The sequence below is a fragment of the Myotis yumanensis genome, unplaced genomic scaffold (genome assembly GCF_028538775.1).
Source record: "Myotis yumanensis isolate MYYU_CA2020_CCGP unplaced genomic scaffold, mMyoYum1.0.hap1 SCAF_3, whole genome shotgun sequence".
NCBI lineage: Eukaryota > Metazoa > Chordata > Mammalia > Chiroptera > Vespertilionidae > Myotis > Myotis yumanensis.
This window is the reverse complement of record NW_027223754.1, coordinates 171,503,852-171,575,940: the sequence shown is the minus strand read 5'-3', so window position 1 is coordinate 171,575,940 and position 72,089 is coordinate 171,503,852.

The following is a 72,089-nucleotide window of genomic DNA, read 5'->3' as shown; positions in this document are numbered from 1 at the left end:
TTTTCTTTGGATATTTAAAATTTTTTTCCTCAAATGAAATTTTAAATTTTTACCGGACCCCTTAATGGCAGGGGCAATTTTACTGCCAAATTGATAAAATAATAGGGAAGAAGAAGAAGAGATATGATTCAAGAGAAAAAGAAATCGCCCCCCATTATAATATCCAGAGAGTGCAAGTTCTTGGGCTCTGAAGGCTATCTGAGCAACGTTAGTGGCCAGATTAAAATTCATATCACATCACGAGTTTGTTTCTACTGAAAACTGCTCAGCTTGGCTTCATCTGATATGTTATCAGCCACATTTTAAGTAGCACGCCTCTTACCTTTAAGAATGTGATAATGCGTCCTACTTAGCCATCAAACTAATTTTGTGTTTTGTTTAACCCTTCAAACCTCTCTTGCCAGAAGGGCAGGGAGCCCAGGTGAATCCATTCTGTTTCCTGGGCAGGTGCTGGCTGCCCACCCTCCAGTATGCAGTCGTCTATGCTTCCCTTGTCAAAGGTAAGCTATTCAAATTTCACAGCCATAACAGCTTTCCTCCTCCTTTTTTCTCTTTGCCCTCGAGATATTCTCGGAGGATTTTACTCAATGCCATGTGATGCTGAAGTTGTACAGGAACGGTATGGTAATTGCATGAGAGCTACAGTTAAGGCCTAATGAACATTATGTTTATGAAGAATGTAGCTCTGATTTCTAAAAGCACTTTGGTAAATTATACAAATTAAATATTCATTACTTTGTACTTCATTAGTTCACATTTGGCACACTTTTTCTCATTATAATAGCCTGGAGTAAAAGCTTTTTAGTTTTTTTTTTTTAAACACTCTATTCTGTTATTTTTCAGAAACTCTTTACTTACAATATTAGGACAAAGCTGTATTTTTTCCATGGGGGCTATAATATTCAGAGTTTTCTTTTTAAAGCACTACATGTTTTATTTCACACAAAGGATGTGACTATCTGTCTGAAGTTCTTATTTCAATAGTCAGCACAAAAATATCTAAACTTTAAAAAAAATCTTTATTGTTGCTAGTATTACAGATATTCCCCCTTTTCCCCATTGCCCCCCTCACTTGGTTCCCACCCCACCCCAGCCCTTCACCATCCTATTGTCTGTGTCCACAGGTAATGCATATATGCATATGTTCTTTGGTTAATCTCTTCCCGTCCCTCCACCCACCACCCCCGCCTCTGCCCTCAGATTCATTAGTCTGTTCCATGTTTCCATGCCTCTTGTTCTATTTTATTCATCAGTTTATTTTGTTCATTAGATTCTTTGTTCATTTATTTTTATTTTTAGATTCAATTGTTGATATACATGTATGTATTGCCCTTTGTTTATATTTTCCCTCCTCCTCTTCCTCCTCCTCCTCCTCCTCCTCCTCCTCCTCCTCCTCCTCCGCCTCCGTCGTCTTCTTCTTCTTCTTCTTCTTCTTCTTCTTCTTCTTCTTCTTCTTCTTCTTCTAGAATACCCTTCAACATTTCATGTAATACTGCTTTGTTGGTGATTAACTCCTTTAGCTTTTTCTTGTCTGTGAAGCTCTTTATTTTCAATTCTAAATGATAGCTTTTCTGGGTAGAGTAATCTTGGCTGTAGGTCCTTATTATTCATCACTTTGGCTATTTCTTGCCACTCCCTTCTGGCCTGCAAAGTTTCTGTTGAAAAATCAGCTGACAGTCATATGGGCACTCCCTTGTAGAATCTTTTTTTCTTTATTTTCTTTATTGATTAAGGTATTACATATGTGTCCTTATCCTCCCCCCATTCCCCCCACTGCCACCTCACTGCTCATGCCCTCACCCCCTTGGTGTCTGTGTCCATTGGTTATGCCTCTATGCATGCATACAAGTCCTTTGGTTGATCTCTCCCCCTTACCACCCCCCACCCCCGCCTTCCCTCTGAGGTTTGATGGTAAAGCAGCAAGAGAAAATATGTACACTTTTAACTCTGATTTTCACTCAAAGTTTATTTACTGCTTTTATTCTTATTTTAAACATTCTATTTCATTAGAGAGAAACCTCTTTATTAAGTTAAAAGTGTTGAAGAGGTCTAAAGAATGTTTATTTTCCAAGTTGAAATAACTTTATAGTAATTGATTATTCACTGGGTTCTGAGAAGTTAAAAATTCTTTAGGTAGTAAGGTTGTTTTCCTGAGATAGGTGATAAATAGACAAGCTTCCTTGGCACGGAGAAGTTGAAATAGAAAAAAAGAATTGTGATTGGAGCTACTCTTTTCCACTTTTAAATAGCCTAGTCAGCTTAAATGAATTCTTCCCTCAATGTATTCAGCAAATGTGCGTGTGTCTAAAATTCTGAAAATAAGTAACTCCTCCTAAGATTCTATGAATCAAATGTCTGTTACACTGTTACATGCAGATGTACAGTTACAGTTAAACAACTAAAAGTAGGTAACTTACCAGTACAAATGTACTTGTAATCAAATCAAATGTCATCAGATTTAGAGATCTTCAGATTTTTTTCATTTAAGATTTCCACAAATGGCAATTAATGGTGGGTCTTTACTATCTGAGAGAGAGCTGAATTCTGAGAACATATTTTAAAAGAATACAGATAAAATGGCCTGCCTGAACTAAAATAAAATTATATTTAAACTTAGGGAGCATTGGACTAGGAGACAGAAGACTGGAATTTGAGTTCTGGCTGTGACATGTAGTCTTGTGGTCTTTGTAAAATCCACTCTTTAAACATCAGTGATCTAATGTGGTAACTAGGAGTAATAACACTTGCTTTGCCCACTCCTCTGGGTCATGGTGAATATATAGTTAGATGATGAAACACTAGAAAAAATTTAAACATAAAACATTCTATAGATTAACTCTATTAAAAATCTAAATTATGAGCTCCATAATTTCCATTCACTAAAATATCAAAAATAAAATATTAACTCCATTTTAAAGCATGCAAAGTGAAGAGAGAATTGTGGTCCAGGCGAATAATGAGATGCTATCTCCTCTTGAAAGCTAACATATCATATTCTACCAGCTTGCTTCAACAGGATGGTCATTACAATCCTTTAGGTGACAACCTCTTCATTATTCTTTTTGTTTCTAGTATTTATTTTAACTGACTTTTTCTCTCTTAAGAAATTTAAAGAGAATAATAGGGACATAGAATAAGCTTCCAGCAGGAACTTGGAAGAAAAGGCAATAGAAGGCTTTATAGCTATTAAATCTACCCATTTCAAAATTGAAAGAATCAGAGAAGGGCATGAAGTAAGGAAAGGAGCACTGTGATGACTTGAGAAGCCTAGAGAACAAAACAGAACGTAGAACACAGACTAGGAAAAGGGTGTTGGCAAGTTGTTTCGCTTTTGCATAAGTTGAAAAAGAAGCTCTTTTTAAAAAGTATATATTTTTAATGATTTCAGAGAGGAAAGGAGAGAGATAGAAACATCAATGATGAGAGAGAATCATTGATCAGCTGCCTCCTGCCATGCCTCACAATGTGTCCCCACCCAGAATCAAATCATGACCTCCTGGTTCATAGGTTGATGCTCAAACACTGAGCCACACAGGCCAGGCAAAAAAGAAGCCCTTGAAAGCAGCTAAGAAATAAGAAAGGTAATACCAAAGACTCTACTTCAGAAAACCATGTAAAGATTTGCTTGGTAGCAGTATTTTGCATGTACCAAAGGAAAAAAATACTGAAGGAAGCATCTTAGATGCCAGAAAAGCAATCTACACATAGATTTTGACATGTCATAAAGAAGCATCTGAATTTGTCTGCTAGATTCGTTTGAAAATAAAATGGTAATTGGAAGGAGTCAACGATAATGGGGGAATTTCAAGTTAAAGTGATGGGATGAGCAAGGAGTTTCCTATGGGATAAGAGTGACAGGCTAGGATAAATATTAGGACTAGCACAGAGTTAAGAAATAATGCCTATTTCTGTTCTCTATTGATCTATGTTCATGTCTGACACTAAAACTTACTTAAAATTCACTTTATTCAAAGAGCATGTTCAGCAAAGTCACAGAATCATGATAGCAAAATATTTCAAGTAGTTCATCCAACCAACCACTCTTTGGATCTTTCTCACAGCATTCCAATCAACAGGATGCCTAGCTTACGTGTAAACAACTCCAGGGATGAGATATTCAGTTTCCTGAAGCAACATATGCCACATTGGGTGAGCTTAGTGTGTTAGAAAAGTCCTCCTTATATTCAACTGGAATCAGTCTCCTCTAACTGCTCCTCATTGGCCCTATTCTACCCTTTTAGGGTCACAAACCTGATGTCTGCCTATTTGTTCAGTTCTGTGTTCTTTACTTTTTTATACTAATGTATTAGAAAATTATTTACACAACCATTATATACTATGTGATTATGAACTATTTCCTTATCAGTGGTAACAGAGCTTATCCCACCCACCCACCCATCCACCCACCACCACCACCAAGCTCCATGGTGCTTTACCACAGGTTCAAGGCTCTGTGACAATCCCACATCTCTTCCAGTAGAAAGGGAACTTACATTTGATGAACCCTGTGAAATGCCAAGAATATGAAAGATTATATCATTTGATCCTCTCATCATCCCTACAAAGTAGTACTGTGGTATTGAGCCCTTTCAACAGATAGTCATCAGTTTTATCCTTTTACACTCAAGAATGATCATATCATTACTTTCCCAGGTACTGATTTTCTATGTGTACTCTTGATTTCCCTAATACATATTTTATTTTAATGTTAATATTTTTATTACATTTAATATTTGCTCTTTTAGAAGTGTTTTCCAATTTTTTTTTCTTGAATGAGTCGAGACAAATAAAATAGACATTTCACAGATGGGGCGCTGAAGCTCAAAGAGATTGAATAACTTGACCAAGAGATGATCGCACTCTGGAAAATGGATTCTCCTTAACTGAACTATTGAGAATCGGTTTATAAACCCAAAGTCTCATTTACTACTTTCTATGGAAGATCTATGTGGAAGGATAACGGATGTCCATTCTTGCACAAAGCCCTCCGACACCAAGTCACAAATCAAGGCACACATCAGAAGACTGCTTAGCAGTAGTTCTCAACCTGTGGGTCGCGACCCCTTTGGGGGTCGAACGACGCTTTCACAGGGGTCGCCTAAGACCATCAGAAAACACATATATAATTACATATTGTTTTTGTGATTAATCACTATGCTTTAATTATGTTCAATTTGTAACAATGAAATTGGGGGTCACCACAACATGAGGAACTGTATTAAAGGGTCGCGGCATTAGGAAGGTTGAGAACCACTGGCTTAGAGGCACTGAGAAAAAGAGTCTATGATGCCAAAATGATACTAACATCAACATAAATAGCTTAACCATTCATCATCTTTGTTTAGAGATATTTCAAGCTCAGGGTTTTTAAAATGCTCATTAAAATTATAGCAGCAGGTCTCTCAGACATTTTTGAAGCCAGACTATTCAGGTTTTATTTTTCAAATTTCTTTTCTCAATGTTACCAACTGGTTACCTGCATTTGCAGGCACAGGACTTCCTCATTTTGTAACCTCAAAACTTATCTTAAAATGAATATACTTTACGTATGCTTATTTATTTCAGGAGAATATATTGGTAATATTTTAAAATACCACAAAGATACCACCATATTTTTTTATGGATCATTTTATGACCTCATCCCTAAACAACTGGGATATGCTTTGTTTGAGGCATGGAGACCTGGACACATCCTGTGAAAAAAGTGAGATAGTTCCCTCGAAGAAAATGAATGATAACTATATGATGGAAAAACATGTGGGACCAGGGGCACAGGGCCCTGGAGAGCAAAACTAGAGAGTGTGTTCAAAGAGACCAGGTTCGGCTGTTAAATAGTCCACAGTCAAAAGGCCACAGGCCTGAGGTGGAGAAGGAGCTGATCTGAGAACATCCATGATTTTAAGGTCCAGGATTGATGAACTCCGGGAGCTCTGAATTCTCTCACAGAACTATAAATTTTCACATTCTGATGTGTAATGCTATTAAGGAATCCTCAAGTCTTCAGGCAAATTTTCTTAAAATGTCATTTCTTACTGTTGTTTGGAGAATTTAAGGGAGATGCAAACTTGGGGTTGCTTGGAAAGAAGAACACCATGAAAATGCATAAGCAACTAGCAGTATTAGCCTCAGAAATTGAACCACCGGGACAACAGGGGAGTGTTTATCCCAAAGGTATCTATAAATATTGCTTCGAATTTAAAGTTTGACAGTCTTCATTGAATTTTTCAAATTATGATCATAATAAGGCAAACTCCCAAATGGATATGTTATCAGCTATGTAAAATCAGGAACACATAGTTTCAGAAAGGGAGACAAATATGGCAATTTGTTATACTTACATTGATAAAGCAATGCAACTAATAGAAAATATACTCCTTTTCTTGCCTCATAATTGTGCAAATGAATAATAAATGAGCATAAAAGAGGATTTATAGTCATTTAAAATTCATTATAAAACTAGTGTTTTACATATATTGAGATTTTTTTTACACTAAGGTATCTTTTATATTTGAGAATCAGGTTTTTTTAACCTCTCAAAAAACATCAATAAAAAATCCACATTTCTAAAATATGATTCAATGAAACTGATTTAAATTTTTAAAAAAGTTTTTCTACTACTAGATTTCAAAAATTCATAATACTATATTAGCTTATGTTACTCTTTAACCCATAGAAATTAAAATTTTAAGCAAGCTCAGTTCAATTACATTTTAAAAGCTAATCAGTGCTTTCAACCCTTTTATCTTTCTTCGTCCTGTGATACAAACACATGTTATTAAGAATATTAGGGTCTTGGAGTTAAAATTCTAAGATGAATACAGATATTTAAGGCTATGAACTCTAATGAGCAAATAATGTCAATTTAATTTTCTATAATTACACTTACTTTCATTTTTGAACCTCCATTCTACTGGATAAAAGCAACTTAATCTTTGTTAATTCAGAGTAAAAAATAATAATAATTCAGTTTCTCAGTCAAGTTGCACGTTTTCTGAGTCAACTTTTATTTGTTGTGTGCAAAATAAACTTGTATCTTCCCTTGAACACAGCCCCTGTGGTTTTGTAAAAGTTTTGAGAAGGCTCATACAATGAGTCTTACATGCACTCATGCCACCAGCTCCTCTGACTGTCCTTATGCCCAGATGGTCTCCTGGTTTTGGAATCTGGAGGGACGCAATTTCTTATCCAGTCTCCAATCATGGATCACAGGCAAACTTGCTGTATTCTCTCAAGAAATGCAATGCTACCTTTTTTTTCTTTCACCTTTTTTTTTGGCGGGGGGTGGGGGTGGTGATGGCCAGATCTTTCTCAGATATAATTGTGTCCCTCTCTGGGTCACAGGAAACATTCAGTTGCTCTCCAAACCCCTCTGGGACCAAGAGGAATACATTGAAAAATCTCCACCCTCCTCTGACCAGATACAGGAGGGAAAGCCCTCTGGCATAGGTTGGGCTCTTAGTGTGATTCCCTACAGTGGATGGGTAATTGACTCTTGATTTTCTACCAAGATCTGTTTGAGAATGTGCTCACAGCAGGCTGCATTAGGGTGGGAAGGCTGAGAATGAGGACTGAAAAGTGCCAGCTCTCCGGGTATTATCTTCTGTTCTTTAAAAACCATAAATTAATTCACTGTATACTCAAGAGTCCCTTGGCACAAGTCCGGGTAAATGGTTAGTTTTCTTCTTTACCTATGAAAACACCAAGCACCTTCTTAGATAGTCACTGACAATCTAAGTTTCCTTTTGCTCAAGACTTGTCTGTCCTATAGTCCCTCCCTGTGAAATTTTTACCTTCTTGAGGGCAGGGCATGACATCATGCACTTCTCTCAAAGTCAAGTTTATGGGGGAAAAATGTTGGCCATAAGTCCTCCAGGACCATAGATTTTGAAACAAAAACAGAAAGGCATTGCAGTCATTTTACAATGTTATCATTTTTCAAATCATAACACTGTACACTTAAAATATATCCTATATAATAAAAGGCTAATATGCAAATAGACTGAACAGTAGAACAACGGGTCACTATGATGTGTGCTGACCACCACGGGGCGTGTGCAGAACATGGCGGGCATTGGCCGCAGTGGGATGGTGGAAAAGGTGAGTGGGGGTGCCAGACCAAGGTGGGCCACTGGTCACTATCATTGGGGTGAGCCTCTGGTGGTTACTAAAAATTCTTTGCTCCCACGTGCCGCAGTCCTGCCTAGCGCTCGCACTTATTGCTAGTGCCGGCCCCGCTCGCACCCACAGCCAGCACTGGAGCTGCTGCTTGCACCTGCTGCTGGTGCCTGGCACCGGTCCTGATCACTTGGTGCCATCAGCAGGTGCAAGTGGCGGCTGCTGGCCCTGATCACCCCTGAGGGCTTTTCCACCTCTCCCTGCCCCTGAGGGGCAATCAGGGCAGCAGCCGTAGCTCGAACCCGCTGCTGACACTGGCCCCAATCGCTCCGCACAATCAGCGGGTGCAAGCGGGGCCGGTGCTGTCAGCACGTGGGTGTGGCAGTGGTGGGAGAGGGGCTTCTGGTAGATGGCACTGGGGGGCTATGGCGGGAGGGGCTAGGCCAGGACATGGAGGATGGGCCAAGACCCACCCCTATGCCTACTGCAGACATGCGGCCCACAGTTCCTTTCAGGGAGCATGAATTCGTGCACTGGGCCCCTAGTAAAATTGTATTTGTCATTATCCTAAACAAAGTTGTGGGGGAAGGAACGACATTGAGACTCAAGAAATTTTTCTGTCAAACTTGTCTCTGCCATAAATGTCGAAAATGATTAGATGGTTTGAGAATTTATTAGATCATTTGAAAATATTCTGGGATTTAAAAGACTATAATTTATACAATTAAACATTTAAATTCAACCAATTTTGTTATCAGATAAACTCTTAGCTTAGTAACCAGCAATTGTATAGGTAATTTCCTCTGAATTATAATTTCAACTTAAATGGGATATTACACTTACTTAACTAGAGAAAGTATGCTCTTGATTGAAAAAGTAAGTCTTTTTGAACTCTTTCTTAGCATAAGTTCTTTGCCAGTATTTTGAAGAAATATTTTTTATGCCAATGTAGTTTCAACTTAGAAATCAGTTTTATAACACATCTTAAAAAATACTCTCTAGAGTCCAATTTTTAGACAATTTTCTTGCAATTTTCAGTTTCTCACATAAACTTTTTTTTTAAAATATATTTTATTGATTTTTTACAGAGAGGAAGGGAGAGAGATAGATAGATAGTTAGAAACATCGATGGGAGAGAAACATCGATCAGCTGCCTCCTGCACATCTCCCACTGGGGATGTGTCCGCAACCCAGGTACATGCCCTTGACCGGAATCGAACCTGGGACCTTTCAGTCCGCAGGCCGACGCTCTAGCCACTGAGCCAAACCGGTTTCGGCTATGGGGTTTATTTTATATCAGCCAAACTAACCTACACAGGGAAGAACTGAGCCTAGTTTTCCCACTTATTAAAACTGGGAGTTAAGGTTTCTGTCCCATAATATAAAAATTACTTCCCTAGTCATTTTTAGGATGTCAGTCTTACTCATTCTTTAATAAATCAGTAATAACTCCATTTCTCGCTGCTTTTCACACAAATACTCTCCTCCCTGCAAAAACAAAACATACAATTTTGATATAGAAGGATGGGGAAAAGTAGGTTTACAACTGTTCATAACACAATAATTAATAAATAATTATACAAGGATAAACTGTGTTTTACGTACTTGCAACTGTAAACCTACCTTTGCTTACCTTAGTATGTCTAAAAAGACACTAAATGACTATGCACCATAAACACTTTCTAGATGAAAATCACTGCTGATAAGAATATCAAATAGGATGATCACTAAAGTAAATAATGCAGCAGCAACTTGAAAATTGAAAATGAGTTTACTCTAATACCCAGCAAACTCATATCTAGGTAAATACTTTTTAAAAGACTTAAATATGCGCATAATGGTCACTTACAAGGATGGCATTGCGGCATTATACCAATGGTGAAAATCAGATATAAGCTGAATGACTTTCAACAGAAGAATGAATAAATCAAATATTAATCGTATGAAGCAGCTAGAAATGAACTTGATATCTATCAACATTAGATCTCAAAAACATAATGTTGAGTGAAAAAAGCAACCTGCAGTTTCAGTTAATACATAAAGGGTGAGGCAAATTGAATGCATTTTAAAACACAGAGGACTAGCAATAATATGTTATTTGTGTGCATGTATGCTTATAGGTACAAAAACTAAAAATGGATACACACCCAATTCGTTCCCTAAGCTCTAAAATACTCTCAGCCTGTTTTTAGCCAATATACAGGGTGTCCCCCTAAAATGTGTAGACACTATGTCTTTAGACTCTATTATTGAAAATAAAATGTTTTTGATAAACACTGCCTTTATAATTATGCAATGGGTGCATTAAAAAAACTGTCTGACACATAGTAGGACTAGCTACTTACTGAAAAATGTATTCATAATAGTGATTGCCTGGGAGCTGCTCTAGGAGAGAAATTAAATGGGGAGTAAGTAACAAGAGCACCAACTTTATCTGTAATGTAATATTCATCATATTTAGAAAGAGAGAGGGAAGGAGGAGGAAGAAAAAGACTTGCAAATAGGGAAAGAATTAACACATTGCGGCTGTTCATTGGTCCGTGGATGTCTTTGACAATTGCCCCTACACCTTTCTTTATTCTTTAGCTTTAAAAAGAATTCAGTCTCACAAACTGCAACCCATATTTTTAAAGCCATGTGCCTTAAAATTAATAAGGAATTTTAATGCTAAGCCCTTGCCACTCATAACTCTGTTCCAGTTGTTTCATGTGTATTCACTGTTATTTTCTTTAAATTCTGAGCAATTCCTGTAGCACTTCCCAACCTTTCATTTGTCATGTTTCTCTTAATATCCTGATTTAAAAGTCAAAATACTTGGCTGGCTTCTAGCCTCAGTTCCACATGTAAGTAGTAGTTGTGTGACTTTTAGCAAGTTGCTCAATGTGGAACTTTATTTCCTCGTTTGAAAATTAGAAACATTGCAGATGATCTCCCTTAGAGCCCCTCTCACATTTAAGATTTAAGAACTTTATAAGCCATCCCTGCCAGTGTGGTTCAGTGGGAGAGCATCAACCCATGAACCAAGAGGTCCCTGGTCCAATTCCCACTCAAGGCAGATGCCCAGGTTGCAGCTCCATCCCCAGGAGGGGGGCATGCAGGAGGCAGCCAATTGATGATTCTCATCATTGATGTTTCTAACTCCCTCTCCCTTCCTCTCTGAAATCAATTAACAAATTGTTTTTAAATAACTTTATAAGCCCTATTTCCTTTTAGTTCTAAAATTTGATATTGATTTTCCCACTAAATTCCTATTACACATGTTTTGTACTTTTACTATAGCAGCAAGCACACTCTCTCCCTACAATGACTAAACAGTACACGGAGGACATGATAAACATCTGCTGTTTTAAGGTGGAACATTCTAGGCTACAAATTAAAATTTTGGAAGAATCAAATCTAATGCCTGTTTTTGAAAATTCATAAAGGCTGCCTTAATTCAAGCCACAACGCTATGAGAGGTGTTCATTGGATTGTTTGCTTACAGCAAGTCAGTGTTGAGGTATATACTGTTTTGTCTTAATGTTGCAACATATCAATACAACATGCATAATGCCTACCTCTTCCCCCCTGTGTTTGAGCCATCCTAGATGAAATGGCCTGTAATCCCTGAATCTCTGCCATCTCCAACATGATCCTTTTGAAGCCACTGCAACGTAGACCTGTTTCTGTATGACTTTTAAGTTCCATTTCACAGCCCTGCTTGAAAACCCAGTTACTATGGTGATGTGTACCACTGCAGAGAATCTCCTTCTCCACAACTGAAGCTGTACCCTATTCAGTCAAAATGGTATCTATGGCTTAATGGTTCAGCAAAAAGGCTGACAGATCTATGGTCTCATTTCCGACTGAGAGGTTTTTAATAAGTAGTTTGAGCTCCTGAAATCTGAGAAGACTGAACAGGCTCTGTCTAAATTTAGCAGGTCAATCTTAAAGGACAGTTCCCGGACAGATCAAATACTGTGTAAGTTGGAAAATGCTGAATCGACATGCCAATAGGTGACTCCTTTTTGAGGCAATGAATAGAGAAATAAACAGACGACCCCCTGGGTCTTTCAGAAGAAAAGAAAACTGACATATAGGGAGTAGACACCTCTCCCCCAGCAGGATTGTCCTGTCAAGAGCCCCAACTCATTCTGGCGCTCACCCAGCTGGACTCCCACTGGCCTCTTAACAGCTGTGGCTCTATCTCTCCTCTCTCTATAGATGACAGGAGTGGAAAAGGGGACAGTTCTCTGTCACTGCAGAGATGTGATCTTGGTATTCTGAGAGGCATCTCTGACTGCATTTTTCTTAAATACGTATTATTTTACATAAGGATTAGATTCAGTAATAGCATATGTCATGGGTTAGGATTGCAGTTGACTTATTGCATTAATACCCTCTTTGTCCTTTTTATATGACAAACTACATCCTCAGGTCTGAACAATTGCCTGAAAATGGAATTTTGGGAAAAAAATGTTATATTAGATAACTTTGTAAACTGGTACAATATGAATGCCTCAAAGGACAGAAACTGCTTTCTTCCATCTTTATAGGCATCCAGCCATCTGCACATGTCTGACTAGTGTGACAAGCACATGGTGTTTAACAGTGTTTGGAGGTGAATAAGATAAGTGGATAAGACATAAATAAATTTAATCCTAAGTCTTCTTATATGGGAAACATTTTCAGACACGTTCCATCTATTTATCACAGTTTTTCAGGAGATATTCTTCTAAAGCCTAAGTAAAACTACTGGTCAACCCCCCTCTCCCTGTGTGCTGGTACCAACAAGTAAGAAATAAGAAAGCTATGTGTTCATAAAATGAGCCAATAAAAATTACTATTGTAACCACAGACTGCAGATTAATAGGGTCGAGGTCTGTAAATAAGAACATCTGATGACATAAGCATTAACATCTTAAAATTAATATCTGATCTGAGATAACTGCACAGCTTGAGGCAAAATGCAGGCCACGGCCAAGTCTTTAGTGTGCAATATTGGCAATAAGGCCTGAATCAGCATATACTTTTATCATTAGATGATATTTCTACCTCGGAGACTGGTTTTAATTGTGATCTCTATTTATAATTACTAATCAAAATGCTATGAACCAAAAAACCCCTCTTAATTATATGGCACTATATATTTTTTAATTTGATAAAAGATTTAGTTCTTCATTTTGTGTGAGTTTTCCCCAAGGTTGACCCCATATCCTCGGTCAGCCATGAGTACATATTTACTTGAAACCCTTCTTAGGTTGCTAAATTGTAAATAACTCCAGATCAAAATGTTGAGAAACTCATTATCTAACTAAACTGCTTTCCCAGATCACCTAGAAATAATAACAGCTTCTTTAAATACAACTTGAAAAGAATCTTTCTGAACATAGGATGTATTAATTGTACAGTTTTCAATCAAAACATTTTGCAAAGCATATTAGAAACAGTTCTAAAGCATCCAATTGATTTCATTTCTCTCCTTAGCTTTCCAAAAAAAAACACCCCACAAATATAATTTTCTTTCTTTCTTAACTCTGCTGTTTTATAAATATAAGTCCTGTTAAATTTACTGTCCTAGCCTGGCCAGTGTGGCTCAGTGGTTGAGTGTAGACCCATGAAACAGGAAGTTACGGTTCTATTCCCAGTCAGGGCACATGCCCGGGTTTCAGGCTGGATCGCCAGTGGGGGAACGTGCAGAAGGCAGCCAATCAATGATTCTCTCTCATCATTGATGTTTTTATCTCTCTTTCCCTCTCTCTTCCTCTCTGAAATCAATATATTTCCCCCTCTGCCATATCAATAATTTCACACCTTTTCAACTACAATGCTACAGGTGTGACTCCCTAAATGTGCATTCTAATTTCATACAGTCTTCTAACTCCAGGCCTGCCAGTTAGAAATCTTTATTAAAATAACATATCTAAACAATATGTATCAGTTTCTCTGTTCTTTGCCCCAAATAACCTCCTCTTAATATCACCTTGTATTATCAATACCTTTTCTAGTTACTACAGTGCCAAATCTCAGGATCATTATTAATTTCTTCCCCTCCTTAACTTCCATGTGAAATAAGTTCCATCTGTAAGTTATGTCTGCAGTCTCCTATTTCTTTCTCCCCAATCATTCCTGGCCCTGCTATCTTAGTTCAAATTCTCATTACTTTCCATGTACATTATGACTAGAACTGCCTTACTGCTCACTGGATTTCTTGCTCTAATTAGCTAAGCCAACACCACCTAAAGTGACTCGGGTACATAATATATAACACTAGAGGTCTGGTGCATGAAAATTCATGCACTGGGGGTGGGGGGGTCCCTCAGCCCGCCGGGAGCCCTCATGGGATGTCCTTGGGAGCAGGCCTAAGCTTCAGTCTGGCCTCCCTCTGTGGAAGGTGACCAGCAGCCTGATCAGGAGATGGTGCAGGCAGCGAGCAGAAAGCCCCGCCCCCCATTGCACCACTGCCACCAGTGGCCTCCCTCGACCCTGCTGGGCTGATATGGGGACAGCAAGCGGCCGGCCCTGCCCTGAATCGCCCCGCCACTGCAGCGGGAGGCCACCAGGCGGGCAATCAGAGGATGGCACCGGCCCCATCACCCCACCACTGGTCAACGTCGCCCCACCCCCACCCCCACCCTATAGCTATCCCCTCCCTCTGCCGGCTAGCATTCGCCTTGGCTGGCCTGGCACCACCTGTTCTCTGGCCCTGCCAGTCCTTCCGCCAGCTATTCAGTTGATTTGCATATTATACTTTTATTATATAGGATTATACAAAGAATGGAATTTTTAAGTCATTCCCTTTGTTATAAGTTTGTGCACGTGTGTGTGTGTGTGTGTGTGTATCTAGTTATATCATTGGACTATTTAAAGTTTTCATGTCATTTGATCTAAAACTGGAACTCTCAGACACTGATGGTGGGAATGTAAAATAGAACAATCATTTTATACAACTTTTTTGTTGGTTTCTTATAAAGTCACATGTGCACCTACCAGGTGTCTCAGCTGTTCTAATCCTGGGTATTCGTGCAAAAGAAAGGATTTAATCATTTTGATAATCACCCTGACGCATTAGATTAACCAGTTTTTAAACCAGTATTTGTCAACATCTAACAATGATGCACAAGTGCGTTTTTGTGATGTATCACGGCTTCTTAAACTAAGCATTTTAAAGTTCTTGGGAGAAACAGAACTTCTCAGAGAATGGTATAATTAGGGAAAACAGGTCACATCGTCACAAATTGCATTAAAGAAACAGGCAGGAAAATAGTGTCAACTTCATTATTTCTCCTCAAAGAAATTGAACTTGTCTTCCATTTTATTAGAAGACTTGATATGTGTGAGTTTACTCACCAACTCATTGATGTGACCAATTGCATTTACAGTAGACAAAACTAATGAATACAGGGGAGAGGTGACAGTTGGGAAGTAGAAAACAGGGCTTCTTAGTCATTAAACCTGTATAGACTATGTCAAGCTCCCGTCCCGGAATACCTCAGAGCGCTTTACAACCATCATCTATTAAATCTGCCTGACACTGAGGCAAGGCAAGAAGAATAACACCACCACCTCCTTTTTGGAGTTTAGAAAAAAAATACCTCTGCCAGTTAAAAAGAAAGTGAGCTAAGAGCAGGGAACAGCACAGAGCATTTTTCCAAGACCATGGCCTCTGAAACTCAGATGTCTAACAGTGGCCCAATTAGGCTGATTATATAGGAGAAGGGGCAGGGAGTTAGCTAGCTATTTACCCAACTTCTCGTTTTTTTCAATTATCATATAACACCGTATCCTTCTTTGTATCCCCAAATATGTGGCACCTGGTAGGTATTCCATTTTTTCATCCTTGCCTGAGAGTACTTTTCCATTATTTTTAGAGTGGAAGGGATGGAAGGAGGGAGGGAGAGAGAGAGAGAGAGAGAGAGAGAGAGAGAAAGAGAGATGTGTCTACACATTGATTGGTTGGCTCTCGCTTGGGAATGAGCCTGCAATCGAGGTATGCACCCTTGACTAGAATCAAGCCCTGGACCCCTCAGTCTGTAGGCTGACACTCTATCCACTGAGCCAAACTGGCTAGGGCTATAACAGTTATATTCAAGTATACATGACAGATCATAAAATTCACCCATTTAAAATATACTGAATAATTGTTAGTAAATTTATATCATGACATAACTATCATTGAATTTCAGTGGAACATTTCTATCATTCTCAAAAGTCCCATCACATTGGTAGTCAGTTCCCATTCCCTTTCCTCTTCCCAGGCAAACACTGATATGCTTTCTGTCCTTACAGTATTACACTTTCTAGAGATGTTATATAAATTGAATGGTGGCTTACATATTATTTTGCGTCTGAATTTTTTTCACTTAGTATGTTTTTTAATCTATGCTTTTTTATGTAGTGATTTTTTGCATGCAATAAGTAGTATTTGTTTATTGCTTCACCAGGTGATGACATTGGATTGCTTAAATTTTTTATCTATTATGAATGCTGTTTCTATAAGCACTTGAATTTTGAGTCTCGTGGACATACGTTTTTATTTCTCCAGGATAAATATCCAGGAATTAAATTACTAGATCAAATGATAATTATATGTTTAACATTTTATGAAACTGCCAAACTCTTTTCCAAAGCAAGTGTACCATTTTGCATTATCACAAGCAATGCATGAGGGTTCCAATTTCTATGCATTTTCTCCAACTCTTAGTATTTTCAAAATTTTTATTATAATCATTTTAGTGCATGTAGAGTTGTATCTCTGTGTGTATGTATTTTATTGGTAGCTTAATGGAGGTAAGATACAATAAATTGAACATATATAAAGTATATAATTTGTTAAGTTTTGACATAGGTATATAACCATGAAATAATCACTACAATATGATAATGAAGATATTCATTATAAACAAAAGTTTCATTTTTCCCCTTGGTAATTCCTCCCTCCGGCACTGATATCCCTACTCCATGCCCAGGAAACCACTGATCTGTTTTCTGTTACTGCAAATTAGTTGCATTTTTTATGATTTTATATTAAAAAATTAAATCATACAATGCTGTCTCCAAAACCCTCGGTAAAGTCTGCTGCTTACATGTCTCTTGGAAGTGTCTTGTTTGTTCTTTTCAAATTAAATGAATGAAGGACTAAATCCTATATTTGACATAATGCCTAACAGAGAAAGAAACAACCAGAAGTCATAGAAGAAAACAAGGATTCAGTGGAGGCAGATAACCAGAGCCAAACTGAGCATGAGACTATGTTTTTCCTGCCCTTAGCAAATTTCAGGAATCTTGGAAAAGCACAGAAATTTCTGCACAAAAGGATAAGGTGATCTAGTTGAAATGTGAACTGCATATAGATTTTTCACTAGGCAACATCTCCTTATTTTCACTGAAAAGAAGTGTTTACTTCTACTAGCAGCATAAAAAGCAATTATAATCATTAATCTCCCCATGGTTCTACTTCTCAGCAGTCCTAATGTACATTATTTCCATTTTCCCTCATTTTCAGATGCTGCCTTCTACTAACTAACCTCTCATCACAGACATTTATAGCTACCAGATGCTGGTGCGTTCCTTTCCTTCTTTGCATTCACATTCCCTACACTGTGCCCTGCATAAACATTGAATGCAATAAGCATTTCAGCTGTTTTAAATTATTCTAGAATATATGGCAGAGTTCACTCGATTTAGGAAAGGCAGGACAGATGTATCAGTGTAACAAAAGAGATATTAGAATAAAAATACCAATTGACCAGGCTAAAGTTAGTTTTGCATTTTGTTTTCCGCACCTCCCTTCACTTTCATATTGGTAGAAAAACCAAGAATGTTGGAAATAAAGTAGGGTTGTTAACCATGCCGGCCATCACGAGAGACTGAGCCTTGACTTCTGCAAATAATATTCAATGACACATTTTAAGAAAGACAGTTAAGTACTTAACATACCAGAATGAGTAACTTTGGCTATGTGTGGGCTTTTCTTAGGGAAAGCTTTATGGAAACTGTGACATTTGCATTGCATCATGAAGGAACAGTAAAAGTTTGTCAGACAAATAAGGAGAACAACTTTCCAGGAAGAGAAAACACTGCATCCAAAGAGTCAAAAAAATGGAAGAACTAAGTGTGTTTTGTGTATTGTGAAAAGTCCAAAAATTATGTAACATGAGGAGAGGTTATGAAGGCAAGTTGTTGAAGGAACTATTCAAAGATGATGGTCCTATTAAATCCCTTTTAGAAAGTTCAGTCAATGATTTCGTGTCTGGAATTTCTCCAAACCACAGTCTAATTGTCAGCCACAGATCATTGTTCCAGGACCCAGGAGAGCCCAGACATTTAGTAGCTCCCTCTCTCAGACTGCCCTTTGTATATAGACCGTTTGCCTGGTCTGATGACTCAGCCTCCATGCTGATTTCTCTCTGGAACTTGACTTCAGGTACATCCCTTCTGGTTCTATTGACCATGATCTTTAAAAAGAACTTTGTGACCTCCTCGTTCATTTACAACACACACACACACACACACACACACACACACACACACACACCTGCCTCGTGTTATATAGCAATTACCTGCTAAGTCTCTACTTCTAGCCTTCCTCATCAGAAAGTGTGATCAGGCAATTAGCAATGAAAAGTCAAAGGATTATTTCAAGCAAAGGGAAAATGTGTTAAGAGTTACTCAGAGTATTAACACTGGTTATTTTTTCTTATTAAATATAAAAGCAATAGTCATTTAAAAGTTTGGAGTTCAAAGAAAGCCAGATAATGAAACTTTAGCAAATTTTCTCAAGTGATAGGACTTTGAGTGGAAAGTGTTTACAAATTAATTAGGCTATAGAAACCACTCAAACAACATAAAAACAGTAAACTGTTCAGATTTTTTTAGAATTAAGTATTTGCTTAATTCCATCTTCCCCACTGCGCCTCCCTCAACTCCATCGTGTGAATTTCATTACCCAAAATAACATGGGAAGCTGAGAAAAAGAGACAGAGAAGGAAGAGTGTCATGTAAGATAACAAACATGAGTACTGATTATTGAACTGCAATGCAAAATAATATTAAAATTTAAATCCTCAAAGCATGAACTTGGAGAGATTTGCATGATATCAAGAAGTCATTTATTATTAGTTTTTCTGCACCTATAGATAAATGAAGCCAAGAAAATCTCCATTTTCCCAGCTGCAAATTTTCTGACTAGGGTGGAATATTAAGCTATTGAGTTTTAGAGTGTTGTCTACTTTAACTACGAGTGTTGAATATAACATGAGTAATCAGCATGAAATAGTATTCTTAGGCCCCCTTCATTGTAATCAGCATGTCATTGTTACAATATTGTGGTACCCAAATAAAGTAGAGTCCCCTCATTCTTAATTTTTGAATAAGTGTTTAAGGACTAAATTATAATAATTTTCAAATGCATAAAGGACAGTCTTGTACGATTGCATCTTTCTCCTAAAAATGATAAGAAATTCACTAATGAGTCCATTAGACGAAGTCCATTAAAGGCGACAAGACAAAGATCTCTTGGAGACCTCATCAAGCGGAGACAATATGCAAGATTAATTCAGTGTCCATACAGCTTCCCTTGTGTGCTGACAGGAAATGAGGTTTGAGTGACAACTTTATTTAGCGAGTCAAAGACTGCTGAAAATTTTATGAAATGGTGCAACTCACATGCAAAAATGAGCAGAGTTTGATTAGGAGAGTTTGATGTGATACCGTGAAAAATGTGAATAATTCTCATTTCTACCAGTTAATAAAAGGCATGAAATATAAATTAGTTGTAAGCTTGATCTGTATGGAGTTGACTTTGTGTTTGCAATAGTAACCTTATCACAATACATTTATTAATAGGGATCTCATTTATTGTCTTATCTTCTTTTATACTCAACTCATTTGAAATCATCATGGTTCTTATTAGTTAGGCTTCATTTAAAACTATCATTGATTGTTTAGACATCCATCCTTAGAAATTTATTTGTAACTGCAATTCTTAGGGCTTAGAGATTTTGCTTCACTCAAGAACAAGTTTTTATATTAAGAAAATAAGCCTCATATACACACACATACAAAGAAAGGATTACCTATACTTGGACAACTCAGAAGATCGAATTTTAAATGTTTACATAGGTAGTGGAAATATTCCCATATAAAAAAGCTTGAAACTCTGACCTAAAGCCCAATGGAAATAATAATGCACATGTGTAATTTTTATGATAAAGATACAGAACTTATACTGTGTCATTTTATTATATCTTATGAAAGAAAGTATATTTTTAAATGAAAATGTAGCCTAACTTTATTCAAACACGTCTATTGAAATTATGACAACAAAGTTCAATGTTCACAGAATCATAAACATAAAAGTCACTAAATGTTTTACATTTTTTAATGTCTTACCAATTGATAAATTCAACAGATATTTGTGTATGTTTAAGGATGTTTTGACAAAATAATTATCCTTCTATAACCATTTCTAAGTTGTCCATATGCTAAGCAAAATAGTCCTATTTTTTAAAAAAATGTGGCTGGAAAATTCAGTATATGATGATTTCTACTATTTGTTTTTTTGTGTGTGTGTTTTTTTTTTTTTCAAAAGGACAGGCTTAGTATTAGGTTTATTTGGAGGTATTTCAAGTTCTTTGACTATGAGCAACCTATGCATGTGATATACCAATATGACTCAGGACATAAGCCCAAGATGCATAGGCCTGGAAATCAAATGAGATCACTTTCACAGGAGTTCCTCTGATCCCCACCCCAACACCCTTATTTAACCACCAGGAAGTTGACATTGGGCCAGTTGTCCAAGGAGTGGCCTCCAGTTCAGATGGGTTCAATTGTTTCCTGTGATACCATTTTATTGGTTCCTCTGGTCCCTGTGCTTTCATAGATAGGTAGTGAATCCAAGTGAAATATGTTTGACAAGAATGTTTTCTAAGGAATGCTGCATACTTCATATTACATCACATCAGGAGGCCCATGAAGTTTGGTTTTTCCACTAGCAGAGCTGTAAGTCTGATCCCTGGGTTAAGGTGGTGACACTGGGATCTCTCTATTATCAAGACAAGTTTCTCCCTTTGTGGTTAGTAAACCACATATAGGGTGATGCTTTGGCATCATATGAAATATTTTATCTAGTGGTTGAGCATCAAGTGATAATGCTTGCTTGAGTCAAATATTTTATTAGTGGCTAAAAGTATTTTTAATGACATTATTGCTTCTGTATTTTAGTTGGCATTCTGCTGTAAAGTTCCTGGGAGAACTTCAACTGGAGCTATTTGCTTTTTCTGAACTATCATCCTAGCAAAAAGGTAGGATAAATGCTCAATTCTTTCCTTTTAATTACCAACTTCCAAGATAAGCAGTTGATTTAATAGCCCTTGCCAATGATGATAAATGAGGGTCTAGTCTTCTGTTTTATTGTTGTTGTTAGCCTCAATATAGCTCACTACTGTTTACATATTCAATAACGTTCAGTTAATTGCATTATTTATGATGCTCAAATTTGGTCAGCTGGAATCTTATCAAATTGGTTCCCACAGCCTTTTGCGATGGTCTCTATGATTACTTTCTGGCACAAAATATTCTATACCTTGAAACAGCTATTTTCCAAAATTTTTTTAGTATGAAAGGTATTTAGAAACCACAGTTTGGATACCAAGAGTTTCATTGTTCCTGGTATATCAGTGACTTTCAGATTTCTCAATGGACAGACCAGAAAATATATTTTAACATCATGTGCTCATATTGAAATTTCCCATTCCCATTTAACAATTCAGAGTTTTTACTTCATTTATTTCATTTTATACTGATAGCTCTTTTCTCTTATACATAAAACTTTGTTTTCTACTAACCTTAATACTTTATTCTTGCTCTACCTTACAACATAAAAAAAATTTGTTTCAAAATAACTGTACCAATATTATTAATATTACAAGTAAAACTATTGACTAGAGTTGTATGTGTATTTTTTTCCTTAGAATATACACTAGTAAGTGTACATGGAGTTCTAAAGTCATTTGAAATAATTCTCTTCTCTGTGGTTGTTACCCATTGGGCATAGTGTTCATTTGGGGGGTCTGCATTCACACTTTGAAGCTTGCTGTAGCTATAGCTGCCTTGTGCTCCATGGGGGACTCACACCATAGCTTGCTCAACCACAGCCCAATAAATGTACATTTGTGTTGTTTCTGATCTTTTGTTATTATCAACAACTTGCCGTTAACTCAAATACCACAACGCATCTAGGATATTATTACCTCTATTTTCATATTATAGACCTGAGGTTCAGAGAAATTGATTAATTTTCCCAAGTTTACATAGCTGTTGAAAGCCTAAAACTTGCTATTAATTTCTAAGTACAATGCCTCATGGACATCCCCATCAACACATTCATTGATCATTTTCTGCGGTCCATTGCTTCCAGGCATCTTTGTGAAAATGAACAAACAAACAAAAGAAAGAAAAGAAGCCAGTCTCCACATGCATGTTTAGATCCAAATGGATATGTGCCCAGGGCCTGGGCTGGAGGGGTATTCTCTAACACCTACAGCCAGAACCAGCTGAACATCTGCTCCTTCCTTGACATCTCCTAATACCTACAATAATTCACTACACACCCACACTTTTGCTTAATCAAAATGCTCCATCTAACTGCCACAGAAATGAGGTGTAATGCACAAACCCTTTGTGAGAACAGATAATGATCATATTTGCTTTGGTGTAAGTGTACAGAGCTACATTGAAATAATTTTATTAGATTTTTCCCTCTATTCAAAGTGTGGGGGTCCACCAAGATATTTGATTTGAGTCTCAGTGCAACATATGAAAAGACAGTACATGAGCAATAACCTAATGCATGAACCGTTTTCATATGCCAGAAACTAGCGAGAACTTTGAAATGGCCACTAAGATGTCATTGTTTCAAACACAACACAAAGGCCCACTGCACTATAAGTGAGTGACTCGCTTTCCTGCAGGGGTGGGCCCCTCCGTCCCCTGACGGCTTGCTGGATGCTTTCTGCAGGCCCTTTCCATAGATGCATCGTGGGTAGGAATAGGGCTAGTGAGCTAATTGTCCCTTCACAGATAGAAAAAAAATAGAAACTCCTCTCTGTTTAGATTTATATTTAATTTTCATCAAGCTCGTTTTGTCCTTAGAAGTGTGTATATTACAAAGTGTCACCTCTGGGACCCATGATGGCAATCCATCTCTTTCCCCCACATCTAAAGCTAGAATTGGCAGCATTCTCCTTATTCCGTGAACTACTTTTAAATGACATGCAGGAGAAGAAAGACATTGTAGTTAAATATATAAAAATAAATTTTCTTGGCTTACTGGGATAGCAAACAAATATCTATGAGTAATGCCCCTATATTGCCAGCTAGCAGGGCACTTAATAAAACCCAAACAACTGTCACACACAGGTTATAAGGTCATTTCTCACATATACGATAAACTAGAAATCTATCCAAAGGATAGAATCAGGGAGAACGTTATGAAGTTTGCTGGAAAATAAAAAATGAGTTTCACATGTTATTTCATTTCCCAAGGGCACTTTGATAAGCATACACACATATTGTCAATGCATACTGGGACACCGGTGCATGTGGGGGACACAGAAACAAGCAAGTTCAAAGCCATAAATGTCATTTAATAACAAATTAAACATTTGCCACAGGTGACAGGAAAACAAATAAGTAAAATAAAGCTGTGTGGGGTTTTTTGACTGCCGACAATGTGGAGAAAGACAGAAGTGTAAACTATGGAGATACTGTCCTTCAGGAAAGTAATGGTAAGGTTTCTATTTATAACCTTTCTACTTAAAATAGTCACAGAGGCTTGTACCTGTCAATGTTCCCTGAATAAATGAATGAATGAATGCAATGAAAATAAATGCTGTAGGAAAGTGATTTTATACGGGTTGTGGAGAAGAGGTGGGAATTCATGGCCATGCTTTCAGAATGGTTTAAGAAACAACAACCAGATTTCCAATGAAGTCTTAACACAAAAGAAACTATTAGTTGTTAACACTTTCCCATACTGTGCACAACTGAACAACAGGAAGAATTTAGCTTAGTGGTGGTTAAACTTCAGAGTGCATTAAGATACACCCGGGGTGTCTGCTTAAAGCGTAGACTCTGATTTAGGCCCAGGATTCCATATCTAAATGTCCCAGCTCTGGCAGGCATGGCTCAGTTGAGTGTTGACTTATGAACCAGGAGGTCACAGTTTGATTCCTTGTCAGGGTACATGCCTGGGTTGCCCAGAGGTAGAAGTGTGGGGTGGACAGGGGGCAGCCAATCAATAATTCTCTCTCATCACTGATCTCTCTCTCTCTCTCCATCTTCCTTCCTCTCTGAAATCAATAAAAATATAAATATTTTTAAATGTCCAGGTGATTCTGAGACAGTGTTCCCAAGATAGTATTTTGAGAAACTGTTCTATACCAAATGGCAGGCCTGGAGAAAGGTTTGGTTTTCCTGTCCTCTTTCCTCTGTGGGTTTTCTTTGATAGCAGTTTTTTGGGGGAAGTTAATTTTTTTTTGTAAGTCTGCATGACAACTCACTGTCCCAATATCATAGCCAAATTCAGCCTTCTTAAAGGAAATACTATTTCTTAAGCTCAGAATTTATATTTGGAATATATTTTAAATTTGAATCATCCCCACAAAAGCCACCTTTTAAGTAGAGAAACTTGTGTTTCAATTGTGTGGTAATTAAATGAAATTTGTAGGGTAGGGAAGGCAGAGAGGGTGGGGAGTAGAAAGATGCATTAAGGTTTTTCATCAGCTAAAGAAAGACCCTGTAAAAAGGCTGCAAATTTATTAAACTTTATTTTAAAGTTATAAAAAAAATAAAATGTGCCCTAGCTGGTTTGGCTCAGTGGATAGAGCATTGGCCTGCGGACTGAAGGGTCCCAGGTTCGATTCAGGCCAAGGGCACATGCCTGGGTTTCAGGCTTGATCCCCAGTAGGGGACCTGCTGGAGGCAGCCGATCAATGATTCTCATCATTGATGTTTCTCTCTCTCTCCCCCTCTCCCTTTCTCTCTGAAATCAATAAAGAAATATTAAAAAAAGGAAAGAAAATGTAAAAATTATTCTCTTTGTATTAAAAAACAAATGAAATGTAGTTAAATTATATATTAGGGTTATCAGAAAAAATACAAATAGTTAATTGTGAATTTCAAATAAACAACAAATACTTTTTTAGTATTAATATAACATTACCTGGGCATCCTGTGTTTTGATTTGTTAAATTTGGTAACTCTAATATCTTCCATGTAAGAATAGTGTTAGAATTACTGTTCTGGGTGCCATAGAGTGAAGGGCATGGGTTATGGATCTTTGAGGGGATCATTGACATAATTAAAGTCTGACTCCCACCTGAAGGAACCCTTGCAAGATATTTCCTGTGACCTGGGATCTGCCATTTATATCAAACATCTGAGAAATTTCCCCAAAGACCATTTAACTTGATCAATATGACAATTCTCTACCAGCAAGATCCTTTTAATGCCCCCACAGACCTTTTTAATGAAAGATTGCCGAGGGCGATTCAGTGCACATAACCACATTCATTTTCTGAATGTATATAATTATCTAATCACAATGTTGCATATGTCATCTTTCTCCTCTTTCCCATAGAAAACTCATATGTGCCCTTCCGCTTTAAACATTCTTGAGTTCTGAGTGTTTTTTGTGTGTCTCTGGTTTTCTCAAAGCATTCTATTTACTTTTTTACAACAAGAATTAGTCATGAGGATGTAAGCACAGCACAGGGAATACAGTCAATAATATTGTAATAACTGTGTATGGTGCCAGGTGGGTACTTGAAATATCAGGGGGACCACTTTGTAAAGTATATAACTGTCTAACCACTATGCTGTACAACTGAAACTAATACAAAATAATATTGAATGTCAACTGTAATTGAAAAAGTTTTTTAAAAAATTTTTTTCAATTCAGCACTACTGACATTTTGGGCCAGATAATTCTTTGTTGTTAGGAGCTGTATTTTAGGGTGTTTAGCAGCATCTCTAGACTGAAGGACCCCACCTGTGCACAATGAGGGTCAGGGAGGGACTACGAGAAGGCTCCAGGGCATGTCCAGCCTGTCTCACCCAGTCCTGATCACCGGAACCCCAGCAGCAAGCTAAACTACCGGTCAGACTGCCTGCCCCCTGGTGGTCAATGTGCATCATAGCTACTGATCAAACGAACGAATGGTAGAACAGTCTCTTCGGTTTTTATATATATAGATACCATTTTAAGGGTTGCATAGTATTCTAACCCGTGTACTTAATTTACTTGATTAATTGACTAATTTTTTTCTAATTGAATACAGCATATCCTCACATAACATCATCAGTAGTTTCTGAACTTTTAAGCAAAATGGCATACAATGAAACCAATTTTACCATAGGCTAACTGATATAAACAAGAATTAAGTTACTATGGCATCTCATCAACTTCATAATGAAACGTTATTCAAGTGCCTGCTATATATCAATTGCTTCCAGTTTTTCATTAAGGCACACATCACTGTGACTAACATCCTTGCATCTATATTTTTGTGTTTTTTCTGATTACTTTTCCATTATTAATTTGAATATCTTTGTTTATACTAAAATATCAACCTTTCTCTTCTAATGTAGACCTAGTTTCAATCTACATGTGGCTTAGAATTTTTACATCTAGGTTTATTGAAAACATTGGCCTGTAATTTTCTTTCTTATAATGTCCTTGTTAGGTTTTAATATCACAAACATGCTACTCTCATAAAAGAATTGGAAATTACTCTTTCTTCCATTCTCTGGAAGAATTTGTGTAATATTTGTGTTATTCTTTAATGCATATTAAAATTAGTCATTGAAACAATCCAGCCAGAACCAATTTTTTAATTATGTGCCTTTTAATTTTCTATTTTCTCTTGTGCTAATTGTAGTAAGTTGCATTCTTTTAGGAGTTTGTCTTTTTCACTTAAATTATATAATTTATTGACATAAAGTTCATAATATGCAATTAGAATATTGATAATTTTTGTGATATATCTAGTAACGACAAAAATTTATTTTTATTCCTGTTATTATTTCTTCCATCGCTATTCTTTACTTGATTGGTAGAGCAGAGGGTTATAAATTGGATTAGTTTCTTAAAAGAACCAACTTTGAGTTTTATTGGTCCTCTCTATTGGATGTGTTATATAATCTAATAATTTCTACTTTTATCTTTTTTTCCTTTTTTCTACTTCTTTGGATATAATTTGATTTCTTTTCCTAATTTCTTGCTATAAATATTCTGCTCATTAACTGTTAGTCTCTTTTTTGTTCTATATTTTGGGATATGCATTTTTTAAGAAGTTTTAATAAGCAGTATTTTCTTTTATTTAGTTCAAAATGTCATTGTATTTCTTATCTTACAAAAATGTAAAGTTTTCAATTTTCTTTTGTTATTTGTTTCTAGTTTAATATCATGGTGGTCAGAAAACATACTCTCTATGATATTAAGTTTAAATATATTGAAGTGTGATTTATGGCTCAAATTATAAGCATACATTTTATAAATGTTCTATGTATACTTACTTTAAAAAAATGTGCAATCTCCACATTTTGTGAGCATTGTTCTATGTATGTCATGTTTTCTAATAATCTTATTCAGATATTGACTATCTTTGCTAATTTGCCATCTGATTGTTTTACCATTTAATGAGAAAAGTTACCTGCATATTTAGTATTTTCTTTGCTTTTTATTCCTCTACTACTCCAATCCTCCATCTAAAATTATTTTTCTTCTGCCTGAGGAACACTTTTTGTTACTTTCTTTAGTGTATATCTGCTGTCAAATAATTACTCTTTTTTTATTTGTCTAAAAATGTTTTGTCTTCTTTTTTGGAATGGTTTTTGTTTATTTTCTTCCTTATTTGTTTGTTTGGTTGGTTGATTGGGTTTTGGTTTGGAGTTGTTGTTTTGTGGTTTTTTTTATGTAGAATTCTTTCAGCAATTGCAGTCATCACTTCATTATTTTCTGCTTTCCATTGGTTCTACTGAACAAACAATTATTAACTTAAGTGTTGCTCCATTAAAGGCAATCTGTTGTTTTGTGTTGACTAAGCTTTTAAGATTTTTGTATTTGTCAGTTTAGAGAAAACTGACATCTTTTTAAAATTGTTTTTGTCTAATTGCTCCTCCCCTCCCCTGTTGGGTCTCTAGTCACAGGTACATTAGACCTTACCACTCTCTATGTCTTTTCACCCTTCGGTATTTTCAATCCTCCTATTTCTCATTACTTTATTATTGATATTCTCTGACCTAACTTTCTGTTCAATAAATCTCAGTTGTATCTAATGTGCTATTACTATCATCTTTGTGTTCTTAATTTTGACTGTTATACTAGTACTTTGTAGTATTTGAATTGGCATTAATTTTTTCCCACCCACAATTTTAAGCTCTCTGACAAAATACTAATTTGTGTATTTTTTCAATTTAAAGTCTGTGTCTAATAACTTTATCCCTCCAATATCTGAAACCGGCCATAGCCCCTCTTTATTGTTAGTTTTTTCTACTGTGTTTGTTCATGTGACACTGTCACCTGTACCCCTGATTTTTTTATTGTATGCCATGCATTATATTTGCTAAATTGTTTGTAAAATAATTTGACATTAAAAATTCTGTTATTATCTTCACTACAAAAAACCTATGTTGCTTCTGTCAACTATTTGGGTCCTGGCAATTTGGGACCACCAACGTTTAGTTCAGAAATAAAAAGGATTTGCAGGAAACCCAATCCTTCCCAGGGCTGTTTGCTCTGCTCTGTCATTACTTCTAGAGTAACCCCTACGGGGTGTGAGCCCAAAGCCGGGGATTTTCACCGGGGCCCTGTGGCAGATTCCTATTTCCTCTCAAGGCATTAAGAGCACCAGTCAGGCCCTCAGCCCCTTATTTCTTTTCTCTAGAACCAAAAACCCACACTCTTCCAAGGAAAGCAGCCCTAAGCAGGGAACTCAGTTCCTCTGCTTTCTTGAAGACACTCTGATGCCTTCATTGATAACACTGCTGTTGTCCTTTGGAGCTTCTGAGCCCAGCAGAGAGTGGGGCCAGCTTTGCTCCATAGTTGTAAGCAGAAAACATCACAGTGACATCAGTGACAGCAGAAGCCGAGGATGAGGCATCCTTCTCCAATCTTTCTTATCCCTGTCATCCCCATGTGTCCTCTTTGTCTTCAGTAGAAGAATTTCCTAAATTACTTAACAACACCATCTACAGAACTGGAAGCCAACATGTCTGTAGTTTATGGCTTTTTAATTCCCTTTGCCACAACAATTTAGCTTTCAGACTGACAAAACATGTATGAAGTTGACGCACTAATCCTATTTCTTGGGGGGAAAGGCTATGATTTGTAATCTGCGTTGTAGCATTGTTTACATGGCAGAGAAATCTGTTGGGATATGAATGTGAGCTTCTCGGGGGACTCAGAAGAATAGCATGTTTTCCCCTTGCCTCCTCCACACAAACGACATACGCGTCTTTGTGTTACAAGTTCCAGGCTCTTCTTAGGGTAAAGTTGTAGGGGGCTTACCAAACAGTAGCATCAGGAGAGCAAGGTAATACAGAGACAGCAAGGACGGGTGTGGGTTTGGGCTTTTTCTGTTGGAAACTGTGTAGTTGAGGGCAGTGCCCCAGAACTAGAGACGTTGGCGGAATCAGAAGGAAGGTGGTTGCATATCAGCGCTGCCACCAGTGGGCAAAGCTCGTGTGAACACACAGCACTGCTGTCATTTGGAGCAGCTATACCTGCAAGACAGTGAGAAGCAGCCCTCCACATGGAACTGTAACAAAAAATCAAAGGAACAAAAGTGAACTGAGGATAAGAAGCCCCTCCCCCACCTTCTTGAGCCCTGTGAGCCCCAGATTTCTGGTAAAACCAATGAAAGAGACAGAAACCGTTTCAAAAGTGACTGAGATTGGAATGCTCATTAACCTTCACAGGTGGGAGCCCTCGCCATATGTCATTTGATTTAAGAAAATGAGGAAATTTGACCTTTCTGGTACTGGAGTGTCATCAAGCAATTCATTTAGGTTAGATTCATAATAGTAAAATAGAGAAAACAACCTAAATGTCAGACAATAGGGCAGCAATCCCAGAATAAGCAACTCCACACAATTTGATGGTGATAAGAGAAGATTTGACTTTGGGTGGTGGACACATGGTGCAATATGCATATCTTGTATCATAGAAACCCACACCTGAAACCTGTATGATCATATTAACCAATGTCACCCCACCCCTCCCCCCAAAAAAGGAAAAAACTCTACTCAAACTATTTAGCAATATAGGGAATGTTTATGAAACATATCAAGTTAAGAGAAAGCAATCTATCTATGATAGCAGTTTTTTAGAAATTGTGTTCAAATAAAAATGAAGTCTTTAATAGAAAAGAAAAAAATTGATACTTTGACATACTTTGGGTTCATGCTTTTGTTTGCTTTTCTATGTTTTTTCTTATCCCAAAATGAAGTGCTTTTTAACTTTTTAATGATACTTAATTGATTTATGTACACAGATTTAGTATTATTCTATTTAGTTGATTATTAATCATTAATTTAGTTAACAAATGTTTATTTAGCATTTACAAAGGTACCAAACACTATGCTAGCTGTTATTATTACAATAGTAAATAAAACTAAACAAATCTCACAAGAACCAGATAATGGGGGAGGGGGAGGCATAAAGAACACAAAAGCACATATATATACCCATAACTCTCATTCAAGTTACTCCTTTCTCAAAGTGAGTGCTATATAACACTTTTACTCAAGCTCAGACTTGAAGAATATGGAGCCAGATGAAAAGAAAATGGAAGAAACAGCCTCCATGGAGATGCATCGAAAGGGTCAGGCCCCATTTTGAGGCTAGAAGAGGGGGAAGAACCTAGTATGAGAATGGGAGCCACTTACTGGTTAGAATGTCTGTGGTGCACATCACATTTCCTCCAATGAAGTTAGTCAGGGTGCGACCTCCATGCCCATACTCTCTCAGACAATTTTAACTTCTTCCCTCTCTATAGCATGGTCGTTGAAGGAGAGGTTAGCTAATCATAGAACTAATGCATTGGGACTCAAAAAGTCAGGGAAGTCACGAGTGTTAGTGAAAACTCTCAAACAAGTCATGGTAAAGGGTGTGAGTATCCCAAGCCTGAGGGAGTGAGGGAAAGAGCAGTTACCAGAACCTGGAATAAGTGTTGTGTGTAGAGGGTCAATCGAAAGGGCTGTGGCTTTAGGGCCTGAGACACAGCCAACTTGCAGCAACCCCAAAGGGAGGGAATAATTATTAGTACTTTCACCTTATCCTCTCTGTCCTCCCATTGATCTCTCTCTCTCTCTCTCTCTCAATGATGTTCCCCATTGGCTAAACCCAGCCAGAACCCAGAGGGCAGAGAGAACCAGGATGTGCCCCATACAGGTCAGCTTCCATGGCAAAGAGCTGTGGGAAGAATGGTACAGACTGGATCTATCTAGAAAGGCAAATGGGAGATATCCAGCATGGATGACAAATTGACCCAACTTGACTCCTTGGCTTTACTGTTCAATAGAGAACCTAATGCAAGTGGTCCAGCAGTCATGACACCAAGGTTTAGAAGGAGTCACTGTCATTGCCCCTATTCTGACCACACCCAATCCAAAATCTAACTAATCCTGAGATATTCCTGCTTTTCCTGCTTTCAGGGATAAGAGATCAGGGGAGAGGTAGTTAGTGCCACCTCTACTTCTTCTATCCTCTGAACACCCTGGGTTGGCTTCCATTCTATGAACTAACTCCGTTCAATTGGTCCACACGATAGGTTAGGGGAAATTAGGATAAGCTAATACCCTTAAGCAATCTTCCCAACAAAAGGCTCACTGGAGCACTCTAAAATCTTCCTTCCTCCTAAAGGTGGGGTCATAAATATTTTTAGTTTTCAATATCTTCTCAACAGCCCTTTCATCAAATAATTATTGATACTTTTTTTCTCATTTTTCTTACAAACATCTGAAATGTTTTTGCTAGTTCAAAATGGGTACAATATAGCCCATTCCATTTTGAATATCAAATTAAAGCATATTAACAGTCCATTTTAAGGACTGATCTGATTTTCACGCACTGCAAATGAGTAGAGTCAGCAGTAACACAATCATCATACCCCTTTTGGAAAGGAACAAGAATAACATGGCAACTGCCATTGTCCTGAAAAAACTCTGCCCCATAACCTAATGAAGGATTTGATTCCTTGAATAGGATTTCAACAATTAGCCACTCAGGCTGCCCTTTCTCTGAATGCAATTTGCAAAATACCCACAGAGCCACAATCAAAACACAAGACCCATCTTATAATGGGCAAAGACTTATTAAATAGGACACAAAAGGCACTATCATAAAAATGTGACAAATTTGATCTTTTTAAATAATTTCCATTATCAAAAGACATCATTAAAAGAGTATAAAAATGGGCCAGAGAGTAGGAAAAAATTGTGATACACATAGCTGACAAAGGGCTTATACAGAATATATAAAGAACTTCACACACCAGTAAGAAGGAGATTAAACAAAAAATAAATTTTTTTCAAACTGAGTACCAGACAAACATACTTCACACACACACACACACACACACACACACACACACACACACACAGTAAAAGGATCAATAAATATATTTAAGATACTATACAACAATCCTCCTACACTACTAGTGGGAACATACACTGGAATAGTCAAATAAGCTCTACTATATTCATATAATGGAATATTACTCAACAATAAAACAAAATAAACTGTTACACACAACAACATGGATACATTTCACAGATTGAAAGGAACAAAACATAGAAGAGCATATTGTATAGGATTCATTTCATGAAGTGGATGAAGAGGCCAAACTAATCAATGGTAATAGAAGTTCTGAGAGTGATTACCTGTGGGGTGGGAGTATTGCCTGGGAAGAAGCACAAGGGGACCTTCTGGGATGCAGGAAACATTCTGTCTTCATCAGAGTGATGTGTGTGTACATATGTAAAAACCCACTGAACTATATACTTACAATCAGTGCGCTTTCTGCTCATTACCACGTGTATGCTTTGCTTCAGTTTTTAAAAGCGAAAATCAATCAGGACCCACTCCCCAAATATCCTCCATCAGGATAACCTCTTGTGGGTTTAGCGAAATTAAAATGAATGCACTTTGTAGTTCCCTTGGGTGAAAGTCTAACGTGACAGACCACCACAAATTCCAAGGGTAATTGAATTGACTCAATCCTCTCTCATAATGAAATTCTGCAAGTTTGGATTTAGCTGAGAGCACAGAGACTCCAAAGGAGCTGTTAAGAAGGATGGTTGAACAAGCTTGTTACATTCTTTCTCAAAGTATTTGAATACCTATTTTTAAATAAAATAAGTATTAAAATATACCGGTTAGGTAGGTCAATGGAGATCCGTTATTGTCAAATAAACTAAATTGAGGACTCTACCACAGGGAAAGGATGAGAAAAAAAATTTTTGAAGGTGCTTTATGCTCATTTGCAGCCAAATTCAATAGCTTTCATGCAGAAACCCAGGGGAGTTTTTATTGAATTCAGTCCTCGAATTGTTTCTAGCTAACAGGCTCACTTCTATTCATAGCATTAGTTTCTATTAAAGGACAAGCCTAGAAAGTCAAAGAATTTAGACTACTGTTTTACTTGAATAATCAACACTTCCTAGCTGCTTTTATTGTTCTCTTCTAAAGGGATGGAAATCAAACTGACTGGTTTTTATCAGCTGAGCTGAAACTTTCCAGGAACAGAGATTTACATAATATATATAGACAGTAACTATAAAAAGGTGATCAGCCATGAGAGGAAGCCAGGTATGGCCCTGTGATGGAAACAACTGGAATCAGTGGTCTTCTTTCACTGAATGGTGAGGATGAGGGTTGGCTACAAATTCAGCATGTCTCCATGGCAGTAGATCTCTCTGGAAGACATTTTGACTTTTTAGTGCAACTGAAATATGACTTAAAGTTACCTTCAAAATTCTGAAATGATTTTAGGTTAAGTGAGCAAATCTCAAGGAAACTACCCCTAGTCACTCAATGATATAAGGCAGTGGTCGGCAAACTGTGGCTCGTGAGCCACATGCGGTTCTTTGGCCCCTTGAGTGTGGCTCTTCCACAAATACCACGTGCAGGCGCGCATGTACAGTGTGATTGAAACTTTGTGGCCCATGCGTAGAAGTCGGTATTTTGTGGAAGAGCCACACTCAAGGGGCCAAAGAGCTGCATGTGGCCTGTAAGCTGCAGTTTGCCAACCACTGATCTAAGGGGGCAACCAAGTAATAAATTTGTATTTGAAAAATCAAAACTTGAAAAGGACTTATCTATTCCAGAACCTACCACCTTGCTACTAAACCCTGAAGACTGAAAAATCCCACCCTGATCACTTACTTTGAGGGGATCATCTAGGTCTTTATACCAGAGCTTTACTTTTTATTTTTAAGGGAATTAGAGCATTATAAATTGCAATCTAATCATGGGTTTAAGTGACCTTTCAGAAGTAATATTCAAAAGCCCCAAGAGGTGTATGTCAGGACTTTAAATCCTGTGTTTAAATGTATGATGGTTTTTATCTTCGTTAGCTGTCAAAGTGCTGGAACTGAAACTCATCTCTGATCATTCCCACACTGATACTTTCTCTACTACCAACAATGAGCCTCCCCCAAAACGTCTCCACCATTGGTCTTGAAATTTCTTCTGCGATATGGTGCAAAGTATCTGGGATTTTAAAAATGTATTAAGCTATTGCCATGGTCATACCTTGTCACCCATAGGAGAGCAAGTCATCCTTGAGCATTGAAGGCTATTCCCTCCAAAGAATGAATGCCTGACCCTGGACAGCATGGAGAGTAGCTGCCATCAGGAAGGTGAGCAAGGAGCCAAGTAGCTCCACTGTCTGAGGAAGGTGGTGTATTGAGATCTTCATGTGTTTTGATCATCTGAAAAGGGATGCCTCCACAAAAGAAACTAGAAGAAGAAAGACTCTTGGGTTCTGGGAAATCCTAACCTGTGCACTGAAGCGAGGGTGTGGCTATGGTCCTGAAGGTTCCATGTATGTGAACAGAGAACTTCTGTAAATGGTCACTGAGTCACATCGTTATAATAGAAGACCCAGCTTGACACTACCGTATCCTGATTATGTCATTACTACTGCTAGACAATCATTCGTTATTATTCATTACTACTCCTTTTTCTCCTCCTCCCCCTCCTCCTCCTCCTTCTTCTTCTTCTCCTTCTCCTTCTCCTTCTCCTTCTCCTTCTCCTTCTCCTTCTCCTTCTCCTTCTCCTTCTCCTACTTTTTCTCCTTCTGCTACTCCTCCTTCTAGACTGTCTTTTGCAACTCAGAATCATTAGCACTTTTTTCCAAGGTCTCAGGGGAGGAATCTGGAAATGCACATCCCAGTACCCCTTCTCTGGATGGTTTAAGGTTAACATATGCTAATAAGAGACACTTATGTGGGATTTGAAATGTGGAAAAGAAAAAAAACACTATTTTCCAGAAGCGGCTGCAAGCAGATTTGAGCTTCTTTAAGCAACTTCTAGGGAAGCTTTTGCAAAACTACCCTCTTCCATGCTTTAGGCTGGTAACCTTGCTGCGGGCTCACCTGACCTTTGTTCCCACAGCCTTCATAAATATCACTTAAGACTTCCCTTTCCTCATTAAAACGTTTTATATTGGAAATGCACTGGGTGGCTTATGTTGTCCTGACTGACCTTTTATATCTCAAAATTCTGAGCTAAACTACCATAACATTGTGAGCTGTTGGTATTACTATTTTTCTTTACAAATGATTATACAATCGAATCGCATTCTTCATGGTGGTCATGTTCTATGAAGTCACTGTGGACACTGAATTGGTGAATGCTGAACCACTTTTCCTAGGGGAGACACGGGGTTAGGTCCCTGGGAGCCTCCGGTCCAACATTTTCATTAACCAATCAATACATTACCCTGTTTTGTGTGTGATTTTCTTTAGAGACAACTTATTCAATACATAGTTGCCTAATTAACATTGAACGGCCAATAGCACTATATCTCATGTCTGAATGAAATTAAACCAACATGTATTTTCTTCAGAAGGCACAGCACAGCCTTCTTGCACTTAGGAACACTAAACAGCATTCAGCACTACGCTTGGGAGCTATTTTAAACAGCAAATTCACCAACAAAATTTTAAAAATGTAAAAAAAAAAAGTGTCACTTAATAGACCATGAAAGGACATTTGTGTGAATATGAGAGCTGAAACAAGAAGGCAGAGTACCACCTTCTTTGATCCCAGCTGGGACTGTGTGCTTAGGGTGAGTCACGATTTTTGCAACTCTGTGCCTGCTTCAAACACCTATAAAAGCACCCTTGCTATTGATTTGCAAGTAGGCAAATTTGCAAATATGGCCTCAGCAGATAATGAGGATTGATATTATTTGAGAAATGCCTTTTCATACCGACACAGTCATGGACAGAATTAAGACCAGAATCTCTGCCTTCTGCTTTCCAGACCTGTTATCTTCCCTTTGTAATTTGGGTATACACATCTGCATACTCTCGTCTCTTTTTCCTGCACCCATTCATAACTCAACATTACTCTGGAAATTTTTTTTTTTAAAAGAAGTCATTCAAGACACACTAGCTGATCAAGCATATGGAAAGCTATGGACAATTCTACCAGTTTATGCAGACTTTCCCACTGTTCAATAAATAAAAGAACAAGGAGATAGCAAAGAAGCAGGAATGAGAGATAATGCTAGTAACCTATTTTTTGGCCCATACTTTTGTAAGACCTTGTTCATTCTGATCTATCAATGAAAGATATACATGTAGAAGCAGTTTTCATAGCAAACAGGGAGAGAACAGACCAGGAATCCTCCAAGCCCATCCAAAGAAAAGGCTGAGGCCCTGTGGTTGCCCTTCACACCACATATAAGACATCCATACATTATACACAATGATACCTGCAGTGCCACAATGCCAAAATGCCTTTTCTTAAACTTTCTATCCTCCTCTTTCCTATAAGCAAAATAAAACTTCAGTAGTTTTCATCAACTGATAATATGGTGATTAACAACATATTTCATTGTTTTGTATCTAAATTTTTTAGAATTTCAGGAAACTATTTTTAATGCTTTGGGGTCAATTGTGCATATAAAGTATTTTAAAGCAGATTGAATTCCAGCTCTCTGATACCTGACTACTAAAGGAGATCCCATCTGTTGAGCTAAAAGCATTTTAAAACCTGTGAAATGCAATGGGATGAATCTGTCCAGGACCAAGAGAAAACCTGTATTTATAGCAGCTGATTTATTTGGTTGATAAACAGTGTGTGCTGTGGTTTATAATTTTTAAGGCATGTGAACTGGAACACATTAGATATTACAGAAAGAGTGAATTGATGATTTACAAGACTTCATATCAGGCCTATTGACCTTCTCAATACGAAAGGTTGGTGGTCATAACAGCACTGAGAAATGCAGCCCTCAGGAGTCAATTTAATGTAGAATAAACTCTTTAACAACCAGCAAGATGGCCACATCAGCTGCTCCATCCACAGATTATGCTGCTGTTGGAAAAAGCACTTTTTAAAACAAAAAATGCATAAGCTTTATTTTTGAAAACATATGTTCTCCCTACCAAACCAGCAGTTTTTTCTTATAAGCACCTTTGTATTATAAGAAGAATATTGGGTGTAACAATAAGAATAAAAAAAAGATGGGGGGCAGGGAAATGCTCTTCCAACCCTAATAAAAAGAATGCTGGCAGCAATTTGCCTCCTGTCCTTCTAAAAATTTATCTCAAGTCACAAAACAAAGATGTGCCTGACTGCCCTTTGTTCTGGTTAAACACAGTCATCTCACCCTCAATGCAAACAATATTAGCCCATGTACAACCCGATACAATCAATAAATGGACTTAGCAATTGGTGATGCTTCATGTTAACACCCTCACACTAAAGCTGGTCTTTTGAGAACTGGATGTCTCACTTAATTACCAGAGTCATATGTCAAGGGAATTCCCAAAACAGTCATTCTAAACATATCTCAAACGTAGTCCATCAAGGTGGAAAAAAATTCTAGCACAGATTTTTTGAAAAAGTATTCACCACCCTACCACTGGAATCGAAAAATAAAATTGTGTTACCACTTGCTTGATCTTTGATTCTGTTTTTGTATTGTTTTGTTTTTCTTTCCATAGCATTCCAAAAGTAATTAGCCAAAAACCACTCAGAGGGAAAAAAGAGAAGCATGATATGTCCCTATAGGAAAAGTCAAGTTTAAAAATAACTTTTAAAAAAATGCTTTGATTGATGAAACCTGATCCTATGCAGAAGTTGAGTGAAATGGAATCTATAAACAACAGTAAAGCATTGGGATGGCAAGTGAAAACCTGGAATGGTATATAGTGGGATCTATTACCTGGCAGGCAATGACTTTTCTTAGTGTGTCAATTGTTTTGATGATCAGAGCAAACTTTGCCACACCATAACCTTCCTGGAGTCTTTGTTTTATTTGAAAATCCCTGTGTGTGTACTGCTATTCTAGAACTTATGCCATTGTGTAATACCATCTGTGTATGTGTCTGTCTTCCAACTTTTACATTATGAGGTCTTAGATATTGTGACCATTTCTTAGTGATCTTTGCATTTTTGAAATGTAGCATAGCACCTAGCACATGGTAATCATTGAATAAATGTATTTTGGATTGAATTAAACTGTACATGTGCATGTCCTTGAGCCATTTATATGCCATAAGCATCTATAGACGCAAGCGACAGACCTTTTTTAATTAAATTCAAAATATGGTGGCAGTTAACTGGTTAAATACTAATGATCTTTTGTAGTCAAATTCACAGATACTCAACAGAGAGTTTCTAGAACTCACATATCCTTTTAAAGTATCCAATAAGCCAAAATTTAATCAACATTCATTCATTCAACATGTTTTATGGAGCAACTACTGTTTGAAGTCACTCAAACAGGTCATGTAGGTGTTAAGATGTTATCCTGGCTTTCCATAAAACTTTATTCAGAATGGGGATCTATCTATATATATAAAAGCCTAATATGCAAAGTGTCCCCTGGGGAGTTTGACTGGGAGACCTGGAGTTTGATGGCTTGCTATGACATGTGCTGACCACCAGGGGGTGGTGCAAAATGAAGGAAGGCCCCAACTGGCAGCTGGCAGCCACTAGAGACACTACCTGTGCACAAATTCTGTGCATTGGGCCTCTAGTATAAGTATAAATTCTAATAAGGTAAAGAACACAAAAGACTTAAGAGTCACACAGGAATAATTGCCAGGTGAACAGAACAGATGAGAATCACCAAGAAGCACAGGCAAAGGAGACATTTCTTTAATCTGAAGACTGGTTTGTCAGGAAAAGGCAAGTAGCACGTGGGATTTGAGGTAGGTAATAAAGAGAAAATTTGCTTACTTAATAAAGAAAGCCCAGGAAAGAGCTAAGTTATTTGAAGGGATTTTATGTTCTTTCTCCAACTTCCCTTTCCCCTACATGCCCATTTCCAATCAGAACTGAAATGGAGTAGTGGCAGAGAGAGTACTTTAGAACAATGATATGTATGTTCAGGGGCTGTGAGTCAAAAGTGCATGCCGTGCCGGCTGTGGGCTTATCCTTCCAGAACAAGCACCGGTGTGAACTGTCTGCGTGGCACTGCCTGGTGGTGAGCCGCTCAGGGTGGGAAAGCACCCTATGCTCCCTGAGCAGGCTTCCTTCAGCCCTGCTCTAGGGCTCCTCGGGGGTCCTCCAAGTCTACTTCTCTAGCAGGAATTCTGGCCCCAATTAGGCTTCCAGAAAAACAAATACCATAAAGTGTGACTTTTTAAAAGATAAAGTGTATTCTAAAAATGTTTAGTTTTTCTTTGGAAAATGCAGCCTGGCATTCATAACACTTTAAGTTCCACAATAATGCATGGGAATGCTTCTGTCCTCAGGCCAACCGCCTTAATCTCTCTCTCGTTCTCTCCTTCTCTCTCTCTCTCTCTTTCTCTCTCTCTCTCCACACACACATACACACACACTCACACACACACACACACACACACAACCATACATACATATCCTGGAAAAGTTATCCAAAGATCTTCAACAAATTATTATGAGCCCTTGATGAAACACTAATAGAAAAAAAAATTAGAGGAAAGGCAATTTATTTTCTTAAGGATGGAAATCTCCAAAATATTATAGTCCTTATATATATATGCTTATGCACTGATATTTAAATAGGTTTTTCAAAGTTTTTAACTTGGATATCATTCAAGATGATTCAAAGCCAGTTAGTTTTCATGATTCAGGTTTCTAGGCATCACCTAGAGATAGTCTGGTGCTATTCTTACCTGAGTACCCCACCCTGGGTTTGAAGCCAAGTTATCTTAAAATAGTACTTCTTGGTCTTTCCCCTTGAAGTAGCCCTAATCATAGACCTATGAGCCCATTCCCAAGGGAGTCTGGACATGAATTGCTTTAAAGTCTCCAGTTTTACCCTAAAATTCCTTGTTTAAATAGTGGGATCACTAGGTACAGCTGTAATTTCTGTCCTGATGTCAGCTAAGGTCACAAAGTTTCCTAGTTGGTGCATCTCAGCAGACTTTCCAGTTAATTAAAAACCTATGTTGTACAGGTGTGAAAGGCAATTGGTACCCTCTTTATCTTTTTTAGTTTTTGTGTCCTTTCCTTGTATCAAAGTGTTTTATTTTGGACTTGATGGTTATGAAATATGCTTTGATGGGGGGCGGGGCGGGGGGGCAGGAGCCAGTGCTTCTCTCCGCAGCTCACAATGACAAAGTTCTTCCTCTAGAGATGCCCAAGTCATATCATCCGGGCAAGCTCCCCCCACCCGCTCCCCACACCAACCCATGGCAATTACTGCTTTACTGAGTTTAGGGACCCTGGGCTTAAGTTCAGTTTGAGTTAACCCCTTGCCATGCTAATAAGCTTCAGCACTCAATGGAACCCAGCGTTCTTGTTGGTCCATTTACAGTTGTTTGATAGGGCGATGTGTTTGGGGCCCTTTAAAAGGCACTGGATGAAGCATTTGGGGCTGCTTTTCATGAGGATCTGGGCAATGGATGCATTCCCCTAAACACCTGAGGAGCACAATCTTTGTTTCTGGTGACAGGGGCATAGGCAACAGCGGAACAAGCAGCATTTCATCGAGTCCTCATGAGTCACCAGCGTTTTGGAGCATGGACCGCAGCACTCCACACAGTGACACTCTTCCTCACGTGGAGTGAGGACCTTACAGGCCGTACACTACATGGAACAGAGTCACTCCCTGGAGCAGTCTACAGAACAAGGACCACTGCCCACACGAGACACACAGCCAACAATCACAGAGGAAGAGTCTATCCCCGAGTCCAACGTCAATCACTGCTTATCCTGGAATCAAGGCACACAATTTAATCCAAGACTCATGGAAAGGTCCAGGCCAAAACCCACGGCCCAGGGCCGCATTAGGAGCGGCCCCGATTTCGTACTCCTGTGCCCAAGCACTGATTACCGACACTTCCAGGTTGGGTCAGTGAAATCTATCACACACGCCTGAACGTGGTGAAGTGGGAAAAGTAGCATAAAGTACCGGAGCACACACTAGGCATCAGGCAGCAGCTCAGAGTGCAGGCTCCCCAGCAGGCAGCCAAGCGGTCACAGGCCAGAAGCAAGAGAAATTCCCCAGGGGGTAGTGGTCACCACCTAGACCATCCTGCTCACAGCATCGATCATTCTGTGGGTGCCCTTAGGCAGTAGGATCAACTCTCAGAATTGGTCTAGATGTTGGGACTGTCGATGCAACACTAGAACAAAGAAAGTGAAAGGTTTATTATTCACATAATATTGCTTTCTGGGAAGGAATGGGCAGCCACCCAAGCTGGTCCCAAATGGCTTGAGTGAAGGGAGGGGGAGTTTGGGTGTTTAGCATGGTCAGAGGGTAGGGCCCCTAAAAGTTGCCTCATGCAAGCTGGTTGACTCCAAAGTGCATGAGCTGTCTTGCTGGCTTGCCCAGGCAGATGTGAGGCAAGAGAAGAGAGAGGCATAGGGTCTGAAAATTAGCCATGGCCAACCAGCAAAAATGGAGTCAGACTCTTTATCACAATTAGTTTAAGAACCATGATTTAAATTAACTGATTTTCAAATGTTTTTATTTTATTCAGTAATAACATATTTTCCTCTCTTTACCCTAAAACAAGGAATGTCTACGGGATCTATTCTTTCTTTGATTCCCTAAATCTCCAGATGTTTTCCTAGAGCCAGGAGCAGAGATTCAATTCTATTTGTGCAAAATATAAATGGTTAGAAAAAAATCTTAAGTCTTCAGCAAAATGCAACTCAGTGATTTAAAATGCCAGAAATTGATTTACCCTATTCTTTGCAAGAATCAGGAGTAATTAAGAATTATTTTTGCATCTTTCCCAACCAAAACATGAATGCATTCCTTTTATTTTAAAATGAAAGTTAAAAACTTATGGGTTTTGTGACAGAGAATCTGGATCCAAAAGACTACAAAAGCGTTCAGAGAAATAAAGCATTTTGTTGTCATTAAAGCAATTACCCTTCTCGCAGAAAGAAGAAATAACTTTCCTAATTAAATACATCAATAAAGACGGAAAGTTCGTCTGCAAAGAACACAGGTCATATTTTTATGTGGTCACTGACTCCGATGCTTTCTAGCTTAATTGTGTTTTGTTTTTTTCTTCAGCAAACTTAAAAGATTTCTTCACCATCAATGGGATCAACAATCTGGTCAATTCAATTTAGTTATTAAGACAAGCAAAAACAATAGATTGACTGTATTTTCGATCCGGTTGTGGAGATATTTCAGTCAGAGAGACATGGCAATAAATTTTCTTTGAGAGGAAATCTGGGTGGGAAAAGAAATGGCTGCGTTAGCTAATAAATGTTGCTTTTCAAACCTGCTAATGCTCTCGGATGATTTATCACTGTTTGAAAGCTTTGGGCTATTTTACCAAGGAAAATGCATCATCCCTTGAAGTTGTGTAAAAAAATTTTTTTCAGACTCACGTTTATAAAACCCAATAGCACCTGAAACTGGCAAACTCAAAGTCGTCCAGCCAATCAATACCTACTGGCCTGCGCCAGCAAGGAAGCCCGAAGAATCTTCCACTGTCTCGTTTCAAAGGGTGATTTTACGTATCATATATCTCCATATGTTGGCTTCACATGCCCCCCTCAGGAAGGAGTCACACTGGTGGTAGGTACTTGAATGGTGTTCACAGAAGTCTCTCCAGAGGTGGTACCTGGTGTATGCCCTCCTATCTGACGAGGGAAAGATGAAAAAGGAACCCTAGGAGACAAGAGACTTTAGAAGATACTATTTTGAGAGTTTCTATATGGATGTCTGTGTGGTTTGCAGATATAGAGTGGCTCTGATCATCCACAGCCCTGTCGAGTCCAAGCCAGAACTGGTGGTGGGAGGCAGGCTGCCATAGTCAGCTAACCCATGGGAGGGCAAAGAAATATCAACATGTCCCTCATGCTGATTTTAAATCAATAGTAAAGTTTTTAAATGAGACAGTACTATGGCATCATCAGAGGAAACTTCAACCCCTTACAATGAAAGAGTCTCTAATTTTGATCATTCACTGATGAGTTCATTGGCATTTCATGGTTTACCTTTATTCTTCTTAACCCAGGTATAACTCATCAGAAGATGCATTTGGCTTTCTGAAATTTTTATAAAGAGGCCACTGTTCCAGGATGAAAAAAAGAAAAGTCCCCTAGCGAGAGAGAGAGAGAGAGGGAGAGAGAGAGAGAGAGAGAGAGAGAGAGAGAGAGAGAGAATATGTGAAAATATCTGGAGCAAATGAGCTTTTTACTATTTCTTCTGTATGCCCAAGTTTAGAAATCCCTTCCTTGTTCAGCAGTAAATAATTTTTTAAGATCTACTATGTGAAAAATGCCAGACTGGACTCCATGGGAGATACACAAATGAAACAAAAAGTGGTGACTATATCATGATAAATAAAAAATCTATAATAATAAAAGGGTAACATGCTAATTAGACCAGACGTCTTCTGGACGTCCTTCCTGATGAAGCCGGGGCAGAGGGAAGCCAGCCTGTCCCAGATGCCTGCAGGTGGCCTGAGGGAAGCCAGCCTGGGTCCTAGGTGCCTGCCCGAGCCCGGGTCCTGGGTGCCGGGGGAAGGAAGGCCTACTCTTGCACGAATTTTCGTGCATCGGGCCTCTAGTACCCGATGCACGAAATAAAGTATATCATGGGAGATAGAAGACTGTTGCTCAAGATGGGAAGAGTGGAGGGTTATATCAAATCATTAGTTATTCCATTCATTATCAATAGTGACTCATGGACTCATGGTTGTTTATTTGTTTGTTTGTTTGTTTCAGTGGATTAAGATCTCATACTGTTATTATTTATTTTGTTGACAAACTGTTTCAGTTTGGGACATTAGAAGCTCCTTCAGGTTTACTCCTGTGTGTGTTTTTTAACAAACACCACCACATCCATCTCTTCTTTTCTTTTCTTTTCTTTTCTTTTCTTTTCTTTTCTTTTCTTTTCTTTCCTTTCTTTTTTTAGCATGTCCTTACTTTCTGGAATCATAAGACTTCCCAGGCTCAATTTGTATTTTCCCTATATTAGGCCCAGAATCAACCACTTCTCCAAGGATCCCTGGCTCCTTTAATTGGAAAACTAGAGGCCCAGTGCACAAATTCATGCACCAGGGGGGTCCCTTGGCCTGGCCTGTGGGATCAGGCCAAAACTGGCTCTCCAACATCCCCCAACAGGTCCCGGATTGTGAGAGGGAGCAGGCCAGCCTGAGGGACCCCACCAGTGCACGATGGGGGCCAGGGAGGGACGCAAGGTTGGCCAGCCAGGGAGCGACTGCAGGAGGGCTCCAGGGTATGTCGGGCCCATCATGCTCAGTCCTGATTGGCTGGACCCCAGCAGCAAGCTAACCTACGGGTCAGAGCATCTGCCCCCTGGTGATCAGTGCACATCATAGTGACTGGTCGACTGGTTGACTGTCTCCCCCCTGGTGATCAGTGCATGTTATAGCGAGTGGTTGAGCAGACTTAGCATATCATTAGCATATTACACTTTGATTGGTTGAAATGGACAACCAGACGACTGGACACTTAGCATATTAGGCTTTTATTATATAGGATGGTATTTTGAAACCAAGATCAGTGAACTAGATATCAGTGACTCTTGGTCCTCTCTGCAGATAGAGCTAGCAAATATATGTGTGTATTCTAATCCACCCCACACATATCTATATTTATATATTTATACTAGAGGCCTGATGCACAAAATTTGTGCAAGGGCCTTAGTCCTGGGCCTCTGCCGTCTCTGCCTCAGCCCCTGCCCACTGCAGCTTTGTCCGGAAGGAAGGATGTCCAGGAAGATGTCTGGTCTAATTAGCATATTACACTTTTATTATTATCAATATATATATACAGTTGAAACCAGGAGTTCATAGTGATTCCAATCCAATACCACAGAGCTCATTTTAGTCTTCCCTTTTTCTTATTTATAACCAAAGAGAATCCCAATTTTTATTATCTACTATTTAGTGTCTCTTTTATTCAGCCCTAGGATATGCATAAAAGAGCTTCAGAATTGCTAGTCCACATCCTGATGACGAGGAATCTATGTATTTTTACTAATAAAGTTGCACATTTCGTGTGTAGTTCTTTCTGCAGTGGCCTCAGAATACACTGTTTTCCACAGTAACTTGGGTTAGTTCTTTTCTTTCCTGTCCCCTTCAGGGTAGATATGTTATTCATTTGCAACACGGTATTTGTTTTGCTTGGTAACATTTGTATTCCATTTTGGGTCCCCCCGCCCCCCTGCCAACAGGTTGGTTTTTATTGTTTGTTACTCCTTAGGTGTGTGAACTATTACTATGATTCTAATAGTCAGAACTGTACAAAAAGATCCACTCAGAAAGCGCCATCCCCTCCTCAGCTCGGCTACCCTCTCCCTTCTTTCCACCCCATGCCCTCCCACCTTATAGATAACCAGGTCTGTTTTCTGGTTTATCTTTCCTGATTTTTCTTTGGCAAGTTAAATACCTGTGTATGTTCTTATATCCACCCACTCTTTTCTTACAGGAAAGGTAGCATACCATAGATACTATTTTGAGCTTTACTTTTCTTACTTAAGAGATATTATTATTGCCGCAAATTCCTGTTTAGGTGTCACCCTCAGTTCTACTTTTGGTAAAATGTATTCTTAACATGGAACTTGGGGGTTTTTCTTTGACTCCTAGTTTCACTGATGATGTAGTTTATGGGCTTTATTTTTGTATTCTCCTTATTATTCTGGGTGGTTTGTGAGGGGAAAATGCAGATTCAGGACTAAGCGCTGTCATATTCCCACTAAAACCAGAAATTCACAGTATTTGCATTGGAAAAATGTTTTCCTGAAAGAAGGCTGAAGAGAATGACTTTATAATGGAATTGCAAGCACTGGATTCCTTCCTGGAGATGTTTGAAACCAATGAGGAGGGAAGAACCTTTATAAAAACACTATCAATTCATTACTCAAGCATAGTCAATTTAGCAAGTAGTTTTGAGTGCTTACTACCTGGCAAGTGTTGTTCTAGGCACTTGGTGTACATAAGTGATAGAAATAAAGATCCCTGTCCTCAAGAAGTGCACATTCTAGAATTCCTTCTACATGTAAGACACTACACTAAGAACATATAGGACAACAAATAAATAAAAAAACAGAAATAGGTTCCCGCCTTAGAGAACTTTACATTCTTGATAACAGATGTACACATGTCCTCAATGGGAGATAATGTGCATGTTTATGAAAAATACTGTGATTTATCCTGAGTTCCAAATAATAAGCACTAATTTCTCTCATGTTTCTCTTAAATATTTATGGAGCACCTATGACGTGGGGGTACAGCAGTAAACAAAACAAAAGAAAAAAAAACTGTCTTCATGTAGCTTACACTTTTATGGTGATAAAAAAGACCATTGATCCATCAAAAAAAAAAAGTCAAAAACATGTCAAATATCAGATGGTGGTAAGTGCTCTGAAAAAAAATAATAAAGCAAAAAGGGGGAGATGGGGATGTTGGGGTGGAAATGGAGTTGTGAAGCTCAGGAAGTTCATTTTGAGGAGCAAAGACCTAAAAGAGGTGAAGACTGAGCCTGTGGGGGACAAGCATGCCGGGCAGAGGGAGCCCTCTGCAGGGATTTGGAAGGGAGGAAATCTGCCCACGGAAACCTCATGGAGGAGGGGCTAGCGTGGCTGGGCTTTGAAAAATGACTAGTCTCTGGGATGTGGGCAGAATAGGAAGGGCATTCTTGGTGAGCAGTAATAAAGCTGGTAATGGAGCACAGGAAGGTCCAAGTGACTCAACCCACCTGGCTGAGGAAGAGTTTGGGGAAGGCCAGGAGAGCATGCGGGAGACAGTTAGGAAGGCTTTGAGTGTGCACCAAGGAGAGGTTCCTTTTTCTGTAGGCATTGGGGAACCCTTTGAAAGAGTCTAAAAGCAGAATGCACAGTAGTGAATATAGTTTGACCCCCATTTTATTTTCAGAAAACAAAGCACACAAATGTTTCTTGGAAATAAAACACTGCAAGGAATACAACAAACGATAATGCCAGTTACCACTGGAAGATGGAAAGGTGAGTCATTTCTATTTTTTTTCTTCATGCTGGTCCACATTTTCCAGATTTTCTGAAAATAATAATTTTTACTTTTATAACCAGAAAAAGTAAAATGAGCCTTGTTACCATCGCAAATGAAAGCTTGAGCATGGGAATGGCCCAAGGGGGTGTTTTAGAAAATTAAGTGAGTGGTAGACACGGATGGACAAGAGAAGAAGGAGGAGGCTACTCAGTAAGAGTGTGGCTCCAACCACAGACACCAGCTCCTGAGTCTTGTACGGCCACCCTGGTTCTATTTTTGAGAGTAAACAATAGAGACAGCTGTGTGGATGGTAACATTTCTCTACATCTCACCAAGCTATTAGCACCAACCTCAATTTCTCCCTCCCTATGTGTAGAGAGGAAAACTGCTAAATTTAAAAAAAAAGTCCATAATCCAAGAGCCATTAAGATACAGCCCATATGTTTATTTCTTTTACATATTTGTGTTTCACAGCTCACACTCCAATGTAAAAGTGACAGGAGGATGAACATTCCTTGAGAAATGAGATGGAAGCTCCAATTTATGAAATTCCTCCTTTGGGGTGTCCACAGAAGCTATCATCTTTCTTCACACAATTCTGGGAAATGAGATAGCATAGGAGAGGATGTCTTCATGGGCTCTATCAGGAATGGAGGGCACTACATGGGAAGGACTTTGTTCCCAAATTGGCAATGCCGGAAGCTCACTTTCTGCTGTGGATGGAATTGTGTTCCCAAAAAATCATATGTTGAAACCCTCACTCCCACTGTGATGGAGACTTAGGGAGGTAATTAAGGTTAGATGAGGTCATGAGGGTAGGGTGGGGCCCTCATGATGGGATTAGTGCCCTTATAAGAAGAGACACCACAGAATTTCCTCTTTCCCTGTTTCTTCCATATGAGAAATAGGGAAAAGGCAGCCATATGCCAGGGAGAGGACCCTCATTGGAACCCAACTATGCTGACACCCTAATCTCAGACTCGCAGCCTCCAGATTTATGAGAAATCAATTTTTGCTGTTTAATCTCGCCAGTCTGTGGTATTTTGTTATGGCAGCCTGCTCAAACTTAACAGACTGAGGTACCTTTCCTCCCTCTGAGCTCCTCCTGGACCCATTGTCTGCACTATTCCTTTGACTGTGTATGTCCCAATCTGCCTTATATTCTTAGGTATTTTAGAAGTGAATCTAGATTCTCTGTTATATTCATATTTTGAAGTCAGGAGCTATGTTCTTAAATCCTATTACCTTCTCCATTGGCCAAACAAAAAGTATCATGCATATAGTTATCACTCAGTCAATAAATATTTATCAAGTAGCTCTCATATGCCACCCAGGTTGATAAACCCTCAGGAATACAAAGATGAAGAGCCTTGGTAATGCTGAGAAAAAGTAGCTTTTTAAAATGCTGCAACTAGTTCCATGCTTCCATGTCTCTGGATCTATTTTGTTCATCAGTTTCTTTTGTTCTTTAGATTCCACAGATGAGTGAGATCATGTGATACTTATCTTTCTCTGACTAGCTTCTTTCACTTAGCATGATACTCTTCAGGTCCCTCTGTGCTGTCTCAAAGGGTAAGAGATCCTTCTTTTTTACAGCTGCATAGTATTTCATGGTAAGTGTACCACAGCTTTTTTATCCACTTATCTACTGATGGGCACTTAAGTCGCTGCCAGATCTTAGCTACTGTAAATTGTGCTGCTATGTACATAGGTGTGCATACATTCTTTCTGATTAGTGTTTCAGGTTTAATATAAGAGGGAAGGCGGGAGTGGGTAGATGGGAAGAGATTAACCAAAGAACTTAAGTGCATATATGCATAACCCATGGACACAGACAATAGTGTGGTGAAGGCCTGGGGCAGAGGGAGGAGAAGGCCAGAAGGGGTCAATGGGGAGAAAGGGGGTACATCTGTGTAACTTTCAACATTAAAGATTAATTTTTAAAATATAAAATGCCACAACTAAAGGTTCAAAATTGAAGTTGTATTGTTTCAGTAAGCCACTCCTCAAACCCACCTTTCAAAAAAAAAATGAGCAGATTAGAAAAGAAATTTTTGCTTTGATTAACAATACTTAGTTTTCCATTTTTCGTGCTAACAGTATTTTATAGAGATACAATTTACATAGTCATGTGCCCAAGTCTCCAGTGCACAGCTTGGCGAATGCTAATGTGTGTACTTAACCCTCTGTCACCACTACCCCGTTCAAGAGGGTAATGTAATACCGATGCTTCCATTGGCTTCAAGGTGAGAAACACAATTTCTCGCGCTCAGCAATGCCCATTACCAGTGCTGCCCTCCACCCTCCGTCTAAAGGGGCAAGGTAATTTTGGGGTGGTTAATGCCTGAAATAGAAAAGCCATTTTCACTGAAGTAATCTTTTCAATGTCAAACTGACATAAATATTCTTTTCTGAAAGCCATGGTGGCTCTCCATTTAGAGGAAAATAAGAAAACATTCCTATGCTTTGGAGAGTAATTTGCGATCCTGCTTCTCTGAGTGGGATTTCCCCTGGTAATTCTGTTCCTGAAAGCCACTAATAACCCCAACTCCACTGGTTTGCTTTCCCCTGTGCACACAGCCTCCCCAGAAGGACATATGGACGGTCCTGTCAGGTATGAAATCAGAAGGACCAGAGCCTAAAAACAAACCTGTTTTTACACTGCTTTTGCTTTTGTGTCTCGCCCTAGTGGGACGGTCTGCTGTTTCCATGGCAATGATATCTGGCAACAATGCCGGGCAGCCTTCCAGGAACTGGGGCTGGAAGCTGTGAAGCTAAAATACGTCTGTCAGAGATAATGAAGAGTTCTCTGTGTAAACATTTCTATCTGACTGCTCCGCTCAGCCACCTGCAGAGGTTCGGAAGGTAATGAGTATGATGCAAGGACAAAGATCTGGGGGTGAGGGTGTCAGCCTGAGAACAACATGGCACATATCACACAGTCTACAGCATCCTGATCGGGCCAAAACTCCCACCCAAATGGCTTACTTATCCAGACCATCAGTTATGAGCTGACCCTGAGTGACCTCTGAAACCTTTGCAGAAGATTTGCAACGGTTCTCAGATTCAGCTGTAAAAGTTGAATTCCTCCTAGTTGCACTCCCCACCACCTCTAACAAGTTGCTTTCCCTGAAGTTACTATTTCTGTTAGTGCTGTAACTATCTTCCTAAACATCTAATGCTTCATATTGAGCCTTTCACCCATTTTTCTAATTGAGTCAACAAATCCCAGGAGCTTTTCCTTCACATTTTTTTTATCAGCAGCCATTCATACCCATTCATTTATTTATGCATTCATTCATTTAAAAATACTAAGGATGCAACAAAGAACAAAATAAGAAAAAAACAGTTCAGTGTCATGTTGCAGAATTGGGCAGGGCAGAGCTTGAAGGCAAGGCCAGTCAAGAGAACTAAGGATGAGCAGGTACCAGGGGGCGGGCCTGATGGCTTTCATAAACACTTTTCTTCCATCTCCTGCTCCACACAGTGTCAGTGTTGGACACAAAGAGGTCATTGTACCAGTGGAAAAGAAATAATTCAATCGACTGAAAGATTGTGTCTACCCACATGCTGAAATACTAACCCTTAAGGTGGTGGTGTTAGGAGGTGGGGCTTATGGGGGATGATTAGGCCATGAGGATGGAGTCCTAATGAATAATATTAGTGCCCTTATACAAGAGACCCCTGAGAGCTCCATGCCTCTGTTTTTATCAAATGACTTCGTTATAGCAGCCTGAACTAAGATGAATGGAGTATGGGGAGAGTCCTTCACCCAACTCTGCAGCCTCCATCCAAAAACCCCAGTAACAACCCTTCCCAAGTAAGTCTTCTCATCTCCGGGTTCCTTGGTTTCCTCTCACATGTAACTCCAATTTCCTTCTTAATGTTTCTCTCCTGTGTCTCTCCTGGGACCTGCCCTCTTGGCCTCACCCTCTTCTCCATGCAGAGCAATTTGGTTCTCTTCCAGCTCTCCCACACATGCCTCCTCACCCCCATCACATTGGTTCATCCAGTGACCAGAGCCCACCCTCATAGCAGGCAGTCAATTATGTGACAAAGAATATTTTCTTGTCATAGAATGAATAGGGTGAGTACCTTGAGTGTCAGGAGCGTGATAGAAAGTGGTTTGGAGAAACACTGTGTGAAATTGCTGCCGCTGCTTGCTTGAGCCACAGGGAGGTTGGTGGCAGAGGAAACGCTCTTAATGACCTGGCAGGTGTTCCCAAAGCCAGGAAGAGTGTGAACCCATCTAATTATTATTTAGTAAAAAAAAAAATTGTAAACAAATACAACCTAAGTACCTTAAATGATTTTTAAATCCATTTCAAATCCATTTTAAATTACAAGATTTTTTTTACTTATGTAAAGAATGTATTTCATGTATAATTAAAATTCTGTTAGTGAAATTCAATCTCTCACTGATTGCCACATTTAAGCAACATATTTCCACACAAATTACACCCTGGCACCAATATTTAGGTATTCTCATCACACTGTCAGAATGCCCAGCAATAATCACTCTATCACTTGAAATCCAGAGCAAACACATAAGTACACAGCCACCCAGTCAATGTTACAAAGAGAATCACCAAAATGAAATGCAAAATTATGTGTGTAAAAATAAATCTCTCTCATGACTTCACTCTTGGTCTCCCCCTCTCAATGCACTCTGTATTATCAATGTGATGAGATGCTGAGTATATTTTTGTATTTTCCAAATTTTCTTTTACAATGATGTAGTAGAACTTTTACATGAGGTATTCAAATATCTGGGGATAGCTACTAAACCAGTGGGGTCAAACTCCCACCATATATTTATACAAGGAATTGAGAAGACTTCTCAGAAAGTTTATCATAAAACAGAGCCAAGGATGAGAGTCTTGACCCACCAGAAAAGCCATGGTCATCAGAAGGGAGGGATGATCCTGAGTACATTCTGACATGAGTCTCTTGGATGTGTCTGTCACCTTTGGCTTCCTATCTGAGTTCTCTAAAGAAAGGGTGGCTGCCCTGGCCAGTGTTGCTCAGTAGTTGAGTGTCAATCCGTGAACCAGGAGGTCACAGTTAGATTTCCAGTCAGCGCACATGCCCGTTTGCAGGCTTGGTCCAGTGGGGGGTGTGCAGGAGGCAGCTGATCGATGATTCTAATCATTGATGTTTCTATCACTCTCTCCCTTCTCCCTTCCTCTCTAAAATCAGTAAAAACTTTTTTTTTTAAATGAAAGTGTGGCTGAAATGAAAGTTCACTACTCTGCATTGTTTTTCACACTGGGGCAGAAGTAGCCCAGTTTACAATTCCTCTGACCAGGTATAACACAGGACATTTCTCCCCACTCACTGTGGAACTGCTTTGGCACCTGGAAGAATCTAATGGGAGACTGTAATGCCCAGCTAGAGGATTTTGAGTCTAGAAGTCACAGAGGTAGATGCTCAGCTGGGAAGAGAAGTGACTGCAAAAGTACTAGTACTAGTATTGCCAAGTGATTCTCACAGAAGAGCAAGACACAGTGGTTCTCAACCTTCTGGCCCTTTAAATACAGTTCCTCATGCTGTGACCCAACCATAAAATTATTTTCGTTGCTACTTCCTAACTGTAATGTTGCTACTGTTATAAATCATAATGTAAATATCTGATATGCAAGATGGTCTTAGGCGACCCCTGTGAAAGGGTCGCTTGACCGCCAAAGGAGTCGCGACCCACAGGTTGAGAACCGCTGAGCAAGCGTATCCAGTAGATGGGAGAGGTGTTGGGTGGACCCAGTAGTGGTGTCCAGAAGCAGCGCCAGATGCTGTGGTGTTCCTGGCAGACATGGCAAACCCACTGGAGGAAGACAGTGCCAAGAGAAGATGAGTAAAATCCTCAAGACACATGAGAACATATGAGACACTCCTTAGCACATACTAGTATAAGGACTCCCAGGAAAAAACACACACACACAGACAGTTTTCAGGAGGCTGGAACAAGAGACAGTGAAACATAGAGGTGAGAGAAGTCCATCTCACAGTGTCTCTCACAGGGGAGGCATGCAAACGTTTTCTTTTAGAAGTGTGAGTTGAAATGCTAGTAGAGCTGTGAAGACTATGAAAGATAAAGAGAGACACACAGTTGTAAATGTATTCTCTGTATCATGTTACAGGCTGCCTTGAGGAAATTTCTCCTTGCTGGTCTTTGCTCTGTCCGCTAGAGCCCTGACTTGCCAAACTCCGTTCATGGATTCCTGGGATTCGATTGAAGGTGCCTCAGAGGGGAAGTGCGGTGGGAAAGTCTGCAGGAGGGACCTGGGTGTAATTCCAGAGAGGATTTTTTTTTGGCGGGGGGGTGTGTTGGGAGGGGAGGGGATTTTTTTTCTCAACTTAAGACAAAAGTCACTGCTATATGGCAATATAATACCAAACAATTCATTCTTTGAAATAATAAACCTTAAAATATTTGTGGACAGCTGTGGCATCTCTGCTTAGTCTCTTCTCCTGAGGCTAAACGCCTCAGACATCTGTTCCTCCAATAAGGCGGCTACAGCCCTTCATCCTGCCAGTTGCTTTCTTTCATTATCCTCTGGTTGGTTAATCCATGTCCTTTTTACTATGTGTGCCACTGAATCAAAATTCGCAACTCAGATATGGGTTTAAGTTGTTAGTGTCTACAATTAATTATCTATTACTCTTGAACCCCTTTCCTGATTATGAGGAGAAAAATTAAACCTCCCAGATAAATCTACTTCTTCCAGGTAGATGTATAGACTGCAAAATATAGACTCTTCTGTGTTATATGTCTATAACACCAACTCCTCATGCATGACTGGTTTCTAGGAGGAGGGTGTCTATATGACGCAGAAGTCGCTTTGGTTCATACACGACATCTGCTAGGCAAGGGAAGCAGAATTAGCAAGTCGGCTCACTCATCTTTGACTCTCTATCTCCATATCCCCGTGAAATAATGGGAGGAGGGGGGATATTGTTTGACAGAATGAATTTATTAGCGACAAAATGAAACCAAGGTTTTTGCCCTCAAAACTGAACTCTTGAAGCCCAAGAACTAAACTCTAACAAAAGTGTGTAATGGGCTGAGAGAGGAGGTAAGGATGGTTGGCAAGGGTTCTGGGACCTGAGAAAGAAGCCAAGTTTGAGGTGAACCTGGACCTCCAGGAGAAAGAAGGGAAATGATGAAAAAGAAAAGACAGTGATACAGGAAAGGAGTGAAACAGACCAAAGCTCTGATCTCCCAGAGTCAAGCCGCCCTGCTCAAGTGACCCACAAGGACATCAGTTGTGCTGATGTGTGCCTCTGCAGCCAGGTCTGTTCAGAAGAGAGGCCTCCTGCATGCAGACCTGTGTACATCAGCTACCTGTACTCACCAATACAGCTCTCCACTCCTGAAAATGAATGAACCATAAAAGAGTATCCAAAAGCCAAGGAAATCCAGAGAATAGGGAAACAAAGACCAAGATGAACAAACAGGACAGCCAATCCTAGAAACAATGGAGGAACCAGACTTTTAAAATACCTAACTCTCGGCTTTCATCTCGGAGGAGGCCTAAGTGCAATTTCTTTGGTCTGGAATCCAGGTTCATACAATACCAGCTGCGTCAACCATGGCACCGGAGTTTGACCCTAATGAGATCAAAGTCATACACCTGAGGTGACCCAGTGAGGAAGTTGGTGGCATGTCTGCCCTGGCCCTCATTATCAGTCCTCTGGGTCTGTCTCCAAAGAAAGTTTGGTGATAACATCACCAAAGCAAGTGGAGATTGGAAGGGTCTAAGGATTACAGTGAAACTGGCCATTCAGAACAGACAGGCCAGGTTGAGATAGTGCCTCTGCCCTGATCATCACAGCCCTCAAAGAGCCACCAAGAGACAGAAAGGAGCAAAAAAATAGTGGAAATATCACTTCTGATGAGATTGTCAACATTGCCTGACAGATGCAGCACTGATCTTCAGCTAGAAAACCCTCAGGAACCGATGAAGAGATCCTGGGGACTGTCCAGTCTGGGCTGCAAATTGATGGCTGCCAGCCACCCTCATGACATCATAGATGACATCAGCAGTGGCACAGTGGGATGCCCAGGTAGTTGAGAACTGCAAAGGGAAATGTTTCAATTAAAGATAATTTGACAACCACAAAGAAAGAAAGCAACAGAGGCATAAGAGTATCATTTCGACACAAGGGGAACCTCCTGAAACACTAAAACCCAAATCTGCCCACCACAGTTGCCTTTGGGAACTAAATCCAGGGACACAAGTGGAGAGACAAGGAGATTCTACTTTTCACTTTACACTGTCTTGTACTGTTTAAATTGTTTACCATTAGGATGTACTCTTTCTATCACTTAATACAAAAATGTGGAGAAGGAAACTTTATACATGAAAAGCATGCTCTCATTTTTTTGGTCAATTAAACAGAAGAATGAAATAGCTCCCACTGTATTTTTTTAAATATGTTGTTGTTTTTTATTTATTTGAGAGAGAGAGAGGGGAAGAGAAAGGGAGAGAGAGAGAGAGAGAGAGAGAGAAACATCCATATGTGAGAGAAAAATGAATCAGCTGTCTCCTGCACTCTCCCTACCAGGGATCAAGCTTATAATCTGGGCATGTGCCCTGACCAGGAATCAAACTGTTGACCTTTTGGTGCATGGCATGATGCTTAACCAACCGAGCCATATGAGCCAGGACCCACTGTGTTTTTAAAACTAGGAGTTACAAATCCTGAGTTTTTAGAATAAATTCGGAAACCTTTGCCGGAGAGGCCCAGGTAACTATGGATCCACGAGTCCTGTAATCCCCACTGGTATTTGCTGCTTTCGATTTAGACGTGGAAGGCATTGGCTAAAATATGCAATGATCTGCAAGAGCAAGATAATTGATATTTAACCTTTGACAAAGGATTAAGAACTTAGCATAACTTATCAGATTAGCTCGTGAACCACAAGGATGCCCAAAATTAATTGGAGTTTTGAGTTGAAAACAAATGGGACAGTAAAAGGAAGAGCCACCCTAGAGAATCCCCATTAGGGACTCAGAAGAAGCTGTAGAGCCATTTGACATCTAAAGAGGAAAATGGTCAGGAAGAAGTTACCTATTTTACAATATTGCGTTGGGTCAACCCTGACTGGAAATGTTGACAAAGCTAAAGTCCTATCTAGAGTTTGACATTGTAGGTCACGTCGATAAAAATATCATTGACTGCACAACACACGCCTTAAAACAAAGCTTTACCAGGTCATCCTCAAACACCAGGGCAGAAGTAATCAGTCTATTTAGGCACAATGGGATCTAAATAGATATTTACAAAGTTTGTAAATATCAAAGCTGACCCCAAAACACACTTAACAATGAATCTTTTATAAGAAGGAAAACTGTGAAGGTGCTGTATGAGATACTGAAGTAATATTCACACAACATTAGGTAATTGCTATAAATGCCTTGAAGAATAATAATATTTACCAACTAGCTGGTATGTTAGTTTTAAGTGTAATTGTGTAAAGTCATTTGCATAGAGTTCTTTTTACTTATGGCCACTTTGTCTTTTTTTATTCTTTTAAAATTCATTTCAGCTATGCAACAAACAGGAAATTGCTGGATACTGACAGTGAGGTCGATCTGAGGGCAATGCTCAGCATGGGAAGAAAACAGTTGACAAACACAGATCAAAGGTATTACTGTAACTAACATAGGATCACTTGCATGGGAAGATATACTAATAAAGGGGCTGAAATTTTTATCATTGACATTGACCCCAATGCTGCAGAAAAAGTAAGTGTTGGGAAAGTTTGATCTTGACGCCTCTAAAGCAAAAACTGACCATTGACTTAATGGGCAAGGCAAGAAACAGAAAGGCATCTTGGCATCAAATGCAAAGAGAAGACTTTCCCCGAGCCATCAATGAGATGACAACGCAGGTGGGACTGGGGTTGGCTGCTTAGAAACCTCTTAACATCCATCCAACTCATTCTCAAGCCCCATGTTTGGTCCTGCAATGACCTCCTACCACCACTTCACAGTTGCCTTTGGGGTTCATTGTAACCCTGTTTTCTTTGTACGTTTGGGAAATCCTCCATTTGACTTACCTTGGGAACTCACCTCTCAAATGGATCGTCTGAATGAATTCTCAAAGAATAAATGCCCAAGAGAATAGAATATCTAATTGGCTGACTCAATCGATCAATATGACCAAATTTAAGGAGAGACCAAATGTTGTTCCTCTATTATTTCTATTTCCTTTGATTTTCATTTTGAAGGCAAATGGGACCTTTTTTAGTAGCATATCTTCTGTACTGCAATGATGGCATAGCTTTAAATTTTGCTACAACTGGAGTGCTATTTGCCCATGTATCTCTGACTCTTTTCCTGTGTGTTTCCCTGTGTAGGGTGTGAATTTCTGTATCATATTTATTGGATAACTCACCCTCACCAATGCCAGCATCTCGTGAGCACATGAGGGGCCTGCTAATTACAGATCTAAAGCATTCATTAAACTATTCTGAAACATGACAAGTACCACTCTATCAAATAAAATAAGGCACAGAGTACACATGCAAGCCTGCTTGTTTAGTGGTAATATGGATTTTAGTGTGCACTTGTCACCCACTTTAGGTTCTCATTATTGTCCTGCTCTCCCTAATTCAGTGATGTATCATCTTCCTGCATTTGTCTAAATCAGTTCAGCAGCAGATAAATCAAAGCTTTTCTTGCCCTTGCCCTTCCAAGCTGTTCAAATCATCCATCTGACCACAGAAGAGAGGAAATAATCACTTGCTTGGAAAAAGAAAATATCTGCACTAACTCTACAGTAAACCACTTTTGCATCAATGTGTGCAAATATGTCCAGGGTACTTGTGTGTGTGCACATATGCATGCACACTGAAATCACACACCTTGGGGCATATTCCCAAAGAAAAACATCAAAACCCCCAAATGTTGCTCATTTTTCTTCTTTCAGAAAGGAGGAACACCAGTCTCAATTCTCTTCTTTTAACAAGAGAGTATATTCGACATTTCAAAAGCCATCTAAGAGCCTATTTTTATATCCTCGAGAGCTGTGGGAGCTGGAAATTAATTGGTTTTTTAACTGGCAAATCCTTTGACAGACGATATACCCTGGCATTCAGAAACCTAATTCATTTTTCTCTTTGTGGTTCAACAGAGGAAGAATCGTAAACCAGCAGACTTCCTGGGCAGACCTAAAGAATGCAGCACCTGCCTCCTGCCCCTTGCATTCCCTTTTACAACCCACCCCTATTTTTTGATATTTTACCTTTTTTTTTTCCTTTGGAGCTTTTGCTTCCTTTCTAGAAAGAGCATTACTGGAAAAATTATAAAAAGCAAGGGCTATGCCTGTGACAGGGAAACTAAAATGCAGCAGAGTTTCTGCCAGAGGCCCCACTGCCCTCCGGGCAGCTGCAGCTGAGACATGGATGCCTCAGCTCCATTCCCAATGTCCCTGCTGGGACAGGGGCCTCATCAGCTCTCCCGTCTACTGCAGAATGCGCTTTGCTGCTCTCCGGGTGTTTGCTGGCATGTCCAGAAGGAAACCAGGGCAGCGGTCTCCTTTCACATTCTGCAGAGCATCATGACAAACTCCATTTTAAGAAACAATAAAGTGAATAGGACTTTTCCCATGCTCTGTAACAGATCCTAACATGCTTCTCTGAACTGGATTTCGGTATCACTCGTTCTTTTGCCCAGGGGAGAATCTAGGTTAAACTCTGGAATTTAGGATTTTGAAAGTATTTCTTTGGAGGCAAAAGTAGCAGAATGCAGTTGTACATTCTGTTTATTTCAATTTATAGGTTTATTTAAAATAACTTTCTCTTCCTATCCTATTTTTTGTTTTTATGTATGTTTATGCATATATTCTTCTAACCCAGGGGTTTTCAACCTGTGGGTTTCGACCCCTTTGGGGGTCGAACGACCCTTTCACAGGGGTCGCCTAAGACCATCGGAAAACACATATATAATTACATATTGTTTTTGTGATTAACCACTATGCTTTAATTATGTTCAATTTGTATCAATGAAATTGGGGGTCACCACAACATGAGGAACTGCATTAAAGGGTCGCGGCATTAGGAAGGTTGAGAACCACTGTTCTAACCCTTTTCTTTAAGTATTTTTTTAGAGTAGTATTAGGTTTTCAAAAAAATAGAGAGGAACATCCAGAGATGTCTCATGTATTCCCTGCCCCAACATTATGCATTATCAACATCCTTCACCAGGCAGTAGATTTACATATAATTGATGAACTGGCATTGATGGGTCATAGTCCTTCTAAGTCCACAGTTTACATTACACTTCACCCACGGTATTGTACATTTTACAGGTTTAGACAAATGTCCAATGACATGTGTCCTTCATTATGGTATCATACAGACTTTTTTTCACTGCCCTAAAAATCCTGTCCTCTGCCTATTCATACCCCCACCCTGACCCCCACCCCCCAGCAACCACTGATTTACTTTTCACAGGATGTCATATAATTGGAATCATTCAAAAAGCAGCCTTTTCTGATTGGCTTCTTTGAAATAGTCATAAACATTTAAAGTTCCTCCATGCCTTTCCATGGCGTAGTAGCTCATTTCTTTTTTCTTTTTTTTTCTTTTTTCTTTTTTGCTCATTTCTTTTTAGCACTGAATACTATTCTGTTTTCTGAATGTACCACAGCTTATTTATCAATTCACCTACTAAAAAGACATGTTTGCTTCCAGGTTTTTGCAATTATGAATAAAGCTGCTATACACATCTGTGTGCAGGTTTTCGTGTGACATAAGTTTTCAAGTCCTTTGGGTAAATAACAAGAAGAGCAATTGCTAGATTATATGTTAAAAGAATGTTTAGTTCATAATAAACCACTGATCTATCTTCCCAAGTGGCTTCCCTGTGTTGCATTCCCCCCAGGAGTGGATGAGAAGTCCTGCTACTCCACAGCCTCACCAGCATTAGGTGTTGTCAATACTCCCTACTTCTTTTTTATTTTTTATATAAATTATTAATTTTCTCAGCTATAAGCCTAATGTTTTGAAAGTTAGCTGATAAAAGTAATGCCATAGTCCTGGCTAGTTTTCTCAGTGGTTAGAGCACTGGCCCATGGACCAAAGGGTCGTGGGTTCAATTCCAAGTCCAGGGCACATACCTCAGTTGCAAGTTCAATCCCTGACCCAAGTTGGGGCTCAAGCAGGAGGCAACCAATCAATGTATTTCTCTCACTTCGATGTTTCTCTCTCTCTCTCTCCTCCCTTCCACCCCCCTCCCTTCCACTCTGTCAAAAAACCAATGGAAAAAAATATCCTTGGGTGAGAATTAAAAATCAGTAAATAAATAAATAACAAATAAATAGTAATGTCATATACTTTCTTTAAAGTTCTCATGGGACATGTCTGAGGGTGTATTCTTGGGTACCCCAAGCACATTCATTCTCTCTCATTCTGGTATTGGAGAGTCTTTTTGATTTTTTATGGTGTCGTCAACATCCCTAGGCTCCTTGCCCCTGTATTGCTTCTTTTGCATACTAATTCTGTCTTCTCTTTCTTGTCCTAAGAAGTCGGTCCTCATCTAGAGTATCCCCCCAAATGTATACACACACTTTGAATAATTATAAAGGCAGCGTTTGTTAAAATACATTTCATTCTCAAAATTGAGCTATCAGCTGTTAAAGTGTGTATACATTTTTGGGGACACCCTGCATTTCATTAACCATCACTCAGAAGAGAGAAAACCTGGATAAACTTAGCGGTTCATTTGCTCCTGTGATTTGGTAGTTAGGAGAGAGCTGGTTCAAACTATATGAGTTAGCTCACCAGAAGGAAGAGTACCCTGGTAGAAGTCCCCAAGATCTAGATTTCTCTTTCAAGCAAAGCCATTCCCCTGATTGGGAGCCTCTGAGGTTTCATCATGGCATAGATATAGCATGCCCCTCCAGTCCCTGCCATGTGTACATCACAGACGGGTCCAGAGGTCTTCTCTATGGACCATTGGCCATTGTGCATGTGGTCCACCCACGCCCACTATAAACTGTGGGATAATGAGATTTTAAGGGATTGTGTACACTCTGCTACATCTCTGCTTATAAATTTTTCCCAAATTAAACCTATTTTATATCTGCATCCCCAATGGTTCTGGTGGTCTTTGCCTGACCCTTCCTTGCACAGTCACCCCAATTTCTAGCTGGTGCCTCTTCACTTGGCTTTTCCTCGTGAGGCATCTCTCATGGTCTAGAGGCGTGGTTTAGAAACTATATTGTACAAGGTTCTCAGGCTAGTCCCAAGGCAAATATCTTAATAGCAATAATGTTTATTTCACACAATGACCCTATTTTTTATTCAAGCAGTTTCTGCCAACATCCCTCACTAGTGTACCATCAGGGCAAGTCCCATTCTTATAAGAATTTGGAGGATTATGAACACACAATCGAATAGTGAGTGGTGTGGTTTTTGTCCTGCCAATGTTATCTGCAAATGAAGCTCATTTGAGTCTGGCTGCACAGATTTCTGTCCCTGTTCTCCCTTTAGCAGTTGGTTTGTTCTCTTAAGGTAGGTATGTGTGCTGGAGGCGGGGTGGAAGATAACATATGCTAGTAATATACTGGTAAAATAACAATATTATTTCAAATGGTTGAAGCAGCTATTTAGAATACTCAACAGTTATTGCCCATTGCCGCTAAAAATATTTATAGTTTGTCAAATAATCGGGAGAATAAAAACCACGGTTATTACACATTCTCCCTTATATGAAAACCCCCAATTAAAAATTGCTGCTAAAGGTACCACATATAGGAATAAAAATGAAGTAAGTCTATGTGTGAAAAAAAAAGTTTAAATAAAGATATCAGAAACTCACCAAAAATGTTATGCACTAAAGGGAATTTAAGGAAACAGAATTTCTTATTCTTTATACGTTTCAATGAAATCTTACAGCAGCATATGTTCTACACAATTTAGTCGGAGATCTCAGAGGATCTCAGAAATATAATCATGGGAAGAGTGCTGTTCCAGGATGAAGCCTCCACAAGAAGTGAAAAGAAAATAAAAGGATTACAGCAAGCATACTAAAAAGGAAAACTAATGTCCGATAGATTTCCCCAAGACGCTGGTGATAAAGGAATAGATTTTTGTCTGGTTTTTTAATGTGCTTTGTTTTTATTTCCAAATAGCATGTTCAGTTCAAATATACGATAACATCACATAGAATTATTCGCCAGTTTATTTCAGGAGGGCTTAGCGTTTTAAAAATAACAATAACAAACAGTAGACTATTTCAGGGCTGGGGGTTGATTTATTAAGTTATAGGAATCTAACTGCGGAACAAAGAGCATGGTACATAACTAAGTCTTTGTAAATAGCAAGCAGTCCTAATGGGAAAATAATTTAATTAACATAAAAGCACTGAAAAATTAGTGGTGCTTATCTGGCTCAGGACGCCTGAACTCCATTATCACCAGTCATCCCATTAATCAATTTAAATTTTAGAAACTTTGGAAAATGTTTAATTTTTTTTAAGTTAGAGGAAAAGGACAGTCTCTTGTGTACAATCAGAATAAGTGATCGCTAATGGGCTGCATTCTGCTGAGAGGAATGTGGTTGGACTGCAGTAGTATTCCCCGGGTTCAAACATGCAGTACCAGGTCAGGGCCAGCAGAGCGCCACCCCACATCCTCACTCTCTGTGTTACTACTGAAATGTAGCATCGGTGCCCACCAAACCCAGTGGAAGTCTCCAGTAAGGGCTGGAAAAAAATGTGGGGATTCGAAGGACACGGTGTATTTTACTTTGAGAGACATTTTGGAAAATAGGCTCAAAAAATTATCCAATGTAACCACTGTTCTTTCCCTTCAGCCTCTTTGAGAGCCCACTGAGGCCCCACGGGACCTCTATTGTGCTGCTGGTTTAGAAATCACTGGCTAGAGGGCAAGGGCAAGAGCCAATGGGGACAAAGTCAGGATGGGTGTGAAAGGATGGGTACAGGAAACATTTCTAAAATCCTCCACTGAGGAAAAAACAGTATTAGTAGTCACCGCCCTTAATATACAGAGAGCATTGCCTGCCAGCGAAAAGATTTTGGTCATTTTCCTAAAAGCATCAGGTAAACCACTGAAAGACTTACGTGATGTGACTGTCTCACTGATGATTTATTAGGTGTGAAAAATAGTCGGATGCTTGAAAGCGTAACGTCTGTCCACAGATGGGCCATTGGAATGCTGCCATGCTCCGTGGATGGCCGGGGCCCAGCCTGCCGTCCCTTCAGGCAGTGTGACATGTGCTGCTGGTGCAAGATAACACGCCCACACGACAGGCTAGCGACTACATCAGCGCTCCAGAAACGGAGCCAGAGGAACAGCGTCCATCTGGATGTCATGCCCACACACGACTCAGAAAATAAGACAAAACGATGATAATGAGCGCTAGCACACTTCAGAAGCCTGTCTGCATTCCCGGCAGCATTGCAGAGCCTGTGGGAGATCCATGGGGATCGTGCTGGCCTCCCTGATACCTTTTCCCTAGCACAACACGTACAGGACCTGCTCAAACCTTGCTCCTCCATTCCCTTGTGGTGCAGAAATAGAGCCTCTTATAAAATTGAGAACCACGTTCGTTTTTTGAAAAGTGGAGAATTGGGTGAACAAAATTTTTAAATATAGGGCTTCATCATTCAGGTCGGAACTAATTAACATCAACTGTGTGATGAGTTTTCTTATGTAACTTATGTCCTTGAATTAGAGGTAGTAGCTACTGTTTTCATTTTAGCTTTTTGTTTTCCTGATCATATTTCCTTTTGCATTCACTATAAAAATTGGTATCTTTCATGTTTTTTTAATTAATAGCTAGAAAATGTCTTTTCCAAAAATTCCCTTAGTATGTGATACCATATCCTATACAATAAAACCCTAATATGCAAATAGACCGGACGGCAGAACAACCGGTCCCTATCACACGCACTGACCACCAGGGGGGTAGACACTCAACATGGGAGCTGCCCCCAGTCCGCAGGCCCCAACCTGCCTTGGCGGCGGGGGGCAGGTGCAGCAAGAGGGCACAGCTAGGCTAGCCAAGGTAGGTGCAAGCTAGCGTCCTGATTGCCCCACCAGTCAACCCACAGATCGGCCCTGATCGCCAGTGAGGCCTAGGGACCCTACCCATGCACAAATTTTGTGCACTGGCCTCTAATTTTAAAAATAATTACCCAAGTTAAGGTGGCATCTTGAGCATAGATAGCCAAAGACAAAGGCTCTCTTGTTGACCACACTTGAGTCAGGCTCCTCTGATCCCTCTTCTCAACTAAGCCTTGACCTTAGACTCTGTCCTTGGCCTGCTTAGTTCAGTTTTAGCAAGAATCCTGCCAGGTCAGTTTAGTGAAAAAAACCCATCTTTGATATCTGATAGAATTACTTATCCCCCAACCTCAATGGCCGATTGCCCTGACAGCCTGCCTATCAAGTTGGTTTAGCCAGAATCCTCTCTTACCCCTGATGTCTCCTCTTAGTAAATTTCCACCCACTGCCCCCCACTCTGCTCTTGGCTATAAATCCCCCCTGATTCTTGTTGCAGGTGGAGTTGAGCCTGATCTCTCTCCCACTGCAAAACCCCATTGCAGTAGTCCCTCTTTAATCGTCTTCCGAACCATCTTTAACAAGTCTCATAAGTCGTTTTCCTTTAATGCCAGGATTCTTCAAAATTCACACAGAAATAATCAGAGGATGTTCAAAGAGGAAAATCTTCACCCTATTGCAAACCAGGTATGGCAGCCATACACAGGCCAGGATCTGGATGAACTTCAATTCAGTGCAGCCCCCGTGGTGTGAATGGGTAAAAATGACCACCACTGTTGGCAGCCGTTGGAAAATAAGTGGCGGTGGGCACTGATGTACATTTCTGACACCAACACTAGCAAAAGTCAGAGTTGGAGTGAGGGTGGGATCAAAGGCAATGAGAAGGACAATGAAGAAGTTTAGCACCGTGGCTTGCTCTGGCCTCTGTAGCAATTGAGCTCTCACCAGTCAGAGAAGCAGGCCTCAGAGAATCGTTCTCTGGAAATACTCTCCATGCTAATGCTCTTGAAAACCTCTCAGCTATGGCTCTGATTCAGCTGACTCCCCAGTCCCCAAAGCTGCTACACCTATGAATGGTTGTCTCCTGTGTTTATTCTATCTCTACATTCTGAATCTAGAAGTCTTTCTATGAAAATCATTGGGAAAGAACTATACATCAATCTATGTTTAGATCCCAACTTAATCCTACTGAACAAAAGGTCACTAAGTCTCTTATAAAGTTAAACATACACTTAATCGTGTGACTCAGAAATCCCATTCCTAGGTATTTGGCTATATATTGGTCTCCTATGATTGCTATTACAAATGGCCACAAATTTAGTGGCTTAAAACAACCCAGATTTATTAATTGGACAGTTCTGTAGGTCAGAAGTTCCACACAGGTCTCACTGGGCTAAAATCAAAGTGTCAGCAGGGTTGTGTTTCTTTCTGGGGTTTCTAGAGAAAAATCTCTTGCCTTTAGCTTCTGGGGGTTGCCTGGATGCTTTGTCCCTTCTAGTAATGGCGGGTCAATTCCCTCCCAAGCTGCCATCTCTCTGGTTCTATGTAAGAACCAGAAAAAATCCTCCCCTTCTAATAACTTATGTGATTGGATTGAGTTCACATGGAAAATCCAGGTAAGGTCCCTATTTTAAGGTCAGCTCACTAGCGATCTTAATTCCATTGGCAACCTTAATTCCTTTTGCCATGTTATGTAACATATCACAGGTTCCAGGATGAGGGGATGGGCATCTTTGGGGGTCATTATTTTGCTTCCACAACCCAAGAGAAATGAAAATATATGTCCATAAAAAGACTTGTATTCAAATGTTCATAGCAACTTTATAACTAGGGGCCCGATGCACGAAATTCATGCAAGAGGCTCGGCCCTCGCAGCCGCAGTGGCTTGCCTTGGCCCTCGCAGCCGTGGCAGCTGCCTCAGCCCTCGCAACCCTGGCTTCGTCCAGAAGGTCATCCGGCTGTCCGGTGTAATTAGCATATTATGCTTTTATTATTATAGATAGCCAATAATTGGAAACACTAAATGCCATTAATTGATGAATAGATAAACAAATTGTGGCACATCTATACAATAGAAGGCTAGTCAACAACAAAAAGAAAGAAGCTACTGATATGCACAACAACATGCACAAATCTCAAATGAAGTAGGCTGAGTGAAAGACTCTAGACTCGTGAGGCTATATTTTGTATGAATCTATTTGAATTCCCAGGTAAAGCAAACTCATAGTGACAAAAAGCAGACCATCAGTTGCCAGGTAGAGGAAAAAAGAACTTGCTGAAAAGGTACATGAGAAATTTTTGGAATGAGCATGTTTTATATCATGAATACAATTGTGGTTACACAAACATATATATTTGTCAGAACTCATTGAATCATATCTTAAAATTGGTGAACTTTATTATACATAAACTAGTGGCCCGGTGCATGAAATTCATGCACATTAAAAGGGGATTAATTAGAGGAATATTTTAATATTGCTATTTGCTCTTTCTCTGTAATAGAAGTGTCAGAGATGAAAGAAAATTAGTAAAATGTATATGAAAATCTTCCTCCTGTCAGAGTCTGGGGGGCACTCCGTGGGACCCAGAGTCAAGTCCCTGCCCACCCACAGTGCCTCAAAATCACACGAGAGCCAGACCCAAACAGCCCCTCCCCCATTGGGCGAGATCCAGACCCGGCCGGCCCCACCCTTGTCAAGCCCCACCGGGCAGGGGCACAGCCTCAGGTGTTCTGGCCTGGTGCCAGGTGGAGGGGCACAGCCTCAGGGCCCCTGTCAAGCCCTGCAGGGTAGGGGGCACAAGTCCCCAGTCAAGCCCCGCTGGGCAGGGGTGCGGAGCTTCAGCTCTGCCAGGCAGGGGGCACAGCCTCAGGTCCCCCAGCACTGGGATGGGGGGGCGTGTCCTGAGGTCCCCCAGCCCAGGGCAGGGGGAGCAGTTTGAGGTCCCCTGGCCCAGCACCAGGGCAGGGGACGCACCTTGAGGTCCCCTGTCAAGCCCCACCAGGTGGGGGGCATGGCCTGAGGTCCCCTGTCAAGCCCCACTGGGCAGGAGGCATGGCCTCAGGTTCCCTGGCCCAGTGCTGGGGTGGGGGGTGCAGCATGAGTTCCCCCATCAAGCCCTACCGGGCAGAGGACATAGCCTGAGGTCCCCCAGCCTGGCGCCGGGGCAGGGGTGCGGCCTGAGGTCCCCTGTCAAGCCCCACTGGGCAGGGAGCTCAGGCTCAGGTCCCCTGCCCCAGCCCAGCACCACACAGCCTCAGCTCCCTGCTGATTGCTTGTTAAGGCTCTTTACAGGAACTCAGCCTCCACTGTGGGCACAGCCATCTTGTATTATGGAAACCCTGCCTCTGCTGTGGGCTCCACCATCTTTGTGATGGTGCGATGGTCAATTTGCATATTCCCTCTTTATTAGATAGAATAAATTAAAACATATATATAATTACATAAATATATCAATTCAATGAAGTGCATAAAGAAAAGAAAATATAATTAAAAAGTGATTTTAAAAAACCAATAAGTAGGAGATATCTGTAATACTGTCAACAATAAAAAATAAATAAATAAATAAATAAATAAGCCAATAAGAGGACAATCATAGGCTTCCTAGTAAAAATAAGAGTCATGAGGCCCTGACGGTGTGACTCAGTTGGTTGGGGCATTGTCCCATACACTGAAAGATGGCTGGTTCGATATCTGGTCAGGACACAGGTGTGGGTTTGATCCCCCTAGTTGGGGTGCATATGGGAACCAATTGATATTTCTCTCTCTATCTATCTGTCTATCTCTATCTCTATCTCCCTTCCTCTGTCTAAAATCAATTAAAAAATAGAAGAGTCATGAGGCCCATGAAAAAATTTCACAATTCAAAAGATAAATACAAAGAAGAGAACTCTGAAAACTGATTCCCTCTGCAATAAGTCTTCCAAAACAACAAAAATCAAAAAAATACCTGATCTTCATTGTCAGCTAGAGACATGACACCTATAAAATCAGAGAAACTGTCATGACAAGGGAGTGATCTGAGACAAGGAAGCTCTGGACAGAGACTTTAAAAGCTGGTATCATATCAAAATTAAAATCCACAAAGAACACACATTTTTTTTCCACATGAACAAACCATATTTATTTGTTCACTTGATGACTGTCTGATCCCCCAGGTGACTGCTGAGCCCCATAGAACTAGGACTTTGTCTTCAGTGCTCATCCTTCTGGCCTTGGACCCAGCACAGAGCCTTATGTTTGGCAGGGCATCCACAGCACTGGTTGAATCAATGGATCCATTATTTAAAATTGGAAAAATGAAAATGAGTTATTCCACAAAATGGAAACACTACACAGTGAGAAAGAACTGTCATAAGTCTCTGCTGCTACTTGTAGGTAATTAGAAAAAGAAAACAAAGTTATCTCTCTAATGTTTTACAGGCAAACCTCTGAGACCCTTTCAAACACGTGTCTGACACCCATGTATGCAACCAACGTCAAGTTGACTAACTTTTTATTACAAAGCTCCCCTTTCCTTCCCCTGCTGAGTCGAGAGGTCTCATCTCCCCCATGTGAATATCCTCTGACTTGCCCGAATGGGATCACAGCCTCCACCTCCCCTGCTTGTCCCAAAGCAATCTCGGATAACGTTTTATGTTGCACTCAGATGTGAAAGAAAGCCTGAACGTTTGATGAGTTAGAGAGCTGGTGTGGTGATGGGCTGGCTGCCAATTTCTGAGCCTCCTTTTCTTCTTGCTTCCTGCAGTACTGTCCTTATACACAGTATCTTACTTAAATTATTAGACTGTGGTCTTATTTTCCACAAGAGAAGCCCTTAAAATAAAATAATGCTTATTAAAGTTTTTCATAAGGAAAATGCTTATGATATGACATTAAGTTTTTTCAAGCTCTAAAAATGCACAGAAAAATACTGGGAGAAAAGTAATTACATTGTTAATAATTGTTATTTCTGGATGGTGGGATTTGGGCCATTTTAATTTTATCTTTATACTTTTCTAGTGTTTTTTTATTATTTAAAAAAATAAAGAAAATGGCAAACAAAATAATATGCTTTAAATGAGGTGTGACTTACAAAGAAATATGGATTCTTTGAACTTTTTTTTTTAATATCAGTCACCAGCTATTGTGTGAATCAGTCTGGAAGGGGTGTCCACAGATAATACACTTAGGCCTATAGTGATACCTAGAATGTGCTCAGTGCCCCAGATAATAATACCTCATGGGGTTTTCAAGCAGGAAAGTATGAATGTGTGTGAGACGTGTTTAAACAGTATTGAGAATTGTACATTTGACCTAGAAGAGGACGAGGAACAATATGTATTTACTTGAAATCATTAGTTTGGGGACCGGGAAGGGAAGTTGAGAAGGACATAGAGTTTGACCGGTGGTTTTTACCTGGGGATGACTTTGCCCTCCTGGGAATATTGGCAATATCTTAGAAACATTTTTGGTTGTCACAAGTGATGAGTGTTATTGCTGTCTAATGGGTGGAGCCCAGGGATGCCGCTAAACATCCTGCAATGCACACAGAACAGCACAGCAAGGAATTATCCAGCCCAAAATGTCAACAATGCTAAGTGTGAGAACCTGAGTCAGACAGATAATACAACGCATGTATGCGTGTATAGAGTGGAAAATTCATTTGGAGGATTTATCATGTGCTGGGTGCATAAAAGTAATAACTTGGCTATAAGATCACTAACAGGTAACTGAGTAATCCTGCCAACCCCTAGTCTATTCCCAGTGATCATACCCTAAAGGATTTTGAAGAACTCAAATTCCTATACTAACAGCAGATTAAAACATGAACGGTTGCTTTGCCCAATGTCATGGATGTTGGCTGGAAATGACATAACTAGATATGCAAACGTGAGCAGAAGAGAAAGATCTGTCTGATTTGCCGCAGATATAATATCCATCCTACAATTACAGATTAGGGGGTGAAGAGAGGAAACAGAACCCATTGTTGCTAGAGATACTTCCTCGAATATTTATAGTTCCCTGGGAGTCACCTCTTGTTGAGTAGATAGCAAAGTTTGCACAGCTCGCTAAGTTGGTCATTAACCATTTGCCTGAAGATCTGAGTGTTAGCATCAGTGACAGGGTTTCCTAAACATGTCACATTTCCGTTGGCTGTCACTAAGAATTATAGCGTCTGTGACTCACACTATAATCGCAGCTATTTGCGATATTTTAACCTAATGTGCAGCCCCAGCGGAGGAACAACAGAAACAATAAAACATCTGCCAGGGCCTGGCTGGAAGGAAGGGATTCTGAGTGTTCTGAGGATTCCCAATTAAAGAATAAAGGCTTGGGCTTCAACTACTAAAGGGTCTGCATTCATTAACTTCCCCGTAATGCATGTCTGGATTAGCTCTGCGTCCCAAAGGGGAATATTTTAATTCACCTATCTAGGCTTTACTTGGTAAAATCATAGGGCAAAGCCAGAAAAATGTGTGAAGAACCTAATCTTGTTTTTCTACCTTGACGGACTGGGGTGGGGGAGGGGGACGACTACAATCAAATACAAAGGATTCCCTTTCAGGGAGAGTTTATTCTTCCGCCTGGATTCTTGCCATGGCTTGAGTTTTCTTTTGCGGCAGGAAAGGCGGGCGGGCAGGGGAATTGGCCGTTTTCTTACTTAATGAGAAACCCGGTGTCAAAACTGCCATCAGGATTTCTGCTGTCTTCCTCCGCAGCCTATCAGAGCCGAATGTTCACAACAGGCTCAGGAGAAATGAGCACCAGCTTTAGAAAGACCACATCGACGAAACAAAATAAACCGTGTCATTTCATGCTAATTCAGAGCCTCATTCCAACTGCTGTGTGATGAGGAAGCCAAGAACTGAGCTGGAACCCAAACACAAACACACCACCCTGCCAGGAAAGGGCTCATGCGCCTCCTCCTGCAGGGAGCTTTCAGAATGCTTTAAGCAGTGATGAATACAGCGTGTTGGAAAGTGTTCAAACATATGCAGCATGAATTCTACAAATATATCTTTCTTATAAAAACAGTCTCACTTGCCTTGAAATGTGAATGGGGAGATGGGGCCTTGGCTATAGATGGGTGCTTCCTGGTAATTTGCTCACCCGTAGTATTGTGCTGAGTCGCTGCAGCTTCCATTAAGAGCATCTTCTTCCTGCATTTCTCTCTCTTTCCAAAAGGAAAGTGCAGCCACATTAGACTCTTACCCTCTGAGGATGGGAGAGACATTGAAAGTGTCTTTAGGGTGCTCTGCACCAGCCCCAGCTTCAGGGATA